The sequence below is a fragment of the Lactuca saligna genome, chromosome 8, assembly GCF_052625555.1.
Source record: "Lactuca saligna cultivar CGN05327 chromosome 8, ASM5262555v1, whole genome shotgun sequence".
Taxonomy (NCBI): domain Eukaryota; kingdom Viridiplantae; phylum Streptophyta; class Magnoliopsida; order Asterales; family Asteraceae; genus Lactuca; species Lactuca saligna.
This window is the reverse complement of record NC_136424.1, coordinates 21,513,742-21,585,830: the sequence shown is the minus strand read 5'-3', so window position 1 is coordinate 21,585,830 and position 72,089 is coordinate 21,513,742. Positions and strand designations below refer to the sequence as shown.

General features: G+C 33.4%; 3 protein-coding genes across 5 annotated transcripts; 1 reads left to right on the top strand and 2 right to left on the bottom strand.

The window, feature by feature from the left end:
- The first annotated feature begins 31,664 nt into the window (after positions 1-31,664).
- LOC145009336 (amino acid transporter AVT1B-like) lies at positions 31,665-34,934 on the top strand. Of its 2 annotated transcripts, XM_078968044.1 has the most exons (13): positions 31,665-31,784; positions 32,135-32,420; positions 32,502-32,794; positions 32,866-33,080; positions 33,165-33,188; positions 33,281-33,461; positions 33,548-33,770; positions 33,866-34,001; positions 34,082-34,101; positions 34,188-34,333; positions 34,445-34,488; positions 34,626-34,688; positions 34,779-34,934. In XM_078968044.1, the coding sequence occupies exons 2-13, from the start codon at positions 32,197-32,199 to the stop codon at positions 34,872-34,874; spliced, it is 1,665 nt and encodes a 554-aa protein (XP_078824170.1). In that variant the 5' UTR covers positions 31,665-31,784; positions 32,135-32,196; the 3' UTR covers positions 34,875-34,934. The 2 variants fall into 2 exon arrangements, with proteins under 2 accessions (XP_078824170.1, XP_078824169.1); XM_078968043.1 differs by lacking the exons at positions 31,665-31,784; positions 34,445-34,488; positions 34,626-34,688; positions 34,779-34,934 and adding an exon at positions 31,805-31,946 and having other exon boundaries at positions 34,082-34,296.
- Positions 34,935-35,925: 991 nt separating this feature from the next.
- LOC145009337 (P-loop containing nucleoside triphosphate hydrolases superfamily protein) lies at positions 35,926-37,070 on the bottom strand. Its single transcript, XM_078968045.1, has one exon. It carries the CDS (start codon positions 36,882-36,884, stop codon positions 36,015-36,017), a length of 870 nt encoding a protein of 289 aa, XP_078824171.1. The 5' UTR covers positions 36,885-37,070; the 3' UTR covers positions 35,926-36,014.
- A 17,219-nt stretch (positions 37,071-54,289) lies between these two features.
- On the bottom strand, positions 54,290-57,131 carry LOC145012324 (serine/threonine-protein kinase PCRK1-like). Of its 2 annotated transcripts, none has more exons than XM_078971119.1 (5): positions 56,925-57,131; positions 55,552-55,956; positions 55,213-55,473; positions 55,012-55,134; positions 54,290-54,925 (listed from the first exon to the last, which is right to left on the bottom strand). In XM_078971119.1, the coding sequence occupies exons 2-5, from the start codon at positions 55,951-55,953 to the stop codon at positions 54,383-54,385; spliced, it is 1,329 nt and encodes a 442-aa protein (XP_078827245.1). In that variant the 5' UTR covers positions 55,954-55,956; positions 56,925-57,131; the 3' UTR covers positions 54,290-54,382. The 2 variants fall into 2 exon arrangements, with proteins under 2 accessions (XP_078827245.1, XP_078827244.1); XM_078971118.1 differs by lacking the exon at positions 56,925-57,131 and adding an exon at positions 56,088-56,198.
- Positions 57,132-72,089: the final 14,958 nt, after the last annotated feature.

The following is a 72,089-nucleotide window of genomic DNA, read 5'->3' as shown; positions in this document are numbered from 1 at the left end:
GGTTACCCTTCCGAGTCATTTTCCCTATTTTCCCAAAAACAAGGTTTCATTTAATTTTACTAAATAAAACATTTACGTATAGTGAACCAAGCTCCGATGTTTACATTTTACTCATTGTCTTCTCATCGTATCAACGTTATCATTAGATATGGTCTACAAATACTCATTAGATATCTCAATTAAACCATCTCTTGACCTACTAGGATATTAAAAAAAGATCAGATATAGTTTTCTCATCAATAAAGGTTTGTATTCACCATCCTCATCATCTAAAGAAACCCTATAAATGTTGTCCCTGAAATCATTAGGAAAAATTTAAGAAGAGTTGCCATAAGTCTGATTAATATGATCAACATCAACTTTAGCATTTCATGTTGATGTTATACATGTTCGTTGAATTCACATCAATATGAAAGGAACTACCATCAAAACTTACTTAATGTTTTTATTACAAGTTTTTTATACTTCGATTTGCACTTGTTGAATGATTTTGCCAATAATAGTTGAAGAAGCCTTTTATTCCCCCAAACATAATTGGCTTTGACATATATTATCTCATTGATTTCCAATTTATATTTTTCAACTCATTTGTAACAAAAGGAAAAATAATTCAAAAGGGTAACCAACTATTTTTCAAAACAAACAACACGCTTGATGATATATTGTATAAAAAATGAAAATGATAAAATATGAACAAAATCAACAGTTAGTTATTCTCATGAATCATTTTTCCTAAGTTATAACACTATCGTATGCTAATAGCATCCACAATACATTGTATAGTGTAATGAAATGAATGACCGATTGAATGAAGGAGAACATGTAGTTGTCATTAAACTCAACAATAATCGGGTGCCATATTACATTATATTATATTATCTTACCTAAAAAACAAGTTTTTTAAATATAATTATTTATCAATAAATAAATTTATGCTTTTTAAATATGTTTCGATCATTACTCGAATCATATTTAATCTTCAACCCCAATTTTGTAGATTAGTTTAGTGTCGATTTGAAACTAATGCATGAATTTGTTACATTGATATGTGCATGCAGGAGTTTATAATTAGGCGCAGGTACATTACAGCCTGTCGATCGAGTTGCTCTTTGATCTCTTTTGTTCTGTTGTTGTATCCCTATTTTATTCTTACTTTTCCCAGCTTAATTATTGCTGGATTTTTATTTATTTATTTTCAAAGAACTTATGAAAGGCTATTTTAATTAGGTTAGATCTTCGGCTAACCTTGACTGAAGAAAACACAGAGTAGAGAATATATATATATATATATATATATATATATATATATATATATATATATATATATATATATATATATATATATATATATATATATATATATATATATATACTTACAGATTAAACCTCTATGGCTGTTCACACGTATGTACGTAGATGCCATGTTGCTCAACCTATCTGCTGATCTAGCTATAATATATATGACCTAACTGGTTACCTGTTACTATATATATATATGATGACCCCTTAATCTCGACTTTGGGTATATATTTGATATGAATCATATGTACTTGCGACACATATATAGCTACTCTAATTTATCACTGTAGACTAAATTAATAAGTTCAGCTCATGATTTTACTTTTATAGGTGCCAGTATATATATATTTGGGCCACCATTTGCTGTACGTTATTTTGAAGTTTTAAGAACTTGATATTTACATAAATGATGAGTGCCCATCATGCACGCTAATGTGGGACTATGGGCATCGCGGGTATTAATTCTTATTGGCCATTCAGTCATCTGTCTTAACCAATAGTTTTATAAGTTAGTCCTAGTCATATATATTTCAGTATGTAAGAATATTCTCCTTCTCAACTGGTTTGATCAAGAAAACGAAATGATTAAATGAATTGGCACTGATTTATGTTGATAACTAATTAGATTATTATACATTAAAAAGTCAGGATTAATCGATCATTGGAATTAATATATATACATTTTTTACCGCAACTATTTCAAAATACCAACTATATATGTTTTCACGGAGATTTGAAGTTATGACCTCTCAAATCTCATTTGAGAATAGTCACTCCTCCCTAGAGATGCACACAAAAACCGGTTTCACTATTCAAAACCGGATCCAATCCGAAACCGGATTGGGTCAAAACCGGTTTTGACCAAACCGGATCAGATCGGATTTAAAACCGGATTTTCAATCGGATCCTAATCCTATATTCCAAATCGGATTTGATACCGGATCGTAAACCGGATTCGCTAAAAACCGGATCCAAATCCGCCCCAAAATCCGATTAAAACCCACTAAAATCGGTTTAAACCGGTTTCAAATCGGATTAGAATCGGATTCGGATTTTGGTTAGAACCGGATCGGATTTTGACCGGATTCGGATCGGATTTTGACTGGATCGGATTTTTGATGACGTAAGCGAAACCGGATCGGATTCGGATCCGGATCGGATCGGATCGGATTGTGGTTAGTTTGCAGAAATCTTTCTGCCACGTGAACTGAATTGAAGAAGGAAAATATATATGTGGTTTCAACCAAACGTAATGCCTCTTGAATTATTGCGTGTAGTACTCCACTATCTTTCTACAATAATTGTGGTAGCTACTAGTTGATTCAGACACCAACCCGCAGATTTATTGTTACTATGAAATTTTACCTCGTTCGTTCCTTCTTTAAAAAATAAAAACATGTATTGGTCGCATCGTGCCCCACCATTACTGTCACAAGGGAGAACCTGCAATTTATATTCACTCATATATACTTTTGTGGTAATTATTGAGAGTCACATGATATTGAACACGATGGATGGTTTCAAGCCTTTCGTACAGTAATTCATTTTATATCATATGTACGATGAGACTTTATTTTTCCTAAAAGCCTTTATGTCCTACCTAAGATTTCATGATCTTTGCCAAAAAAAAAGCAAATAAAGGGCTGCTTTTCTTTCTTTAATTCGTATCTGCTTGTTATAGGACCACAGCGACTCAGCAGTGACTATATATTTCGGTTCTTGTGTTACTCAGTAGTCAGTAAATATATATGCCTAGCTATTGATTGGTTCAAAAATAGAAATCTCATAATTGAATATTTTCAAAACGTGGACAAATGATGCAATGTCGATACGTTGACAAGTTTATCGACCAAATTCTGAATAATATATCGAAATGATGCACGAAATATTTGAGGCTATATATATTTAGGGATTTTAATGTGTTAATTAATGCATGGTACTAGGTGATACATAGAGAGGTCCGGAACCTCGTTTTCTAATTAATTAGCTAGTAATAACCATTAATTATTCAGCCAGAATCCTTGAAGTTCGAAAGATCCTATTTACTCGCACAAATTGGATTCCACTTCACATGGGCTCCACTCTCCATACACTCCCCCAGTTCTATATATCTTCTTCCCCAGCCCAAACCCTTCATCAAACTGCTTTCTTCTCTAGATCTTAGCTTTCCAAAGATATTTTGTACTATACATGTTTTCATCCTTCATTTTGATTATTTCCTTTTATATATCTTTATGTGTTTTCTCTTATTTGAGCGTTGAGTTTACCTCGTCATCAGTTATGAAACCAGATCAACTTAAAATATTGGTTCATAAATCTTTAGAAAATCCATTTTCAAAAACTAACATGACAAACAAGTACTAATTAATCATATATTTCGGTGTATATTGTTTGTGGGTATTCTTCCTTCTTTCTTTAATCGTTTTCATAGATTTAGGGTTCTTTAAACTAATTCAACTATCTAGCTTCACATCAGCATATATTTTGAAGCCATCACTTTTCCAAGAATAATGTCATTGTTTACAGGTGCGGCATCATCAAGATTCACATGGTTGCCCTATATACGTAATTAATCTTTGGGAAATGAGAATCTTGATGATGCTGCATCAGAAATCAATTGACTGTGTCACAATTCAATACAAGAGTACAACGGCTAGATCTACGACCTACCTTACAAAAACAAGGTTAGGATTCTTTCCGATCTCATTAATTTGTAATTTGTTAACTTCGATTCGCACATGCGTGTATGTACGTAGATGTGTCAGCGTTTGACAATGGAACTCTTTTATTCTTATATTTCCCATCACAAACATTTATCCTGAAAAAAGATACGAATATTTGGATTGTATCAATTCAAACTGAGTTGTTTATACACGTGGAGTGTCCTGGCTAAACAATATTTGTCAGTATTGTTATTTTTTAGGGTTTTACAAACTTGACACTAAAGTTAGAGATCTCGGTCGTTTGAGGTTGTATTCTTTTTCGAAAGAGATCAAACCACATACGAGGAGATAAGTTTTCTATTGATGCAATATGGTGATTATTTGGTATGTAGATTCATAAACTATATGTTGTGATGAAAGAGTCTCAACCCGTGTTGGGTACGCATGTATTTTTCATTTAAAAGAATCTATAACACTATATTGAAGTTTTTTTTTTAGAAAATATTTTTATGCTTTTACATATATTTGTGTTTTTCCTTTTCTATAGCTTTTATTAATTGTTATGCTTATGGTGTACTAAGACATGAATGTTTCTACATCATCGAGGGGTTTAGATTTATTTGTTCTTTTCGGAATGGTAAAATTAGTTATGAATTTGAAAGCTGTAGCTCTCTAAAATGTATGTATAATAAAAGGTCCAAACTTGAATGCAGCTAATTAAAATTTTCTCTTCTCTATATTGGGTTTAAGTTGGTCTTTTCTCCGTTCTGCTTCTGTTATGTCTCGGTTTGTCTTGAACACCCGTCATGTAAATTATTTGATTTCCTTTGTGCATATATCTGTGTGTAATTGCTTTGTATGTCCATGATATTCTTTAGGCGTGTTTTACGTGGATTCTAAAAATACGTGTTTGTGTGAGAAAGATAGATGGACAGAAATATTGAGAGGAAAACCTGAACAACCGTGTTAAACAAATTAAACATGTTGGACCTATAACTGTTAATTTGTTCATTTGAGTCTATCTAACAGTGTGTGTGTATATATATATATATATATATATATATATATATATATATATATATATATATATATATATATATATATATATATATATATATATATATAAATGAACGTACTTAAGGGTATATAAACTTAGGTACGCAAAGCCACCACAATACGTCGTTTTGTATGAGTTTTTGACCAAAATAGTGTTATTGAAACAAATATTTACCAATTTAGTATAGCTTCAAAAATATTTACCAAACTAATGTTTTTCTTGTTTTTCTTATATATTTTCATTTTTCTTACAGTTTTTATTTTATTTAAATATAAGGTTTTATTTTTAATTTCACTTTTTTACATTTTTTTTAAATATCAATTTTTTTTCTTTATTTCAGTTTTTTTCTTTTTTTAACATATATTTAAAATAATATAAAAATACACACAATCCCATGCATTATTTGTCAATTAAAAATAAAATATTTTAAGACAATTATGAACTTCGGTAAAAAAAAAAAAAGACACCTTATTACTTTCTCTTTTGTAAATAGAAATCAAAATAATAAATAATATTTGTGTTCACGAAACCCATCCTCATTACTTAAATTACCTACGAGATAGTGAAGAAAAGGAAAAAACATTTTAAATAGATATGTTATGCCTTTCATTTTAATATTTTTATAAATATTATGTCTAATATGGTTATATGAGTTTGTTTGTTTTTATCTGTTTCTAAGAAATTGGAAAGAATAGTTTTGTTTTTGATAAGTTTTTTAATATTAAACTGATTTAGACTTCATCAAAATATAAATTTGAATATATATGTAAATTTTATAATTTTAGACGGATATATATATATATATAATTTTGAAATTTATAAGGATATTAAAGTATTATTGAAAGTTGGCAATGACTAACATAATTTATTAAAAGACTATCATATCATTTTTAATATACGTTTAACCTAGATGTTTTGACGTCATTTAAAAATTAAACATTGTATTAATAGTAGAAAGATTTCTATCGGAACGAAAAAAAATCTACGTTTAATGTTATTATTTGTGAAGGATGACAATAATCATTTATAATAGTGTAATAAGTTAAAATATCTTATTTTTAATTGATGATAATGCATGAAATTATCTGTTCTCTTTTTGTTTTTTATACTTTTTTAAACATATTAAAAAAAAGTAACAAAATGATATTTAAAAAAATAATAAAAAACAGTAAAAAACTGAAATAAAAAAAACAACATTTAAATGAAATAAGAACAGTAAGAGAAAAACGCAAAACAGAAGAAAAATGAAAAAAAACACCAATTTGATAAATATTTTTGAAACTATATTAGATTGATAAATATTTTTTGAAATTATATATATATATATATATATATATATATATATATATATATATATATATATATATATATATATCCGTCTAAGATTATTTTTTATTTTGATTTCTATTTACATAAGAGAAAGTAATAAGGTGCTTTTTTTTTCTTACCAAGTCCATAATTGTCTTAAAATATTTTATTTTTAATTGACAAATAATGCATGGGATTATGTGTTTTTTTTTATATTATGTTAAACATATGTTAAAAAAAAAGAGAAAAAAAACTGAAATAAAGAAAATAAAAAATTGATATTTGAAAAAAATGTAAAATACTGAAATTAAAAAAAAAACCTAATATTTAAATAAAATAAAAACAACAAGAAAAATGAAAATATATAAAAAAAACAAGAAAAACACTAGTTTGGTAAATATTTTTGTAACTATACTAAATTGGTAAATATATTTTTCAATAACACTATTTTGGTCATAAACTACGTTTTGTATTATATATTCATTATAATGTTCTTAAACTTCAACACCTAACTTGATTTAGTTTCAAGATTTTTGAAATTTAACTATTATCTTTCTTACATCATATTTTTTTATCGAACACCTACTACATTATATATTATAATTGAAAATGAAAATTATATAAGAGGAAGATGAATGTGAAAATTTTAAAAATCTAGAAAGTAAATTAAATTAGAAGTTGAATGATAAGAACATTGGACAATTACATTGTATCTATGATGCAAAACGACATAGTATAATGAGTTTGAGTACCTAAGCTTATATAGCCATGATGAGATATTCATTTTTTCCAATATATATATATATATATATATATATATATATATATATATATATATATATATATATATATATATATATATATATATATATATATATATATATATATATATATATATTCTAATAAAAGAATAGTTTTATTCTCCTTTTGACATGTGTCACTATATTGTACATCCTAATCAATACATATTTTATTTTCCTTTTGTCATTAGTCACAAAATTATATCTCCTAATTAATGCATATCATTTGTCAACTTATTGATTCTTCATTTTCAATTTCAAAATTTAAATTTCTCATTCTAATTACATTAAAATTAATAATATTAGAATAAATATTAAAATAAAATTAATATAAATTATAAAGTGATATAGTTTTACATATTTATTTAAATCGATAATTAAAATTTATATATCTTAAAAAAATATCTTAAAAATGCAAAATAATTATAAATCGATAATTTTATATATTTATTTAAATCGATAATTTATATATATATATATATATATATATATATATATATATATATATATATATATATATATATATATATATATATATATATATATGTTCTGGTTCATTTGAAATCATGCTAATTTTGTGAGACCGTGAGACCAAATCTAAAAACAATTTTAAAATGCAAAATAGAAAGAAAAATCCAAAAATTCTTTTTTTAATTATTATTTTCGGAACTTTAATTACCTTAAAAAAACTATCATTTTTTCTAAATATATATGAAATATTCTAATATGATTTTTAGAATGTTAGAATATTATATTAGATTTGTCAGATATATAGAATATTCTAATATTCTACTAGAATATATATAGAAAAAATATTATTTTTATTTTTATTTTTCTTTTTTTTTGGTATTTATTTTCATTTATTTTTTTGGAAAATATAAATTTCGAAAATAATATTTGAAAATTTTTTTTGAAAATTTTCAGTTATTTTGCATTTTAAAATTTTTCTTTTACCTACTAAATGAATAGTTAAGTTGCATCTCACGGTCTCACAAAATTAGGTCGTTTCATATTAACCTAACCCTATATATATATATATATATATATATATATATATATATATATATATATATATATATATATATATATATATATATATATCAGGAACGACTCAACTAATTTAGGGGCTATAAGCAAATAAAAAAATTCTGGCCCTTCAAGTAAGCAAATAGTTTTCAGCTTGAGACAGTTAGTTTTATAAACCAATGCTTTTACCACCCGATCTAACTTCAACTTGTCTTTGTAACCTAAGCAATACATAGAAACACACACACAGACACACACACACACACACACACACACACACACACACACACACATATATATATATATATATATATATATATATATATATATATATATATATATATGTATGTATGTATGTATATAAATTCAGATTCATTTGAAACCATGTTAATTTTGTGAGATCGTGAAACCAAATCTACAAATAATTTTAAAACGCAAAACAAAAGAAAAAATTCGAAAATTCATTTTTTAATTATTATTTTCGTCACTTTAATTACCTAAAAAATAAAAAATAATGAGAAAATTACCGTCTTTTTAAAAAAAATATATGAAATATTCTAATAAAATATTATAGTGTAAATATTCTAATGTGATTTTTAGAATGTTAGAATATTCTACTAGATTTATCATATATATATATATATATATATATATATATATATATATATATATATCACTACAAGAATAAGTAGCTATAGCGACGTATCCTATAGGGACGACACGTCATCTTTATAGGGTTGACCAATTTTTTTTTGTCCGGTTAATTTATAAGGACAAATTGCCATCTCAATAGATTACGTGGCAATTTTTGGCGGGTTCGTGAAAAGCTATAGAGACGATACTTCGTCCCTACAGATCTAAACGATATTTTCCCCTTTTTATCTTCCGGTATTCACAACAATAATTACAGAAGTCAAATACCAATTGCTTCTCTTTCTCCCTCACTCTTTCTCAAAATGGACTTGTCAGATATTACAAGGAAGTTAGGGCTTAAGGAATCGAAGCAATTCATCTGTAAAGCCGTTGAGCACTGTCACGTCTCCGATCTTCAATTTGATTCATCTAATGCCGAAATCGTAAGTTGTTTGTCCCTGTTTTGATTTTTTTTCATCAAATTCTATTTGATTGTCACATCACAATAAAGTTGAGTAGGATGTATAAGAAGCCTTACTTTACATCTTTCAATGAGATGTGCAACTGAATTGGTGTCAATTATGTTCATATCTTTTGCTTTCCATATCATGATCGTGCTTTTTATGCAATTGATATGTATAATGTATCAGATCAAATATTAAACAATCATTTCATGATGAAGTATATGATCGACTTGATATTAGGGAATTAGCTATTCAATTTGGATGTGCTACCATTTTAGAGCTACCTGCTAAAGTGGTCTATTAAATTTACTGACAGAAGGTGATTTCGAGAAGAGCCTGATTCAACAATAATTCAATATTGTTCACTTTAAGAACCGAATTGTAAAAATGAATAAACTATTACAATACCATAGTGAACCTCAAGTAGCCTATCATAATTACTTCAGGAAAGTATGTGAATCATTGTAGATACTCTTAGCATCTACACAAGGAACTTTTAGCCTATCTGAACTACCATATTGTAATCATTGTAATGTTTCTATTGATCTCTTCATAATCTTGCTATTTGAAGCTAGCTAAGTGTTTGTGAATGGATATTTCCTTTATATTTTGATCAAATACTATAAATGTTTCTTGCTATTGCATGATAATAGTCTAACTATGACAGCTTTCGAAACCTAATGTTCAAGATTATAAAAGTGAGTTTACTACATGGGAATCAAATACATAGAAAAGTTATAATTTGGGAAAATAATGCAAATTGGAAGGAATTAGTAAAAACTAAAAATATGTTGAATTGTAATTACTATTTTCAGGCAGTATGTGACTATGTGCAATGATGTGGTTGAAGAGTAGTTTTCATAATGTGAGGCACTTTTCTAGTGTGTTTCCTCCACTACCTGATTATGTTGTGTGAGTTTCTAACAACATAACTCATTTGGGTCTTCCTAAATCTCCCCACTAGCCACACCAACTTTTATCATTGCCCCATTGGCACCTCATCCTCTTCCTGGAAAGAATGCTTCTCATATCACTACTATTAGCTGGATAAAGTATTACTTTGCTGATGTTATCCAATAACATTTCAACAATGGCCTTGTGATTACATTTGTTTTTTTTTTTTGTTGTTGTGACATGACAAAAGCTACAATCTTTTTAAAACATATAGGTTTTAATGTTGTTTATAAGTGAAAATGGAGTGTCATGAAGAATGGAAAGAAGGACGAACAAAATTTTTGAAAAAGGTAGATCAGCTACCATTTAAAATTTTGGTCTTACATAAATAACATAATATGGTGTTAAATTTTATTTTAGTTTGATTTAACAAACAGCTCAAACTTAATGAGGTGATGAAGAAGGGTTCTACAATTTATGTGCCTATATTTGTTACTGAATCTAGAATCTCCAAATGCAGATGAAATTCAATATTTCCACAAACTTCTTCTCTACAAGGCATGTCTTTCTTTATATTTCTAATGTCTTTCATCTTGTAAAAAACAGAAATACATTATATTTTTAGTTCATTGATGACATCATAATGAAACTTTAGGATTCTACTATACTTGTTATGAATAAGCCACCAAAGGTACCTTTAAAGGTTAGTTCATAATGAACTTCATTAGGTAAGATTTCGTGCTTTTTTTCCTAGAATCATTTGTATACATATTTACTTTTTAGGGGAATCTTGTTGTTCATAACAGCATGGATGCACTTGCAGCATGGCCCTAAACTGGTAATCAATCAATCTCATGCATAAGCATAAGGGGTTGTGGCATTCGTGTTCACAGTTGTAGGGTTTTAGTTGTTGATTGAACTTAATGGTTACCACCCATCTCTCCTTATCCACTGAAATATATGAAAGACGAAAACGATTACCCCCTCTTTAAACAGTTGGATTTCTTGAATTTTGTGGGGTTTTTTCAGCTTTTGACTTAGGTTTTTGTTAAAATAGGGGAAAGATGAGCTAATATCTTTATGATCTATAAGCGTAATTTTATACTTTCATGTGTGTACAATTCCTTCAATCATATTTTCATTTAATTGGTGTAAGTATGAAACTTTTATAATATGCATATGTATTAATATGTTAAATACTTTCCAGATCGCAAGAACTGTATGTGGAAATTAAGAACCTTATTCTGTGATAGTTAAGTTCTAATCTATACCAGATAAGATAGCTTCATAAATATGTTTCTAAAGTTATTGTATTCGTCTATTTACATGTATATGTCATTTCATTGTGTTGGTTTTAATGAAGGCAATGAAGAATTCAAGAAGTGATTTGTGCAAGACTTCTATCATGGCTGCTTCTGATCTTTTCAAATCATATGGTGATAAGTATTTGTATTTTTCTGCTTCTAACAACCATCAGGTGACAAGATTATGCATCTAATTAGTTTGATTTTTTTAATTAGTTTCTAATTATTGGTGGATTTTGTAGTTTTTATTTTCTTCCTTGTTACAGTTCCCTAATCAATAAAACACCAATTTATAGTTGTTGTTTTTATGTTGTGCTTCAAAAGTTTTTTTTTAGGTTGTAATGGTGTTTGATCAACTACACATGGGAAAGAGGGTGTGAGAAACTGGAAAATTTTCAAAAGTTTGTGGCCATACCTATAGAGACGACATGTCGTTTCTATAGGTGCATCTATAGAGACGATGTAACGCCCGGGTTTCCAAGCTAAGCATTTTGTCAATGTAATAGTCTAGGTCAACTATTGTAACTCTTTTTGAAGTAATAAAGATGAAATATTTGAGTATTATGTGAATTATGTGTGTTTATGTGTTTATTATTGAATTATAAATGTATAATTAATAAAGAATAAAAATGAGCATCAAAATTAAAGTGTGAGATAATCCCGATATATCTACATAAAGTTGTAGAATATGTCTCAAGGTTTCCGTACATATAAAGAATGCCAAAATCCGAGCTATAACGAAGAAGTTATGGCCCGCCGAAGTTTTACAGCAAAACCGGCACGGCACCGGGAGACGTAAATAGTGAATTTACGATAGAAGACTTTTTAGCCTTAGCAATCTAAACAAAAGTCGTAGAATATGTTAAACTAAGAACATCGATAAAAAGAATTCCCAAATCTGACTTAGTATGAAGAAGTTATGATTTTTCGAAGTTTCGGAATAGCAGCGTACAGCCCGAAATTCGAATATTAGATCAAGTGATTTTTAGCCGACACAACCTAAACGAGAATCGAAGATCTCGTTGAGAGTAGCGTAACGAGAAAAAGATGGGCGAAAACGGATGTCGGATGAAGAAGTTATGAGGATTTAACGGACCAATCGTATCCCGGCCCGTTGATAATATAAAGTTTAAAATCGAGCCAAAATTAGCTGACGGATCCTAAACGAAAGTTGTAGAGTACGTTCCCACCTTCACATGGATATAAAGAACGTCGAAAACGGAGCTCGTATGCGAAATTTACGAATTTTTAAAGTTGAAGCATGAATCTACGAAGTCTGTTGCGAGGAGTGATGACGTGGCTGCATCTGGGCCGCCCATCGCTGAGGAAGGAACGCGCTTCGGATCTTGACACGTCGCCCTTCGCTTACGCCCCACATCCAAAGCCAGTACGCCCCGCGTACCCTCGCCCTGATCTTCTCCGAGTGTCAGACAGCTGGAACCTCGCTGGCACTCTTATCCGATGGGTACGCCCTGCGTAGGGTCCGAGGCACGCCCAGCGTACCGAGGCCCTCGCGGCTATAAAAGGAGGCCGAGGATGCCTCCATTTTTCACACCTTTCAACCTTCTTTCTCTCACTATTTTCTCTCTCTACAACCCCAAACCACCCCTAAGCCCTAGTTAAACCCCTAGCACCCTAGGGAAGCCCCGAGGCTCCCGGAGTCCCGAGAAAAAGGAGTTTTTCGGTTTCAAAACGCTACTCCAATTAAGTTCCGATTTTCGATCAAATTCGCTGTAAGTATGCTACGCTTACGCAATTTTTAATATAGCTTTCAAATAATTATAGGACTGTTATTAGGTCCTTAAAATAATTATTTGGGCTATTATTATGAGTTATATTGAGCGTTATTAACACTTAATAATAGTCAGACTAATTAATTTGTCACGGTTATCGTTAGACTAAACCCTAGTGGTATCGGTACTAGGTTTTATCGAAGGAATATCGTTTTGAGAGTATCGAAGCGTTGTCCGAGTGTTAAGTCACCACCTACTCAAGTGAGTGCATAGTTACTTTCAACTTACACATAGATATGAAGTATTCTATATAAATTACGTGCTATGTGTACGTATTATATGAATACTTGCTATCTATGCCAGATGAATGTTGTTATACATGTTTTCAATGATTTAAACTGTATATGTATTTTATATCTACGAAAATGTTGGAGTAAAACATGGGTAGATGTAATATGTGATGTGTGATAAAATGATGAGAGGCCTCGATGTTGTTGTTGTTGATCCAGTCATCTAGCGGAGTATAGATGACGACCACGGACTCTTCTAGACAGTCCAGTGGAACACTAGCAGGCTCGCAACCTGTAGGTGTTGTGAACGATGTGTTCACCGGTGTACTCCATCCCCAACATGGTTTCCTATTAGGACATTTATTGTTGAGGAATCCCCTTAGCACTAGTGTTCGTCCCGATGATGATCCTTAGGCTAGGTCCCTTATGATAGGTGTTTAGGGACGTAAAGTGAGGATAACGGGAACGGGTAATCGGGTTATTGTTGATTGATGAAATTAATAAACTTATTTATTGTGGGTTGAAAACCCTATGTGCTCACCAGGATCCCAAGCCTGACCCACTTAGTTTTATGTATTACAGGTAGTGGCGCATGAGCATAGGTGTGATGTTTTGGACGAGGGATTACGGATATAGGCATGTAGATATGAAATAATGTAGTAAGGCTTATATTGTACTGTTTATACTTTTGATCTGTACGAACATGACATCCCGAGTCTTTTAATGAAATACATTTCTATGGAAATGCTTTTGATAAATCTTTATCATATTATTGTTTGGGATAAATTCTACAACCCTTTTATTAAAAGATAACTCTGATTTTGAAATAAAGTATAAACAAAACCGGTCTTTTCTGGCCGTGATTTTGGGGATGTCATAGGTTGTATCAGAGCATTAGTTTAAGCGAACTAGGAATTTGTAGGATTTCTAGACTTAAACTTAGAATGCTAAGCGATGATTGTGAGGTGTGAGCACTAGCTTATTTTAGGAATTGTGCCTAAAATGCTTTTATGTGCTAAATGCTTTTTGCATGATATGCTGTTATTTTGTTCGGATCTATGGTCTGTTGCCGACCGGATCTGGAAACCTTATGTGTTTAGGATTCTAAACGTACGACTACGATATTGGAACTAGCATGTAAACGTTTCGAAGTGATAAGGACGATTTAAAAACGTCTCTCCTAAATAAAGACCTGAATTCACCTTATTCGGTGTATAGATCAAGATGGCAAGGACCCGTAGTGGAAACGTGAACGCGAATTGAGGTAGGAACCAACACCCAGTGATCGAGGAAATACCAGTTGTGGAAGCCACTGCCGGACCAATAACGATGGCCGGAGTGCAAGAGATGATCCAGGCAATGTTGGATCGTCAAATGGAGGAAACCAGGCGTTTGCTCCAGCAAAATCGAGAGGAAGCGACTATTCAGATCGAACAGCCCGAGTTGAACGAAGGGCAGACTGAAGAAGGAAACTACAGTGGGACTATTGGTCAAGCCAACCCACCGATAGTTAGGCAAAACCACCAGGATGCAGGAAATGATGGACGTGGATGCAAATACAAGGATTTCATGGCATCCAAGCCACCGAGTCTATCTGGAAGCCTGACGCCGGTGGAAGTAATGAACTGGATCTCTGAGATGGAGACAATGTTTGAGAGTTGCGAGTGTAGCAATAGGTAGAAGACCGCTCTCGCAGTTCCTCTATTGAAATCTGGAGTACTAAGCTGGTGGAAGCTATTAGCTGATTCGATGCCCAAAGGTGAAGCAAGCAAAATGTCGTGGGAGGATTTTCTGGTACAGTTGAAGATGCAATACTGCTCTGAGCAGGATCTTCTGGAGATCAACAACGAATTCTAGAATCTGAAGAAGGGAAGAATGAGCGTTACTGAATACGCTGCAAGCTTTACTGAGAAAATGAAGCTTGTTCCTCACCTCATCCCAACTGAACTCTCCAAGGTTAACAAATTTTCCCTCGGATTACCAGCGGACTTCGATCCAATGGTCAAGCAAACTACCACTCTGAAAGCCGCCATCTGGGCTGCTAAGAATGTGGAGACCCAGATACGAGAGAAGGGTCTGGAGAGAGCGGAAGTGGGAGAGAAAAGGAAATTTGACGGATCCTCGAGGTCCGGTAAGAAAGGTAGATTCTCGAAATCTGGTTCAAGAGGAGGAGGATCAGAAGCAAAGTGGTGTGACAAGTGCAAGAAGAAGCACTTTGGGAAGTGTGATGGAGGAGTCACTTGTTACAAATGTGGAAAACCTGGGCACTATGCCAATGAATGCACCCTCAACTAGAAGGCCTGTTATGGGTGTAATGAAGAAGGGCACATTTTGAAGGACTGCCCGAAGAAGAAGGAGGCAGGAAGACCCAACATACCACCAAAGCCGAAGGCGAGAGCCTTCCAGATGATGCTCGAGGCTGCAAAGGAGGCAGCAGACGTCGCTTCAGGTACCTTTCTTGTAAATGGTTTGCCTGCAAATATACTGTTTGATTCCGGAGCCAACTACTCCTTTGTGTCGCATAAATTTAGTGCGAAATTAGCATTACCTGTAGAAAAACTAGATAATGCCCTGATTGTAGAAGTTTCCAGTGGCAAATTCGTACCTGTTAGTAATCGTATTAGGAACATCGTCATTGACCTAAACGGAAACGAATTCCATGTGGAACTATTACCCATAGAGTTAAACGGTTTCGACATCGTTTTGGGTATGGATTGGCTTAGCGCCAACGATGCCGAGATATTATGCCGAAAGAAGATAGTTAGGATAAACCCACCCGGAAAGGAATCATTTATTATGTACGGGGAAAAACGCATAGTGAATTTTGGAATCATCTCCCTGATGTAAGCCATGAAATGTTTGTCCAAAGGATGTGCATCCTACTTGGCATTCGTAATCGATGCTAAGAAAGAGAAGAAAGAGGTGCAGAATATACCGGTTGTGTGTGATTATCCGGAAGTCTTTCCCGAAGATCTTCCCGGATTACCACCTGATAGGCAAGTGGAGTTTCGTATAGACTTATTACTAGGAACAACACCGATAGCAAAGGCACCTTACCGATTAGCACCGATGGAGATGAAGGAGCTCATGACGCAACTTCAGGAGCTGTTGGATAGCGGTTTCATTCGACCTAGTTCATCACCCTAGGGAGCTCCGGTGTTATTCGTGAAGAAGAAGGACGGAAGCATGAGGATGTGCATAGACTACCGAGAGCTGAATAAGGCAACGGTGAAGAACAAGTATCCATTGCCGAGGATTGACGACCTATTCGATCAGCTCCAAGGTTCGAGCTACTTCTCAAAGATCGATCTTTAGTCAGGATATCATCAGCTGAAGGTGAGAGAGCAGGATATTGAGAAGACTGCATTCAGAACAAGATATGGACACTACGAGTTCTTGGTTATGTCATTCGGACTAACCAATGCCCACGCAGCATTCATGGATTTGATGAATAGGGTTTGTAAACCATTCCTCGATAAATCTATGATAGTGTTCATCGACGACATTCTCATCTACTCGAAAAGCCAGGAGGAGCATGGCAAGCATCTACGAGAAGTGTTGGAGGTGTTAAAGAATGAGAAGCTTTTTGCAAAGTTCTCCAAATGCGACTTTTGGATACGGGAAGTCCAATTCTTGGGTCATGTTGTTAACCAAGAGGGAATAATGGTTGATCCCGCCAAGATCGAGGCTGTAATGAAGTGGGAACGTCCGAAGAGTCCCACGGAGATTCGAAGCTTTCTAGGATTAGCCGGATATTACCGACGATTTATCCAAGGCTTTTCTTCGATAGCTGCTCCATTAACAGCTTTGACCCATAAAGGAGTTACGTATACATGGAGTGAGAAACACGATGAGGCATTCGAGAAACTAAAGAAGAAGTTATGTGAAGCACCAATACTTTCTCTACCCGATGGAGTCGAAGATTTCGCAGTTTATAGTGATGCATCTGGAGTCGGGTTGGGTTGTGTTCTGACCCAAAGAGAAAAGGTGATAGCATACGCATCTCGACAATTGAAAGAGCACGAAAAGAACTACCCCACTCATGATCTGGAGTTGGCAGCGGTAGTATTTGCCTTAAAGATATGGAGGCATTACCTCTACGGCACGAAGTGCAAGCTCTTCACTGATCATAAGAGTCTCCAGTATCTCTTTAATCAGAAGGAGTTGAACATGAGGCAACGACGCTGGCTAGAACTTCTCAAGGACTACGACTGTGAGATACTTTACCACCCGGGTAAAGCAAATATTGTTGCTGACGCTCTCAGTCGGAAAGTCAATCTTGAAAGGAAAAGGCCAAGAGCGTTAAGAATTGAAGTCGTCTCGACGATTGTGGAAAGTATCAGGAAAGCTCAAGAATAAGCTTTAGGGAAGAATGATCGAAAGGAAGAACGTTTGGGCAAAACGTTAGTATTCGGAACAAACAGTCGAGGACTGAAGGTATTCCAAGATCGAATCTGGGTACCTAAGACGGGAGGAATAAGAGATCTTCTAATGGAAGAAGCACACAAGACCATGTACTCGATTCATCCCGGTAGCACTAAAATGTATAGGGACCTAAAACCCTACTACTGGTGGCCGACGATGAAGCTCGATGTTGCGAAGTATGTGGCTGAGTGCGTAACATGTGCGAGGGTTAAGGCACAACATCAGAAACCGTATGGGAGTTTAGAACCTTTACCTGTACCCATGGGTAAATGGGAAGACATCACCATGGATTTTGTGACAAAACTTCCCAGAACGAAGAACGGACACGACATGATTTGGGTAGTCGTGGATCGTTTCACCAAGAGTGCACACTTCATAGCCGCCAACGAGAAGTGGTCTATGGATAAGCTCGAAAACGCTTACGTGAAGGAAATTGTAAGACTTCACGGTGTCCCTCTTACGATTGTGTCAGATCGTGATAGTCGTTTTACGTCGAGGTTTTGGAGGAGTCTACAAGAGGAGTTGGGTACAAAGTTGTGTTTGAGTACTGCTTACCATCCGCAAACTGATGGTCAGAGCGAAAGAACGATTCAGACGTTGGAAGATATGCTGAGAGCATGTACCCTCGAATTCCAAGGGAATTGGGACGAGCACTTACCTCTAGTAGAATTTTCCTACAACAATAGTTTTCACTCGAGCATCAAGATGACACCTTATCAAGCCTTGTATGGACAGAAGTGTCGTACACCGTCTTGTTGGCTTGAAGCCGGAGAGAAGCAGTTTATGGGCGCCGAGATAGTCCATGAGACTGCTGAGAAATTGAAGGTGATTAGGGAAAGACGACCGATAACCTTCGAAGTTGGGGATTCCGTTTTGCTTAAAGTCTCACAGTGGAAGGGACTTATACGATTTGGGAAACGAGGAAAGTTGAGTCCAAGGTTTATTGGACCATTCAAAGTTCTTCAGAAGATTGGGAACCAAGCTTACAAAATGGAATTGCCCGAAGAACTCAATGGTATTCATAACACCTTCCATGTGTGTTATTTGAGGAAATTCATGGAAGATGTTCCCGACATAATTCCAATCACAGAGTTAAGGATGGATGAGAATAAAAGGCTGGTCGAAGAGCCCGAGGCAATTGTTGACTATAAGACTAAGAAGTTACGACGCAAGATGGTCGACTTAGTGCTAGTCCGATGGAAACATTCGAATGGGCCGAATCTCACTTGGGAAACAGAGGATGACATGATGAGTCGCTATCCACATTTGTTTGCTGATGCATGATTCCGGGACGAAATCATCCTAAGGGGGAGAGAATTGTAACGCCCGAGTTTCCAAGCTAAGCATTTTGTCAATGTAATAGTTTAGGTCAACTATTGTAACTCTTTTTGAAGTAATAAAGATGAAATATTTTAGTATTATGTGAATTATGTGTGTTTATGTGTTTATCATTTAATTATAAATGTATAATTAATAAAGAATAAAAATGAGCGTCAAAATTAAAGTGTGAGATAATCCTGATATATCTACATAAAGTTTTAGAATATGTCTCAAGGTTTCCGTACATATAAAGAATGCCGAAATCCGAGCTATAACGAAGAAGTTATGGCCCGCCGAAGTTTTACAGCAAAACCGGCACGGCACCGGGAGACGTACATAGTGAATTTACGATAGAAGACTTTTTAGCCTTAGCAATCTAAACAAAAGTCGTAGAATATGTTAAACTAAGAACATCGATAAAAAGAACGCCCAAATCTGACTTCCTATGAAGAAGTTATGATTTTTCGAAGTTTTGGAATAGCAGCGTACAGCCCGAAATTCGAATATTAGATCAAGTGATTTTTAGCCGACACGACCTAAACGAGAATCGAAGATCTCGTTAAGAGTAGCGTAACGAGAAAAAGATGGGCGAAAACGGATGTCGGATTAAGAAGTTATGAGGATTTAACAGACCAATCGTGTCCCGGCCCGTTGATAATATAAAATTTAAAATTGAGCCAAAATTAGCTGACGGACCCTAAACGAAAGTTGTAGAGTACGTTCCCACCTTCGCGTGGATATAAAGAACGTCGAAAGCGAAGCTCGTATGCGAAAGTTACAAATTTTTAAAGTTGAAGCATGAATCTACGAAGTCTGTTGAGAGGAGTGATGGCGTGGCTGCATTTGGGCCGCCCATCGCTGAGGAAGGAACGCGCTTCGGATCTTGACACGTCGCCCTTCGCTTACGCCCCGCGTCCGAAGCCAGTACGCCCCGCGTACCCTCGCCCTGATCTACTCCGAGTGTCAGACAGCTGGAACCTCGTTGGCACTCTTATCCAATAGGTACGCCCTGCATAGGGTCCGAGGTACGCCCAGCGTACCGAGGCCCTCGCGGCTATAAAAGGAGGCCGAGGATGCCTCCATTTTTCACACCTTTCAACCTTCTTTCTCTCACTACTTTCTCTCTCTACAACCCCAAACCACCCCTAAGCCCTAGTTAAACCCCTAGCACCCTAGGGAAGCCCCGAGGCTCCCGGAGTCCCGAGAAAAAGGAGTTTTTCGGTTTCGAAACGCTGCTCCAATTAAGTTCCGGTTTTTGATCAAATTCGCTGTAAGTATGCTACGCTTACGCAATTTTTAATATAGCTTTCAAATAATTATAGGAATGTTATTAGGTCCTTAAAATAATTATTTGGGCTATTATTATGAGTTATATTGAGCGTTATTAATGCTTAATAATAGTCAGACTAATTAATTTGTCGCGGTTATCGTTAGACTAAACCCTAGTGGTATCGGTACTAGGTTTTATCGAAAGAATATCGTTTTGAGAGTATCGAAGCGCTGTCCGAGTGCTGAGTCACCACCTACTCAAGTGAGTGCATAGTTACTTTCAAGTTACACATAGATATGAAGTATTCTATATAAATTACGTGCTATGTGTGCATATTATCTGAATACTTGCTATCTATGCCAGATGAATGTTGTTATACATGTTTTCAATGATTTAAACTGTATATGTATTTTATATCTACGAAAATGTTGGAGTAAAACATGGGTAGATGTAATAGGTGATGTGTGATAAAATGATGAGAGGCCTCGATGTTGTTGTTGTTGATCCAGTCATCTAGCGGAGTATAGATGATGACCACGGACTCTTCTAGACAGTCCAGTGGAATACTAACAGGCTCGCAACCTGTAGGTGTTGTGAACGATGTGTTCACCGGTGTACTCCATCCCCCACATGGTTGCCTATTAGGACATTTATTGTTGAGGAATCCCCTTAGCACTAGTGTCCGTCCCGATGATGATCCTTAGGCTAGGTCCCTTATGATAGGTGTTTAGGGACGTAAAGTGAGGATAACGGGAACGGGTAATCGGGTTATTGTTGATTGATGAAATTAATAAACTTATTTATTGTGGGTTGAAAACCCTATGTGCTCACCAGGCTCCCAAGCCTGACCCACTCAGTTTTATGTATTACAGGTAGTGGCGCATGAGCATAGGTGTGATGTTTTGGACGAGGGATTACGGATATAGGCCTGTAGATATGACATAATGTAGTAAGGCTTATATTGTACTGTTTATACTTTTGATATGTACGAACATGACATCCCGAGTCTTTTAATGAAATACATTTCTATGGAAATGCTTTTGATAAATCTTTATCATATTATTGTTTGGGACAAATTCCGCAACCCTTTTATTAAAAGATAACTCTGATTTTGAAATAAAGTATAAACAAAACCGGTCTTTTCTGGCCGTGATTTTGGGGATGTCACAGATGACACATTGTCCCTACAAATGCATCAACTATGACAATGTATTGTTGTTATATGATGTTATATGGTGTCTGAAATAGATTTATATATGGAGACAACATGTCTTCTCTGTAGCCGTATCTATGGAGACGACATGCTGTCTCTGAAACCTTATTTATGGAAACTACAAACATATAGTGACGAACCAACATGGACAACATGTCGTCTCTAAAGGTAGCCTACTGCGATGATATCTATAACGATGGCAAAAGCTATCTATTGCAACGGGGCTATGGTGATGAGAGCTATAGGGACGACATGTCGTCCCGGACACCTATTGAGACGACTTTTTAACCTATAGAGACGACATTTGTCGTCCCTATAGGTCACATTTCTTGTAGTGTGTGTGTGCATATATATATATATATATATATATATATATATATATATATATATATATATATATATATATATATATATATATATATATATATATATATATGTGAGTTTTCTTTGTTTAACATTGCATTCTCTTATAAAGGAAAAAGATATTAACCTACTAAGAAGGAATAAATATCAAATGACCGATACTACCTTGGAAGACTAATGAAGTGGATCTGGATAATTAGAATATGCTGATTTGAGGTTAGATGCTAATGTGGGAATGGGTTGGATCGATATACTAATGGGAATTTACAATTTATGAGGGATTCAAACATTAGTATGGTTTGATCAATACTTTGGATCAATAGTTTGTACTGTAGTAAATGATTTCCATTTCTATAAGGTGAAGATATATAATACATTACTACATAAAAGGGACAATTTTCGACCACAAATATGTCATTATCGGTCAGCAAAATCACTAATGGTTATTTTCTTATGACGTTATCGATGGATCATTTTTGATACATATTTCAGACGCATAATCTTTAGAGACATATTATATGGATGGTTTAGAGACATGCTTATATCATTAATTAATTGGTAAAACGCAATTTGGAAAAAAATTATAGAAAGATTACTAAAATTCATATTTTTTCTATACAGAATGATGAAAATATCCAAGACAACAAATACCACATTGTTATTTCAACAACAAATAATAAACATAAACCTAAAAAGTGTCTTATACAAATTTCACAAATATAGTAATTAGGAAAAAAATACCAACAAGGTATCTAATACAACTTGAATTAACTATCCAAAGAGCTTCCATATCAAGTGTTGCGAAAGAATATAATTATAAAGATAAAATAATAACTTTTAAGAAGTTATGATTGAATATTTATACATGAAAAATCAATGTTATTAACAATGCAAACCTATAGTTAATTTATACTGTTATTAAATATAATAGTTTTAAATAATTGGTTACACCTACCATTAATTGATGGTTTTATATATTGTTTTAAGTTGTGTAAATTTTATATAAAACATATGTTAATTTCTATATATAATAAATAACATATAATATAATAAAAAAAATATTACTAACTTTTGATGGTTGATGGAGAGTTTTAAGTAGTATATATATATATATATATATATATATATATATATATATATATATATATATATATATATATATATATCAAAATCAACATATATTTAATTCACATTTGTTTAAATAGTTAAACTTGTTAATCATTTGGAGTGTCCTAATTAGACAATCAGGGTATTTAACTTACCCTTGAGCTTTGATCTAAACTACATGGTTTGGTGTTTAGTTTTAGCACTTTATAACCTAGTTGATGCATTCACAAATCCATGTGAAAGCCCAGCATAAGATAAGTTCCAACTAATTGTTCCAAGGGATCTATTAGATCACGACCTAGTTCATCTGGTGGCATCTAGAACCAAGTTATGTTCACACATAATGATGGTGAGGTTCGAGTTGAGTACTATCCCGAGTTTTGAGAGATGTCACAGTCTCCCGCAGTTATGGGAATTTCGTCTCGAAATTCAACTGGTAGTACTACTGGTTCATACATAGAAAATAGTTGAGGATATTTGTTCTTCATGAAATCCTCCTGTTCCCATGTAACACAGGTATGTGCTGAGAATTCCAACGAACGTTCACAATTAGGATTCTGCTTTGTTTAAGCTGTTTAACTTCCTGATTGATGATATCTATAAGTTCATCCACGAATTTTATTCGATTATTAAATTGTAGGTCCTCGAGAGGTACGTTCAAAGATTCCTCCGCCAAGCACTTTTTGAGGTTCGACACATGGAATGTGTCCTGTATCGCACTAAGTTCTTCTGGTATCTTGAGCGTTAATGTCACTCGACCGACCAATTCAATAATATCGAAGGGTCCTACATAGCGAGGAATTAGTTTTCCTGTTTTTCCAAAGCGTACAATTTTTTCCCATGGCAATACTTTTAAAGGTACTTTATTTCCAACTTGGAATTCCAAGGGTTTCCTACACTTATTAGCATAGTACTTCTTATGATCGCAAACACCTTTTAGGCTGTCATGTATTATCATGATTTTATTGGTGGTTTCTTGAACAATATCAAGCCTCATTAATTGGTATCACCAATTTCCAACCAACAAAGTGGTGATCCACACTTAAGCGAGTACAGTTCTTCGTAGGGGAGCACATTTAACACTAGCAAGATAATTGTTGTAACGCCCGTAGATCCGGGCTAGTCAAATTAGAGATAATAGGGGTCGAAAATGACTTTTCAAAAAAAGATTATTTAGATTAAATAATCTTAACTAAGTTGTAGAATATGTCTTAACGGCTCCGTATATATAAAGAACGTCGAAATTCAAGTTATAACGAATAACTTATGGCCCGCCGAAGTTTTACAACAAAACCGGCACGGCACCGGGAAGCGTAAAAAGTGAATTTATGGTAGAAGAATTTTTAGCCTTAGTAGTCTAAACCAAATTCGTAGAGTATGTTAAAACGAGAAAATCCATAAGAAGAACGCCCAAATCTGACTTCGTATGACGAAGTTATGATTTTTCAAAGTTTCGGCTTAGCAGTGTACAGCCCGAAATTTGAATTTTAGTTTTAGCGGTTTTTGGTTTACGTGATCTAAATGAGAGTTGAAGATCTCATTAATAGGAACTCAACGGTAAAAAGACAGACGAAAACGGAGTCCGTATGAAGGAGTTACGAATTCTTCGCGGTCATTTAACAGTCTAAACTCCTCCTACTGTTAAATTTAAGACCGGTCAAGAATTAGCCGACGGAGTCTAAATTAAAATTGTATATCTTGTTTTTACCTACGCGTGGAAAAAAAGAACGTCGAAAATAGAGATTGTATGTGAAAGTTACGAGGTTTAGAAGTCGACAAGGTGCTGCAGCAATAGGGGTGACGTGGTTGAATATGGGCCAAGACTTTCTCCCCAAGAAAAGCCATCAGGTGATGACACGTGGCACTGACTCGGCGAGTCCGTCAGGATTTCACCCTATAAATAGAGGTGTCGGGTTCCCTCATTTCCTCACCCCTCAACCCTCTTCTTTCTCTCTTTAAACTCTCTCTTTAATATAGCTTCTTATAGTAACATTATTAGGACCTTAAAATAACTATCTGGTTTATTATTATGAGTTATATAGTGTTTTAACGCTTATATAATAATAATAACAGCTAGACTATTAAATTAGTCTCGGTAAATACTAAACTAAACCCCCGTGGTATTGATATTAGGTTTTGTCAAAGGAAAATTGTTCTGAGATAACGAAGTGTTGTCCGAGTACCGAGTCACCACCTAATCAAGTGAGTGCATAGTCCATTTCATGAACATGATTTTAATACAATTATTGATTGAAGTATTAATTATATGTTTATGTGCGAATTAATTGATGTTGCCTAAAATACATGTTAAAGAACATAACTGATTATATATGATGATTTAGGATAAAGGGTAGACCTAAATTAATTATGAAAAATATTGGGTAGTATTTTCTTACGAGTATGGATTAAGACACAGTCAGTTGTCCTTAGTCCATGAGTATGGATTAAGACATAGTAATCTGTGCCTAGTCCGAGAGTATGGATTAAGCATAGTCATTCGTCATTAATCCGAGAGTATGGATTATTCATTCGCCCCTAGTCCGAGAGTATGGATTAGGAATAACCATGCGTCATTAATCTGAGAGTATGGATTAGGTAAAGTCATTCATTTCTGATCCGGGAGTATGGATTAGGTAAAACGGTTAAACTTAGGTTTGAGAGTATGGATAGTCTCGTTGTGAGGATCGACGAGGTGGGATAAGAGTTGCTTATACATATATGGTGAAATTGTATATTTTGTGGGTTCTTTAACTATTTTACTATATAATCACAAAAATTGAAATCAGTACTTGTTGTTTCAACATGATCAGATTTGTTCAGTTTTCTCATTTTGTGCCAAGAACATATGTTTTAATCAGGTCTTGCCTTCATCATGTATGGTTTGAACCCTTTTTCAATTTCCATTATAATTCCCTCATTAGTAAGTCAAATTCCTTTTTTTTTATTCTTTTATGGTAAATTAGTAGGAACACTTAGTATACATAGAGGTAAAACAGACCATATAATGTATGTTTTATAAGATGTTGCAGAATTGCTGGAGTTGAGGACTCTGGGAGACCTGATAATTTCTACCATTTATCGAATTTTCATGATAATATCTTATCTTAATAAATTGGTTCTTTGTTTGTCTTTGATTTTAGGTACTTCAAAATAAATTTATTTGGGTTTATTGGATATGGTGGAATAGTTATATGGACAGATCTTCTCGAATTGTTTTCTTAAACTCAAGTATGGGTATGGTCTTTTTATATACAATCAAGGAATTAGGAAATATTTATCTAGATGGTTTTTTTATTTAAGTTGTTTTTACTGATTTGTAGCTTTAAATGTTATGTTTTGAAGATAGAACTGATAGCAATTATCACTCTTATTGGTACTAACTTGAATGGCATGTGAGATCCTAATACAATCATCACTTGTGGTATAGAAAAGCGATTTAGGTAATTATAGCAAGATTTGGTTAATTTTCTTCCATGAACTTCTAATGTAACCACACAACCTAATGCCATCACTTGCTTCTATCTGATAGGTTAGTTATAGCAAGAATTGGTTAATCACCTCTCTATTCTTCATGAATTTCATTCCACCAGATCCTACTAGATTGAACCATGCACATGTATAGTCGACCAAAGCCCAATTCTCCACTTAGAGGACATGGAGGTCGACCAAGAAGCCCACCCAGAAGAGGATACGGTGGCGAGCGATGGAGGCACATTGAGTAGAATATTGGCACCTTTTGGTTCATAATATTTCCATAACATTGCAAGTAAACCCTTTTCCCTCGATATTATACCTATCAAGTCAATATGGTTGTGATTAGGCTGCATATTTTCTTGGATTATCAATGTTTTTTTTGGTTTTTGTTTAACCTTTTCTTATTTACATTCATTGTGATTATCTTATTGTGTTTTTCTAACTGGACTTGTAGGTCGGAAGAGCTTTATATACCTACCGAAAGGTTTGGAGTAGTCAGATCGTCAGAGATGACTATCTCCTAAATAACTATTACCCTTTGACAAAAATTATGAAAAGTAGTTGCCACAGATCAATTTTATAAATTTTGCTTATATGTTTTAATCAAGAGTTGTAACTTCTTAGTCTAAATTATATTGGTGGTTGCAATTCATTTTGATGTTTACAATGTTTAATCCAAATTTAAAACCATTTTAACATCATTTGTTGTTACCCTTCCTATTTTATTTGGATACTTGAGCTCAAAGATTGCAACATAAAGTCACAATTTTATATTAAAAAAATCATCATTGATTCTTTTATATCATTAAACGAGATGAATATTTTAACCAAATAGTCAAAATTAAAGTTAATCTACTTGTGTTTTCTTTCGCATTAGTTTTCTTTTTACAAAAGTTCATGGGTGGTCTTATCATGTGTAGAACCAAGTATAGCAACCATGTTTTAAAGTATGGTAGACATTAGGTGCTTGAGGGAGAAGTTACTCAATTCCATGTAGAGTGGATTTGGTGCAGAACATGCATTGGGTTGAAAAAAGACATAAATGTATTTATGTAACTATTGCGAACTATTTTAATCTTATTATTGTGCAGGTTGTGGTCCGTAAGAGGGATTAACAAGATTAAAAAGATAAGAGTAATATAGTTGGTTTATAATTTTGAGTAAATGCCATCAACCCGGCCTTAGCTTAGTTTGTAGAGCACACTGTAGTGTTGGACATGGTCATGTTTTTAATGCATATACAAAGTACCTCTTTCATTTTGTATACTTTTTAGCAATGCTCAAAAAGTCTAATTTTGATTTGTTTTTCAATGTTTATATTCTATTAATTACACAAGTATTCAATATCAACGTTCATATCATGTTAATTACATAAGTTCCAATCTTTTGATTAGTGTTTGAAACTTATCTAAACTTCTTCTACTTATTGAATGGTTAAAAGTCTTAGATATTGTATGAATGATTTATATATTAAATTTTGTAACAGTAAGTTTAAGACTCTTAAAATTGTATTGAATTCAAAGGAAATCAATAATAAATATCATATAACTTTGAATAAACTTTTACAGTCACTATAAATCGATATTATTGCACTTAATATTAACTATACCCTGCATCTAGCGTTGCCATGTTTCGAACATACATAATTGCAAATTATATATCTTAATTAAACATAACACATCTGTTAATTTTGTACGAAAACAAAATCATATATAACCGATAAGAATAATTAGAAACTACACAAATTATTTTAAAAATGATTTGTCTAATTCAGATATGGCTTCGTATTTGGGTTATTATGCTCACATATACTTCAAACTATGATACGTTTTGCAGCAAAGAAATTATCCACTTCTTGTTGAAAGTAAAGTAATAGCGAAAAAAACAATTTCCAAAAACGCCTACCAAAAGAAAGTAATTATCGATGAAAGCTAATCGCCGAAAAAACAGTTTTTCGCTGTTGCATCGTGCGGGTAGACTACTAGTATATATATATATATATATATATATATATATATATATATATATATATATATATATATATATATATATATATTTGCCCATGTCATCTTCGAAACCCCTGGTACTGTTCACATTTATGGATTTGTCACCTTCGCCGTACGTGACAATCGGAATTGATGTGTTTTAGAACTAACACATGCAATGTTTTGAAGAAATTTCTTTATTTTATATTTAGACTTTGGAATTGGGTGTGTAATATTCATTTTATGGCTTTGTCACCATCATCATGTGACGTGTGTAATTATCGGAGTTAAAGTGTAGTATAACGAAGCATTCAATATTATGAAAAGATATATTGTTGTGTATTTGGAATAGGATGGTTAACGTTCTTTTTATATTTGGGGAAATGAACAAAAAAATTAATTATTCTAAAATAGTATCTCAAATGGCCTACTATTTCGGCTTCATACTTCTGTATGAGTGTATAAGATTTTTTTTTTTTTTCAAATACCATATGAAACCGTAAGTTTCTAAATAACCTACAGTATCCTTTAATAAATCTACAGTTTTCCAAACCATAAGGTTTCATAAGAACCTACGGTGTACAAACAGTCAATGCATAAAACATACATTAATTACTTGTAAAACCTACAATTTCCCTTATATTTCTTTTGCACTTTTTTTAAAATCACCATATCATAATTATATGTCATTGTATATGATCTAAAAAAAGAAAAAACAAAAAACAATTTACGAAAACCATAGGTTTCATAAGGAGTCTATGGTGTACAAGCAATTAACGCATGTTTTGTACATTGAATACTTGTACACTATAGGTATGAAGTCTATTGGGTTATTTTTTGATTTTTTTTCCAGAAAAAACGTATGTATTGAATTCATCGCAAACAAGAAAAAACAAAGAAAAAAAAATCAAAGATTCAAAGAAATACTTGGTCCTTCTTTGAAGGCTGCATTGTGAATTTTTTTTGTAAGTTCAAAAACACAAAAATGAGCAAAAATAACATGTCCTGAAACATTAGATATCCCACGATACAGCAGCTCATTGTTCGAAATAATAGTCAACACAAAGGTGACCATATTCAACCATGCGTTGACCGTAGGTTTTTTAATCACAGTAGTTAATTTGAAAAAAAAAATGCTCATTTTTATCTAAAAACTAAAAATAATATATATATATATATATATATATATATATATATATATATATATATATATATATATATATATATTAGTTTTGTAATTTCCCCTATTATATTTTTGTCACCATCAAGGTCACCATATGCAATCATGGTGGTTAAGATTATATGTGTATTCACGCCTGCATAAAAGTAGTTAAAATATTGACTTTTAGAGTAAGAATTAGTTTAAAGAAGTAAGCTGGATAATTCATTATGAACACGTTTCGTCATATGTTTTTGTCTTTATATGTAATGTTATACTTGTTTGAAAATTATAACTATTATTTTTATAGAGTATTTTTATGTTACTTAATTATTTTCACCATCAAGTTTTTATATATGTACCTTGTTATTTCATTGTTCTCTATTTTAGTTTCAATTATAAGTTTTTGTGCATTTATATATGTCACACATGAATTCACAAGATACGAATGTGTGAAATACAAACACAAGAGACACTAATTGTAAAACATGTTTGAGTATCAAACACAAACATGACACATAATTAATCAGTATGACACGAGACACGTTATGAATATATACATTTTTAACCGTGTTACATGAAAACATTGATTTGCATGAATTTATACATGCATTATCCAATACCATTTTTTAAGCTAGAAAAACATGCATTTAATCTATGTTTGTAAATGTCACGTGTCCTATATCTCTAGGTCTATAATCATATTTATACATGTCGTGTATTATACGAATTTAGCTCACACATGTTAATATGTAAATGTGTTTAACATGTATAATACACGAAACACGAATTTAAAACCCGTGTCGACACGAACATATAAACAAAAATTTCTAAACGTTGTACACGAAAAACTCGTGGCGTGTGAGTCGTATTGTGTATCAAATTGATAGGTCTAATTATAAAGCTATACGGAGTGGAGGATATGATGTCATCGGCATCCCATGTGGCACTTAATGTTAGTGACAAACACTCCCCTTGATCGTCGACAATCCTTCATCGGTGAGAAGTCGTCGTTGAGTTCCAAAGGATAAAAAGAAAATCTCCCCTTTCTAAATATTCATCCACTTTTAATAAATATATACCTATCTTATTTACATATAATCATATACCTTATTACCTATAAATCCCATAAAACATATAAACTAATATACAATTCATCGTATACTCAAATTTTCTATGCCTTTTACAATCCACACTAAAATAATAACACCACCGTTAAAAATGCAAGGGAAAAACTTTTGTTTAATATTTTAGAAAAGAACCTCCATTTGTTCATTTACCAAGATTAAGCACCAAATCATAAATAAGCTCTACCAAGGATTGTCTAGCAATACATACTAAGTTTTCTCTCTCTCTCTCTCTCTTTTTTTTTTTTTTTTTTTTTGGTAACAAAATGAATAAAAGCAAGACCAAATTGAATTGTTGGCTTTAGATTTAATCAAATTGATATGAGCCTTATACAATGATATTAAAGATCATGTTATTGAAAGCTTTTATCTTATTTGAATTATAATTTCTATTTCATTATTTTAGTTATTTTTAAATTTCATGTTATGTTTTTTAAATTTAATGTATTGTTATGTTTTTTTATTTTAATGAAATATTATGTTATATTAATTAATGTTTTTGTAATTATGTTATTTATTTTAATTACTAAACATTACATTTTATAATTTTTTTTTAAAAAAAAACGGAGGCAATAAATGGTAACATACCCTAACCAATGGCAAAAAAAAAAATGCAAAAATTACAAAATTCTATTTATGATCGAATTTTTCTTGATAACTTTATAAGATTTATTCTATTTTTTTTTTTTTTTTCATAAGGCTGCCTTGCTGTCCAATCATCTACACTATATATACATAAAGAGTTGCTAGCAGAATTCCGAAACAGAGCACTCTCCATCTGTTCTTATCTCTCCTCTGTTTCCCAGATTTTCGCATCAATAGAAGATTCTCGCTCTATAATTCCGTGAAACTGTTGGAGTTTTGTTGCATGTAAGAACATTAACAGCAATAGTTTTGCCTCAATTTCAACCCTTTCAATACTGCGTACGTATCTCTTCATGCGTCCATGTTGTAGAGAATCACAATCAAATAGAGTTGCGTTTCCCTAATGAATTCGAAATTCACATTAAAACCCTAGTGATTGCTATTCTGGTAATCGAATATCGTTTCACATTATTTCGTGGTTCATCGTACGATTTTATAGCTTTCAATTGTTTCTCTAGAACTCCATGCTGTATCGACGCATTGATGTTTATTTACGATTTGATTAAAAAACTTCGTGCCAAAAAAAACCCTCGTCGATTAATTCGACGTCATTCTCTTGTCGATCGTATTTTCAGGATACTGTTTTGAAGCTTATCGCAAGAGACGCGGTTTTCTAAGGATCGAAGGTTGAAGGGTAATGAAGACTACGGGGGAATCCGACTGCATCCTTTTAGTCGATAGCGAAAACAAGGAGATCGATGAAGATAAGGATTTAGATAGAGATGGAGATAATGATTTTGATGGAGGTGATGACGATGATTCCCGGAACAAAGCCAATGATGATGAGCAGGATTTTGATTCCTCTAACAATGCCGGCGATGAACCTCAATCTTCGGATCCATCATGGCCTCGAAGTTACAGGTATAACCAACAAACCCTTCCGCTTTCGTCATTGAAAGGCATAATTTCATCAGTGTGATCAATATTTGTAATATTTTTCAGGAAGTCGATGGATCTGTTAGGTACTGTAGCATCTCCGAGTCTGAGCTTTCTAGGGTCTCCTCCATTATCATCATTAGGTGGTTCATTCCTTTCATCATCACCTAAAAGGAGACAAAATCCCAAAATAACCACCAGTTTAGGCAACCCTCTGTTGCCACCTTTGGCAGACAACCATCACCATCATCCTTCTGATCATTCACTTCATTCTCAATGGACATCTTCTGCTAGAAAGTTGTCACAACATCAGAAATCTCAGATTAAACAGAGTTCATTCGCCCAAGCTGTGGTTAATGGTATGTATATAAGTTATTTATTATTATTATTTGTCGTAGGTCTCAAAATATGTTGATTTGTAATCTTGTAGGTGTAAATCTACTTTGTGGAGTAGCACTTCTTTCTACTCCATATGCAGTGAAAGAAGGTGGATGGTTTGGATTATCTATAATGTTCATCTTTTGTGTTCTTTGTTTCTACACTGGTCTCCTCCTCCGTGACTGCTTAGATACTCACCCTAGACTTCAGACTTATCCAGATATCGGTGAAGCCGCCTTTGGCATACCCGGACGCCTACTCGTCTCTGTAAGTTTAATTTTTAATTTTATATTTAAAAAAAAAAAAAAAAAAAGAATACTTACTTAACCTTGTGTAATTCTTTTGTTGCAGATAGTTTTGTATGTGGAGTTGTATGTAAGTATCCCTAACAAAATCCTACGCATTGTTTATTCTATTATAAGTATATTAATCTCATGATCACTTGGTTTTCAATTCGGTTTCAACAGGCGTCATGTGTTGAATTCATAATCTTGGAGAGTGATAACATATCTTCTTTATTCCCAAATACAAATCTAATCATTGGAGGACACCAAATAAATTCACATTCTTTCTTCGCAATTACCATCACTCTTGTTGTGCTTCCTACTGTTTGGCTTCGCGACTTGAGTGTTCTCAGTTACATCTCCGGTTAGTTCAGAATATGTATATAAGTAAGTACAAGTAGAATAGTAAATGACTATATTACCCTTTATCTTTTTTTTTTATTGTTGCAGCTGGAGGAGTTTTTGTAATAATTATTTTGGTATGTTCCTTGTTTTGGATCGGTTTGGTGGATAACATTGGGTATCAAATGGAAACTACAAAAATGTTAAATCTATCGACTTTGCCTGTGTCTATTGGGATGTATGGTTACTGTTATGCAGGACATGCTGTTCTTCCTAATATCTATATGTCCATGGAAAAAAAGAGTCAATATCCTCTTGTCATTTTAGCCAGGTAATTCAAAAATAACACAAACACTTAAATTACCCAAAAGGGTAAAACCGTAAAATGGTAATTGTGTTTTTTTTTTTTCTTTTTTGTTGTTGAAGCTTTGGGATATGTACTTTAATTTATGCTGGAGTTGCGATAATGGGATACATGATGTTTGGAGAATCAACAGAATCACAATTCACTCTCAACCTCCCGCCAAATTTACTTGCTTCCAAGATTGCTATTTGGGCTACGGTATATAAATTCTTACTTGTGTAATTTCTTTTTATTTTTATTTTTTTACTCATTTCTATAAAAAAATTCTTCTCTTTTAGGTGATCACTCCAGTAACCAAATATCCTTTTTCCGTAAAGCCTCTTGGATTCTTGCTTTTTTTGTGTGAATGTTATTTTGTATTTTATCTTAACAAGAAATAATCACATATGCGTTAGTAATATCCCCAGTGGCTAAAAGTTTGGAGGAATTAATACCATCAAAACATTCAAAGTCACACGTCTACTCAATCCTCATTAGAACAGCATTAGTGATCTCTACTTTAATCGTCGCCCTTTCTGTTCCCTTTTTTGGTAAACCTTTCTTTCCTCTTACATTTCATTAACTATTTCAATCTATATTATATTTTTTACAAATTAATGATTTTGGATAAACTATTATTATTTACACTCTTCTTATCACAGGTCTGGTGATGTCATTGATTGGATCTTTACTCTCAATGTTGGTGGTAAGTCCTCTTTCTATGTTTTTAATAGCAATTTACTTTATATAATGGGTAAAAAATAAAATACATTGCCTATATCGGTAAAAAGAGCAAATTACAAAAACTAATTAATGTTCTTTTTTATTTTTTTGTAATTCCAGTCATTGATATTTCCTTGTGCTTGCTTTTTGCGCATCTTAAGAGGCAATGTGACACGTTTCCAGGTATCATATGTGATTTTTATAAGCTTTGAACATGTTTTAGAAAAAAATGAATTCAAATATTGATTTTTTTTTTTTTTTTTGTATTGGTAGGTATCAATGTGCGTATTAATCATTGCAATTGGTGTGATCTCATTATCGTTTGGAACCTACACATCCATATCTGAAATCATTCAACAATATTTGTAGTTCTTTCGGAAGCCGATCTTTAACGAATTATTAATCATTGAGCAAGATTTTCTTTTTATACGATGCTCCAAGTGCATTTTCTCTTTATTTATTTTTTTCACTTTGCAAATTGACTGAATTATGAAGTCGGTAATGGTTAATTAGCGGATCAATTAGGCAAACTTAAAAACCCTTTTAACATTTTTCTACGTTTGTATGTTTCGAATGGAGAACAAACAAAGAAACAAATCTTCATTATTTTTCTATGTTTGTTTGTAATTGAGAACACACAAAGAAACACTTTTGTAACATATTTTTGTTTTTAATGATTGTATAATGTATATCCCAAAACAAGGAACACTGTTTAATATTATTCTATGTTTCCCTACTAGAATGAACATTGTTTGATAATGAGTTTGGGGACATACAAGTTATATCATATCCATAAAAAGTGACATTTATCACATACTTTTCGATTTTGAATTCCAAGCAACCCAAATCCATCAGAATAATGATAGGTATTAACTACATCAATCTTTTCATCCCTTTTCATGTCCAACAAGAATGATTTCTTGTCAATTACCAAATTAGACAAGTAAGTTTTAATTTAGGCAACCTACTTTTTAAAAGTTGATGAAACTGCACAAACATTCTTCCATTCATTTACAATTGAGTGTCATTTGACACAATTCCATCATCATATTCGAAAAATATCATCAACAAATCATGTAACCAAAAGTTTGACTACAACATCACGAAGTCAACACTTTGATTCTTGAAGATTTAACAATTCCAACATGCATCATGAATTATTCATCACCCCCTAATCAGTAATCACCACGAATCCTAACTTCAATTCATTATCAAAGAGAATAACTTTGAGGATAAAACCTTTGATTTGAAGTGCAAATCCATTAAAAATAGGTCATTTCCTTCCCTTAGAAGCTCCTTTACTAATTTGAGTGTATAATGCATAAAATCCAATCAAAAACTCACTAAAACAAGCTTTTGGATTATATATTTTTATGGTTAGAATATGGATCAAAACTAAAATGACCAATAACAATGGCTCTTAAAACAAGCATCCACTTCACTATTCAACCAGAAAGCATTTTAGAGAATAAAAGAAGTAGAAAACATACATTGTCATTGTATTTGTGCCTAAATCATTGCTCTCTTTTGCCACACTTTAGCTTTCTCTGCATCCATGATCGATTCCACCATTTTAACACAATTCTCTAACTTCCCTTCAGCATTCACAACCACATAATCAAAATTCTTCATCTGCTTCAACTCTTCTTTAGCTGTAGCAACCCTCACCAGCAATGCTTCCTTACTCTCTGTCTTCCTGTCAATCAACCTCATCACCAACTCACTCTCACTTTCAGCCACAAGAAACAAGAACACAGCAGAATCCCCAAGAATCTTTCTTAAAGTAGCAGCACCCTGTATGTCTACTCTCAATATAATGTCATGCCCTTTTGCCATGTAATCCCTAATCTGCTGTTTTGGTATCCCTTTGTAATCCCCATACACTAATGCATACTCTAAAAGCTCATCGTTTTCTACCATTGTTAAGAACTCTTCTTTACTAACAAAATAGTAATCTTTTCCATTAACTTCACCTGCTCTCATCGGCCTGCTCGTTGCTGTGACAACAAAGTGGATGTTTTCTCGAACTTCTCTCAGTCTTTTTATCAAACAGTCTTTCCCCACACCACTAGGCCCACTGATTACTACAATCAAAGGTCTTGGCTTTGGAGCTAATGGCTCTAAACTGAACGATGAACCTACCGATGTTTCCAGAGCGCGGTACAACTCCATTCGGTCGGCGGTTTCCACTGCCGGAATTGGGGCGGCAGCGGGTCTCCGGGATTCGCCCATACTAGAAATTGACTTGGGGGTTTGGGAGTTTGGTGTTCGTGGAGTAAATTTGTTGAAGACGAAGAGATGGTTGGTGGGTTTTTTGGTAAGAGGAACTGGGCTGAGATTGAAATGGGGGATAGAGGAACAAAACCTTCGGATTAGCATCGAATTGGAGAGGGGTTCGATACTGTTATATGTAAGTTTGGGTTTTGAATTTAGGGTTCTGAAAAAGGGTTTATTGAATCTTGTTATAAGATGACGGATTATTTTCTCTGAAACTGCGGGCGGAGCCAGAGAGAGGCAAAGCCCGACGTGAGCTGCCAAGAAACTGTATAATAGTAGAGGTCGAGTCTAGGGGTAAACGAATTTTATTTAACTTCATTAAAATTATTGATTATACAATAAACCCGATGGTTTAAAAAACGTACAGTTTCTGTCTATTTTTTTAGACAAAAATGCAAAAATGGTCCCTGTGGTTTGACATTTTTTGTGGATATGGTCCAACCTTTTAAAAATTGAATTTCTGGTCCTTATTGAAAAGTTTGTTTGTGGAACAAGTCCATGGGGTTAACAACCGTTTGTCTGTGGTTGTTAAACCCCTCACGTGCATTGCACACGAGGGCATAAATGTCTTTTTACTTGAGGGACCATTTTTACAATTCCTGAAATAAACCCGCTTGTTACAGTTTTAGCGTCATATTACACACAAAATCACAAAATATTTAGTTATCTCTTCCACTTCCATCTTCTTCGTCATTCGTTTTGAACGCAAAAACCCTAATCAAGATTTGGTCCAAGGTGTTTACTTGTTTTTGCTTTTCAACTGTAAATGGTGTTCGTAATGTGGGCGATTAGGCCAAAAGGCGAGACGTATGACATCACAAATGAATATGGTTAGTTTCACTTATCCTCTGTTTATGAAATTGTGTTAGGTTTCTTGATGATCTGAAGAACAGAGCCAAAAATACAAACATCTGATAATTTCTTACTTAATGTTTTTTGTATCTTGTAGAGCGTGTACCAACAATGTTCAGCATAAAGCTACACCATGGTGGAAATTTTACGAAGCTTCCAAACACGAAATATGTTAAAGGTGAAGTGTGATATATTGATTTAGTAGACATTGATGAGTTCTCAGTTCATGAACTAGACGCAATGATGCTAGAGCTAGGTTACTCTGTACCCCCTGTAATATATTACCATTTTAGGATTCCTCATGAAGACTTGGATTTTGGCCTCAGAGCTTTAGGGAATGATAATGATGTCTTGAATTTGGCTCAGTATATTGGAGATAACAAGGTCATTGAAGTGTATACAGAACATGGAAAAACTAATTTGCTGACCTGTTTTATGTCTCCAAAAGGAAAGCAAAAAGTTATTATTAAGGAGCTCTGTGATGGTGATCTTCCAAAAGAAGCAAATGTACCTCAAGTACCAGCAAAGGATAAAACCCCAATGATAGATGAAGCTAATGATCAAACACAGTTGGCAGGGTATATGTCCTTGATACTCTTTGACAAAGTCCCTACACAAGTTTCACCACAGTATAGAAGAAATGGAAGGGTGAACTCAATAGTTGGTCAAAGTTCTTGTGCCAAAAAGCTTTGTTTAGTTGAATTGGATGATGTAGTAGAAGATCAAGGTGGTGATCATGCTAAATTGGATGATGTTGTACAAGATCAAGGTGGTGAGAATCCTAAATTAGATGATGTGGTACAAGATCAAGCTGGTGAGCATGCTAACATGAATGATGTGGTTCAAGATCAAGAGGTTGAGCATGCCAACATGGATGATGTGGTACAAGATCAAGGTGGTGACCATGATAACTTTGATTATGATGAATTTCATTATGAGAACTTTTCTCATGATCACTTTGATCCTTTTTATGGAGAACATTATCAACCACCAAAAGATGAGAATGTTGAAGACCATCAGTCTGAACATGAAAAGTCTACTGACAGTGATGATCTTAGGCAACAATCAGAAGAACAATATGATGAACTTGTTGATGATGAAAACAATGTATCAGAAGTGGAGGTGGATATGACTGACTTTAACCTCAATCTTGATAAGGATTATGGTTGTGTTCAAATGGATGGGTTTCATAACGGGGTTGGGACAAATGATGAACATGAGGACATAGAAGTCATTGACAATGATAGATGGGATTCTTTAGATGAAGGGTTAGAAGATGAAAGGAAAAGAAGATGTGTTCTTAAAAATCTGGCTAAGGAGAAAAGATGCAGTCTTGGCAATGTCTATAAGGCTAGTTTTTATGTTGGGCAAAAGTTTAAATCAAAGAAAGAATTGAAAGAAAAAATTGACATGCACGCACTAGAAACTAGGAGGAATTTATATTATAAAAAGAATGACAAGCTTAGACTTCGGGCATTGTGTAGAGGTGTAGTCCCTGTCATCAATGCAAGTGGGGTGGTTGGCCTTAATCCCAAAAATAAAACCAAGGGCAAAGAGGTAAATTCAGAAAAAGTAAACTGTAGTTGGTTCCTTCATGCTTCTAGGTCAAACACAGAATCTCCCTGGTTTGTAAGGACATTAAATGACAACCATACTTTCCTTCAAAGTAGGAAGATTAGATCTTGCACTGCTACTTTTATATCCAAGCGAATCATGGACCAAATCGACATGAATCCAGGGATTCCTCTTCGAGCATTGCAGGAACAACTTCAAAAGGACTTCGAGGTAGGTATTTCTATTGACAAAGTATTCAGGGCCAAGGCTATTGCTACTAAGATCGTGGAAGGTGACTATACGAAACAATATGAGATCTTGAGGGACTATGTCCTTGAATTGCAAGCAACCAATGTTGACACAACTGTCAAGATTGATGTTTACAGTGAACAAAACCCATCAAACCCAACGAGGAGGTTTAAAAGAATCTACATTTGCTTAGGTCCCCTGAAAAAAGGTTTTAAGGCTGGCCTCAGGGATCTTTTGGGTTTTAATGGTGCGCATATGAAAGGACCATTTCCTGGGCAGGTTCTAACAGCAGTTGGGTTGGACTCTAACATTGGTATTTACCCCCTTGCTTATGCCATTGTTGAGACAGAGAACAAAAGTAGTTGGGTACGGTTCTTGCAGTGTTTAGGAGAAGACTTGGATCTTGGTTCAAACTCTAACTTTACTTTTATCATAGATCGACAAAAGGTATCTCTTTCTAACTTGTATTATTAATTACTTATTATTATATAAACTAAATACTTAATTTTTGTTATTGTTCTAGGGTTTAATACCAGCAATAGCCCAACTATTCCCATGTGTTGAGCACAGGTATTGTCTCAGGCACATACATCAGAACATGAGAGTGAAATGGAAATTGAAAGAGTACAAGGATCATTTATGGAGATGTGCAACTGCAACCACTGTACCTGAATTTGAGCATTCATTGAAAGAATTTAGCAACTATGACAAGGAGACATGTGAATGGCTTAGAAAGATTCCTCCAAAACACTAGGCAAGAAGCCATATTACAGGTACATAAATTACCATAAATTACTATATGTTAAATGTGTACTTGTACTTCAAAGAATATGTTAATTTTTTTAACAGGCAGAGCAATCTCTGATATACTGTTAAACAACCTTTGTGAGGTATTTAACAGCAAGATAATAGAGGGAAGAGATAAGCCTATCATAGGTTGTTTGGAGTATATTAGACAATACCTGATGAATAGAATCTGTAATGTTATGAAGGTGATGGACAAGGCAAAAGGGCCTTTAACACCCACTGCAACAACCATATTGGATGTAAACAAGTCTCATGCATCACATTACATTACTAGGTGGAATGGGGGTGAGAAATACCAAGTCACTAGGGTATGGCAAGACCAACATGTTGTAGATGTTAGGAACAACACATGTACTTGCAGGAAGTGGGAGCTAATAGGCATCCCATGTAAACATGCCATTGCAACCCTTTATGAAATGACCAAGAAATCAGAGGATGTTGGTGATATTTACAGGTGGGTCAATAAGGTATACTGGTTGGATACATGGAAGAATGCATATTCCTATAAGGTAGAGCCCATAAAAGGAAGAATAATGTGGCCTAAAAGTTTGTGTCCCACAACACTTATCCCTTCAATACATCATAAGCAACCAGGTAGGCCTACAAAGAAGAGGAAGAAAAGTGAGGATGAAAAATTGAGTCAGAGTCAAAGAGGGAGTCAAAGTTAGATTGGTACTCATGGTGTAAGTCAGGAAGAAGGCTGTAAAGTGGGTCCTGATGGAGTTCAAAAATTAACAAGGAAATATTTCAGTGTAACATGTGCAAAATGCAAAAACAAAGGTCACAACTCAAGGACATGCAAAGGTCAAGGAGGTGGAAGTTAGGTGGAAGTTGAAGATCAAGGTTGTGCTTGTTTTGGCAGATGTTATTTGCTACTTTTGGAAGTGTTTTGATGTTAAAAAACTTATGACTTATGGTTATTTTGGTTTTCATTAGTATGATAAGTATTAGAACATATATATATGGTTGCATATTTTGGGATAATGTAATTGCACTATATGCTTGTAGTCTATTATGTAATTGCAGCCTTGGTTATTATGGTTTTTGGTTATTATTGTTTATTATAACCATTACAGTCAATTATTCACATTAACATTTCTTTCACCTTACAAAAACTACAAAGAACCTTACAAACAAAATAAGCAATTCCATAAAATCCATTTTTGTCAAAGCAAGAGAAAAATCAACAGTTGTCCAAATTTCTTGCCATTGACTTTGATGATGAAGAAAATGAAGATTTGGAAAATGAGATGCTGGGACAAAAAGCAGTTGTTAAGTACAACCAACTGATTGGAATTCATACAAAGAACCTTACAAACAACATAAGCAATTCCATAAGCAAAAACTACAAATAACCTTACAAACAACATAAGCAATTCCATAAAATTCATATTTATATCAGGAAGTCATTTACTACATAAACAACTTACTTTGACCTTACAAACAACTACAAAGAACCTAGGTCAAAGTACCAAAAACCATTAATCCACCAAAAAACCACACTTTTATCGATCTTCAACAAATAAAAACCCACCCCATTGACCTATTACCTAAACCTAAACAGACCTTATGAACAAAATCACAAAAAACACCCAACTAGCCAGCAACATGATCTTTAGAGCTGTGCACCAAGCTTGCATTCGATTAATATTTCTCAATAGTCCAGGAATAATGACTTTAGACCTTTCACACATGGGGGGATCAACCCATCCGATGAAGCGACAAGCAGAATCCTTCAAAAAGGGGAAGATAACAAATGTTATTTGATTACAAATCAAAATGGGTGCAAACGAATTTCTTTACCTTTTGAGGGCAAGCATAGAAACGTCTGTCTGGGTTCTTCGGTGTCCATGAGCATTTAACAACAGCAAACTTACCACAAAACAGAGAACCATCGTGTGATTAACTGACACCCCGACTGTTAACAAAGAGAGATGACAGATGGAAGAGAGAATGAAGAACAACTTGAAAGTTGCAGAACAACGTTTGGGGAAGAACTTGAACGTTGGGGAAGAACGTTGGGGAAGTCTTTATATATTATTTCAAGAATTGTAAAAATGGTCCCTCAAGTAAAAAGACATTTATGCCCTCGTGTGCAATGCACGTGAGGGGTTTAACAGCCACAAACAAACGGCTGTTAACCCCAGGGACTTGTTCCACAAACAAACCTTTCAATAAGGACCAGAAATCCAATTTTTAAAAGGTTTGGACCATATCCACAAAAAATGACAAACCACAGGGACCATTTTTGCATTTTTGTCATTTTTTTACTTTTTTTTTTCTATGCTCGCCTCCGCTAGCCCAAAATCTAATTTTCTTTTGGTGGATTTTTTTTTGAACCGGCAAAAGAGAGATGTATTAATAAAGGAAAAGCAAACCCGACCTAGCAAGAAGCTAAGGGGAAACAGAGTACCAGTTTAAAAAAATAAAACATACCATTACATGCTGCTAAATGGATATGAAATCCATTTTGGCCATATGACATCATTTTTTTCAATTCTATGCTTGAACCATAAGAAAGTCGATGATATAATGATATCAACAACTTTCGTGGCACACACCTTTTTGTTGTTGAATACTCTTTCATTCATTGCCTTCCATATACACCATAAAGTCCCATAACAGATGACCATTAGTCTCCTCTTCTTTTTTTGGGTAATTTCCCCAGTTTGAAGCATAGTCTAGAACCTCGTTTACCAACTGAAAGTCAACCAATGCTATTTGACACTAGTGAAAGATCCCTTTCAGAACAGTTTTTGCGAATGGGCATTGCACCAATACATGGATGTCATTTTCATCATTATGTCCACATTGGCAGCAAGATGTAGAGGGAAGATTGATACCTCGAGTGGATAGAGTCGAGGTAGTGGGGATTCATCCTAACTTTGCCCTCCACACAAAGCATGTCACTTTGATTGGTACTTCTTTAATCCACCAGAGTTTTCTTTCATCTATACTATTGTTTACTTCAAGCACATGTCTAAGTGCACGCACCTGGTAACTCCCATCTTCCGTGAGGGTGCAGGTCCAAGAGTTTCCGTTTGACACCTCATGTTTTTTTATGACATCGGTGGTAGGGATGCCCATTTTGACTAGTTCCTTTTCGATATTTGCAATATTGTTCCAGGCCCCTGCAGTTGATTTCATAGAGTAATGACTATCAAGTTTGTTAGCAACGTTATGTATGCTTGAGATGACTTTGGCTCATAGTAAACCCGACTGATTTTGATGCAGCCACCACCATTTAATAATTAAGGATGTGTTGAGAGCTTTTGTTAGTAATGACTATCAGGTTTCTTTTGGTGGGTTTGATATTCAAAATTTTGAACGACTTTAAATGAGTATTTTACTTTTATTATTTATTTTATTTTAGTTCAAATAAATACAAAAAGAAAATGGAAATTATATGAATGGTCCCGTGGTTTGGATAGTTTGTATGGTTGGCCCTATAAAGAATTTTTAATTAAGGCCCCGTTTAATAGTTGCTGACTGAAAAAGCGCTACTGGGAAAGATCTGTCTAGGTAAGAAATCCTGATTGAGTAAGAAATTATGTTGTTTGCTTGTTAATCTGACTACATATGCTTACTAATGAAAATGACTATTTTACCCTTTCAACAATAATAAGCAAAGGGATGCATTCATCAAGAACATAATCAAAAAAATCAATAAACATATAAATTTATCAACATCATTAGCAAATGATCAAATGAACAGCAAACATGAACTGAACAACAACCAAATCAATTGCAAATTCTGAACATTTATCAATCTCAACAACAAAAGTCAAAAGTTCAACAGGAAAAAAAAAAAAAAAAAAAAAAAACTTTCAACAACAATAGAACAATCAAAATTCTAATAGGAAAAAACTTTCAACAACAATAGAACCTCATAAAACCTCAGTTTTGCAGCCATATTTCAATCATCAATAACTTTTCACCCTAGATTACAACTTTGTTCATGATTTCCAAAAAGGGCAATATTGTCAATATCCATCACCACTGAATTCCAGACAACTTCGGGAAGCATTGTACATAGTAATGCATTTTGTAATGAAATCCTTCAATTCAATTTAACATTTTAATACCAATCTTCCAATCTTCAATCCACTTTCATAAGTCCACATGACACAACTCACGCCAACTGTTATGATTGCAACCACCAAACACACGCACATAACAAACACCAACCATTGACCCTGCTACACACAGTTGTAATCCCAAGCATTTTCAATAAACAACCCAATAAAAAGAATGCAATGATCTTTATCTGATGAAATTAAAAAGAAAAGAAAAGTGAGTTTACCTAATCTATTACAAACTTCATAGCAACAGTTACAACTATGGCAGAAATCGATGCAGAAATCGGGAATATTTGATGAAATCGATGCAGAAATCGGGAATAATAGATGAAATAGATGTAGAAATCGAGACAGCAACAATCGTTCATGGTAGAAATCGGAACTATTATTAGATGAGGAGGGAGAAATCGATGCATACCTGATGAGACGAAGAGGAACTTCGATCGGTGCTTTTTGGAGGATTCTTGTTGGTTGCAAGAGAAATGAGGCGTTGTGTTAGGACAAGGGTAATGGGATGGAAACGTTTCTTGTTTTCCTCAGTCAGCTGGTATTGAATCCATTTCCCGGTCATATGCTTATTTTCGAGTCAGATGGATCAAGTTCTTATATCAAACAACTATTGTTGACCGAATCAACCCAATACGTCTTACCCAACTCGGTCATATGAAAAACAAACAGGGCCTAAGATGGTCTTTGATATTTGTGTTTGTTTCAATTTTGGTCTTGACTAGGGGTGTGCAAAAAAACCGCAAAACCGTAAAACCGAGCCGAACCGGCCGATCCGAAACCGAAAAAATCCGAAACATAAAAAACCGAAACCGAAAAAACCGGATATCAACGGGTCGGTTTTGGTTTTGATACTTAGGTATCCGCGGATAACCGAACTGAACCGCTTGATATATATATATATATATATATATATATATATATATATATATATATATATATATATATATATATATATATATATATATATAATATTATTCATTTTCATTGAACTTTTAGCCATATCCCAAACAAATATCATGATCGGCTATTCCAATTTTACACTTCTACGTTATGTTTTCTTCTATTTTTATTTTTATATTTATTATACCAATTATATTGTATGTTATTTGATCTTTATTATGTTTTTATAATTCTTTGGATTTAGTAATTTTTAGAAAGAAATCGTTGGAATGAAGTTTGTAATTTTAATTGAATTTAAATTTTTATATTTAACGGGTACCCGTGAACCGAACCGTGGTTACCCGCCTTTATACGGTTCGGTTCGGTTTCGGTTTGTGCACATGAAGTACCCTCCCCGTGATGACGGTTCACAATTTTATTATTATCCGAACCGAACCGCCCCGTTAACACCCCTAGTCTTGACCAATATGAAATTATTAATATTTCTTTATGGATTGTTTGAACTGTTTTTTATTATTAACTTATTTATTAAAATAATGTTGTTAATAAATATACGTCTCATTCATCCTTTTATTTCTTTCTCATTGCCCACATGAACTATATTTCCCCACATTTTCCTTCTCCAACCACTATCCATCCCCTCATCTGTAAATACTACATTCTCGCCGCCCAACAGATCTACGACACCACTTTCACCCATCATTCTTTCCACCACTACATTCCTCACATCCCCACTATTCCTATCGGCACATTGTAAGTCAAATCTAGATACCAACAGAAATCAAAGCATTTAATGGAACCTACAAACTCAAAATCAAAGATAGAGGGAGAATCTCTGCTCCATCTCTTGATTTAGCCTCTTTTTTCATAGACCCCAACCCCAATTCACATTGAAAATCGATTTTGACAATGTGGGTCTTATCAAGTGAGTAAATCTACTAGTCGGAGTTAGCCTTACATTGAAAATCGATTTTGACAATCGATTTTGAAACTCTTGAAAGTAAATAAAGTTAGGGGTTGAAGTTTAAGAACATTACAATGAATATACTAAACAAAATGTTTACTTGATGTAGTACGATTCTTGGTAATAACTTCTTGTATTCCAATGTGTTGGTGTACATAAAAGTGTTTTATAACGTTGTAAGTAAATAAATTTTAGGGTGTACCTGGTACGAAAAATTGGGCATTACACAAAATAATATCATCAACTACCAACTTGTTTTTTTTTCAAGAATCGCAACTCGCAACTCCTTTTACTTCATTCCCCATTGATACATATCCTCATACATCAAGGTTTTTTCAAGAGAACCTCCTCGTCAGTATGTTTTCTGACTATTACCAAGTTTTCTCTTTGTCCCAAATTGAACACTCAATCTATTATAAATTCCCAATGACAACTACAATTAGTCCTCAATTTTTACTTTTTGTCCTTAGAAAAATTCAAGAGAAAAATCAACATCGATTTGCAATCTTTGGTTCACGACCATTGATGCACAGTTCCACCATTGATTACCTCAACTACAACTATTGGAGTGTGTGTGTGTATATATATATATATATATATATATATATATATATATATATATATATATATATATATCTCTATATATATATATATGGTCCATTGGTATATTGAGACGAAAATCAAGAAACATAGGCTATGTTTGGCAGACTAACTGAAAAGCTACATGTTAACTGAAAAACTGACTGTTGTCTGAAAAGGTAGTTGCTAGTTGATAAGCTAGGTGCTAGTTGATAACCTAGCTGATAAAATGTGGTGTTTGGTAAAAACTAGCTGATAAGGTGGTTAGAAAATGTAAAATGACATAAAAGGACATTTACGAAAACGATTCAATTTTTATAAAACAAATATGTAAATCATAAAAATAAATTAAAGAAAATACTGAATAACATTTTTACGACTATTTATGTTTAAGTGAAATGTCGCGCATTCCAGATCATATTCGCAATATTGTCACGAATTTCTCGCATCTCATGTCGTGACTGTCGAATATTATCATGACTAAATCTTGAATAATTCTCCTGTTCTTTTCTAGGTATGTAATTATGTTGTTGAACAATGTTGAAAATCATATCTTCTGAATCATTTCTTCGGATATAGTTATGAAGGGTAAATGTCGCCATGATCACATCTATTTGAGTCTTCTCACTAAATTTTGGCATTCTGCTCAATATTTTCCACCTTTTTTCAACACTACAAACGAACGTTCAATACAACTTCGAAGAGATGAATGTATGCGGTTAAAAGCCTCTTGAGCATTGGTTGGAAGTACATGTTCAAACTATGATTGATGATATCTAAGACGTGGATATGGTGCCAGATATCCTTTTCGGTCAGGGTATCATTTGTCTACTACATAATATTTTCCTATATAAAAATAGATAAATAATAAATTCAAATGATTGTTAACGCAACAAATATTAAAAAGTAAAAAAAGTAATTATACCTTCGGGGGGCTTAGGAAAATTCATAGAAGGTGTCTCAATTGCATGAAGGAACACTCGAGTATCATGCGCCGATCCTTCCCACCCTACAGATATAAACGTAAAACACATGTCAAAGTCACATACGGCCATTACATTGAACGTAGGGACTCCTTTTCTTCCCCTATATCTCATTTGGTCGACCATCGGGATACATGCATCTATATGAGTACCATCAATGCATCCAATGCAATCCTGTTAAGAAAATGATTAAATTACAATACTGAAACATATGAAAACAAAACACCACAATGAATTACCTTGAAATAAGGCATATATCGACTATCATTTTCAATATGAGACGGTATGCAATGAAATGTTGCGTCTTTAGGTCTAATATACTCACGTGCAAGACCCATGAACCCTTTGCTCCTTCCACATATTGATTCCAACACATCATGAAAAGCCCGACTAATTGTCTCTCCAGAACGTTGAAACCTCTCGGCAACATCTCTGTTAGAAAGACCTAATGCAATTGTATACAAGAATATTCCAACCTTTTCTTATACGGATATTCTATCACTTGACTTCAACCCATAATTTTTTCCAAGTCTTCACATAGTTGTGTAAATAAACTAGCACTCATACGGAAAGCATTAATACATCGTATTGAATGACCGTCCAAGATCTCGTTCATCCACGCTTCTCCTGTCTGCTTTCAATTCATACACGGCTCCTTGTAAATATGAGTGTAGTAATAATTAACCACTGCTACATGTTCTTTTAGACTACTCAATGTTAAAAGTAGAAGTTGATTCCTTTGATTATCATCCATTGCAAGCTATATTCAACAATAACATTACTAGAAAAATAAATAAATACCAAGTAGGAAGGTAACACCAAACTAAAATACAAAACATTGCAAATAAACAAGATTAAAATCCAATGAAAAGATAAACATCAAACTAATTACTAACATTAAGTTTGAAAATAAAACTATTCACTAAAAAATCCATTCAAACTAAATTCTTCAAATTGTATTTCTCGTATGAGCAAGCTTCAACCAAGCCAATCTAGCATCATCACTCGGCATCTCGAAGAATATATCTCTATTACTTGGATCCCGAAACATAAGCATCGCATGACACCAAATATCCCCACCAACCTCAAAATCATCATTTGCAGCTATCCGATTCATAATTTCCATTATCTGCTTAATATTAGGTCCTACATCGTCCTTTTTAGTGTTTGGACCTTGCTTGATCAAACCCACAATATTTGAATAGATTTCGTGAACCTTTTCTATATGCTCCCTCATTAAAACAGCTCCCCTAGACTCCCTTTTTCTACGCTTCACACTTTTGTTACTTTGTTTAGGAACATCATAATTTGTAGGGTTACCAGTAACCTCTTCAGTAAAATTAGTCCAAAAAGAATTTTCTTGATTATCTAGACTCTCTAGTCTTGAATATTGAGAGTATTCACGCATAGCCTCATCAGACCAATCATTTTCATTTGGTATCTCGTCTACAACATTAATTGATTTATCTACAGACTCTAGATTTAATGAGGGAGATACACAGCCTACTCCTGTTGCCACAACATCACCAAACAGATGATCCCATTTTTCTTCTAGTAATGGATAAACTCCTTTGTGGCGGTACTTCTTTGCATCGGGTTTCTCCTATAACGTGAACTAATAAGACACTATAATATCAAAAGAATACTCAATACTACAAATATAAATATCTAAGTAATACCTTTAGCTTTCTATCCTACCATTCATCCGAACAATCTAGCTTTCCAGTGGTTAGGTTCCAACCTAAACCAATTTCTCCTGTTTTTAAAAATTTCCAAAGGCACCAATCTTTCTTCATGCTATCATACTTGTTCTTTAAGCATTTAAGGTTAAATCGTTTACCAATCTTTTCTGCAAACAAATCTTCTATCTATCTCCATCTCATGAGTTGACCACATCCATTCTTTGTAATGTAGTCGATACAAACCTCACAAAATTTTACAGCATTCCCATTGTTCCAGGATATCCCTCCCTCGGTATCTTTGTTTGGAGCCATGTTTCATGTAAAATCCTTGTACAGGTGTTGTATGTAAAAATCAGCAGCAAATGGGGAACATAATACAAGGCTATAGTGCAAGGAATAACCAGAAACAAACAACACCACCTCCAGAAAAAGTAAGACCAAATAGTTACAGGAAATATATTAACCCCAAGGAATAATGACTAAAATTATTTTTAACTGTAATTGACAATCCTAATAATTTAGTGACTAACTTCAAAGAAGTATGCCCAATATAGTTGTGCAATTTGAACAACACACCAAATACTCAAATTATGGCATCAAAAATAAACATTTAAAAAAACAAAAAAAAAAAATGGGAGAAGGGCAGTAACTCAGTGACTAATGAACCACAAGTAAGAATTTTTATAAGTTTATCAACCCCAAGGAATAATTATTAAAATTTTTGTTACCTGTAATTGACAATCCTAATAATTTAGTGACTAACTTCAAAGAAGTATGCCTAATATAGTTGTGCAGATTGAACAACACACCTTGATCAATACTCCAAAAATAGCATCAAACATAATTTAAAAAAAAAAAAGCTGGGAGAAGGGAAGCAACTCACTGCCTAATGAACTACAAGTAAGATTTATTGTAAGTTTTACCATATTGTTTAATTCTATCTTTCCTGTTGGTACAATTTTTGAACACTAATTGGGAGAAAAAATGTATCAACTGGAAGATAAAAAATGAGAATAACCAAAACAGATAGAACCACAAGACCCATGTTTTTGACTTCATGGACAATGCATAGGAAACTAGAATAAAGATCTAAAAGAAATCGTTTATTAGTATTTAATTAGGTAGTTAACCAAAAGATTTAAGTTTCTTCCTTCTCGTTATGCATTTTTTATTTGGTTTATTGATTCGTTCCTTCACATATATTCATGCATAATTTGTAATTGTATATAAACTAACTTAAAATTAACCCCAGACATTGCATAATTGAAAAGACATTGCAATTTGGAATGAAAAGTATCTTGCGTAAAATAAACTAATGAAACAATAAAGAAAATCAAAAAGATGCATACCTGATGATGAAAAGCAAAACCCAACGATTCCCCCACAAATTGGTATCTTCAATGATGTCCTTCTTTTCTAATAGAAATCAGTAACATTGATAATGCTTGGCTTTATAGAAATCTATGGTGGAGGGAAAAGTTTTTGTGATTTGGAGGGAAATTGGTAATTTGGGATAATCACGTTCCTGATTTTTTGTGCGTGTTCATATCTTTTGCCTATTTTATGAAGGGCATAATCGGAAGAAATATAACAAGTTCCTTCAAACGTTTGTTGGAGTAGCTTATCAAAAGGCTAGCTTATAAGGCATCTTATAAGCTAATTTATGGCTTACCAAACATGACACCTTAAAAGGTCAAAAAATAAGTTACCTTATAAGCTAACTGTGGCTCCCCAAACACACCCATAGTGTAAGGCTATGTTTAGCGTGTTATCTGAAAAGTTAGTTGTTAGCTGATAGCTGAAAAGTTAGCTGATAAAAAATGATGTTTGGTAAACTAACAGAAAAGCTAGCTGAAATATATAAATTTACATAAAGAACATTTAAAAGAATGTGTTTTTATAATTAATTAAGAGACATATTTGAAAATATTAGTAATAAAAAAACTCTTAAAAAGCTAATCTAAGCTAGTTTTTTAAAAAGTTAGCTTATAAGTTACTTTATTGATTGTCAAACATGATAACTTCAAAAAACTCGAAAAACAAACTAGCTTATCAGCTACGTGTGGCTCGCCAAACACAACTTAAGTCAACTTCAGAATGTTTTCTAGACCCAACATGCAGGTCATCAGATGGACCCCAAAAAAATTAGACACTTTCATTTGAGAAACTAAGCATATCATGTATTTTGCAAACAAGAAATGTATGATCTCCTTGACACCCAGAAAATCCATTTTAGTAACACTTTTGGTCAAATGAAAAATAAGATCATTTACAAAGACCAAATTACTCAATTCGGTTTTAGAATGACCGTATATAAGCATTTTTATTTACCCAACCAAAGCCTTGAAATATGCTACAAAAGATCTAATATTTAGCATAATCATCCATTAACGGGTAATTTGTTGTCGACTCAGTCAAAAGGAAGCTATGGTACAATAATTGAAAAAATAGCCACTAGATTGAATATCAGAATCGCAACGACAAATACCAACGTTGACACCTCTCTTTTGTCTAAATTAATTGTAGTAGGTAAAGGGTACAAATAAAGTCTCCAAACAAAAAATATCGATATTAATTGAAATCCACCACTAAAACAACATATTCCATATTTTTTTTATAGGTTACCCTATCATGGAAGAACCATTAGAGACCATATCTCATTAACCCTTTGTCAGTTTGATACAACGATAGAAAAAAAATAATAAATAAATAAATAAAAAGGCTCTATAGCATGCTCAGAACATCAAGTTGTGTCTACTCAGTGCCCCATGTGGATTTCGACGCCAAGAACCTGACCATATCCTATTGATAAACCGATTTCTATTTGTGTAGCTTCTATTATAGCGGACGGTGTGTTGCGGGGAAAAGAATGAGAGAAAGCTTTCCCCACCCTAGAACACCATATCGTGGGTGAGCGGAAAAAATGAGCGGGATCTATCCCTCATTTTCTCTCCTTATGTGATTGGTCAGTATTTTTTTTCAGTTTTTTTAATATATATATATATATATATATATATAAAAAGTGAAAGATTCTCCTTACATACACCCTGACTTTTGGTGAGGAAAAAAAAAAAAATGATGTGGCAGATAAAAAGTAAGAGAAGTGAGGTCTTACTTTCTAGGACCAACAATCTAGGAAATCTAAAGAAATTTATGAAATCCATATATCATCCTAAATTTTAATAAAGGATCCATTATATAGGTTTGATAATATGAACTCATAAAGAAGTTGGTTCATTTAAGAACCTACGTCACCATTTACAAATAAAATGTCAATTAAAAAACATAATAGACTTTCGATTCCTAAACCATCACCTCAATATGGAGCTCTAAACATCAACATGTAACAACTGCTAAGACACCCTAACATGGCTTTTAGAAAAATCAACCTTCCACCTGAAAAAATAGTTTTCACTTTCCAATTAGAACGGTTTCTTTATGTATATACAAACAATAAACTTTCACATGTTTCCATTTGACGTATTTTAATTTTTTGCCGTTCGGTAAATCGAGGTAAGTAAAAGGATAATGTTCCACCGTTTGATTATAGATCCCAATGATGTTACTTTTTTGGAGATTTATTTTCAACCATGATACGAAATAAAATCAAAGAAGAATCCACAAAAGAGCTCCAACTTTAGGACGACTTTCTAAAAAAACATAATGTCATCTTCAAATAATAAATTAGAAATACCAATATCTTCCATACCGACTTTAGCAACACAAAAAATATGATGTCCAATAGTCTCTTTTCGTAGACACATGCAGACGGAGCTTTATTAGGGCGAGAGGGCTGTGGCCCCCGTTGATTTTTTTTTTTTTTTTTTTTTTTTTTGTTAGATGTAGCCCTTATACATTAATTTTATATATATATTATGCTCTAAAATATAAAATTCTGGTATGGCCTCTTCTACTCATTGGTTTTTATATATAATATATTCTCCCTCCCAAAAAAAAAAATCGCCGAAGTCCATCCATTGCACAAAAAATGATTAGTGTAATGTTTGTTTTATGATTAATGTCTAAACAATTTAGACATTTAACAAATTAAATTAAATATTTATTATTATTTGATTATTATATAATTTAATAATTATTATTATTTTGGTTATAAAAAATGTATTTATGTTTATATAATATTCAAATGTTTTAGTTTAAATAATTAAGATATTATTTAGAAAAATATAAAATAGTTGTAGTACAATATGTTTATTTTTTATATGTAATTATAAAAAATAAAAGTGGATTATAAATTTATAATAAACTGCTAGCTAGTCATGGATTATCTTAAAGCTACGTCGTATTAATAGGCTCATTGAAGGAATGTTAGACACAGAATGTCCAAGAGTTTTTAGCGTTTGACAAAATGTTCCGTTTTGAACAAAAAGTCATGTTTGGTACTACAAGTTTTTATCGTTTAATTTTAAATAAAACGTTCCAAATCTAAAAGATATTTCACATAGTGTTTAACAAAACACTATCAACTATTTGCTATCTGTTACCAACTATTAGATAGTTTTGTCAAACATGCTCTAAAATCGCATTTTCGTAGATGATCTTATCTCACACAATATAATATAGTTTCACAAATTTACAAAATGTCTACAATGATTTATGATAATAAACTTAGTATTTATTACTATTTTATAAAAAATAATCTAAAATGTTTCATAAATAAAATGTTATTATATTAAGACTTTGTTTGAAGCGCTACGTGTTATCTGAAAGGTTAAAAAGTTTGCCGATATAAAAATATCGCTTGATAAAACTAATTGATTATGTTATTGCTAGTTTATATATGCTTTTGGAAACGAGTTAATTGCGTTGTTGCTAATTTATATAACAAAAGTTGATAATCTCTCTCATATTTCATGAAATTCATATATATCTTATGTCATATATCATCATATATTTTATATCGTATATGTTATATCTTACTTCCTCAATTAGTACTCACAAGCTTAGGATTCCAAGCCAAACAAACCAACCATTTATTCTCACCAATTATAGGATCAATCACCCTTCTCTTCAACTCCTCCCTTATCGACCTCTCACAACCACCATTCCTCTCAATCACAGCCGCCTTCAATGGCGGTAGCGGCGACACCATTTTTTCCGGCCACTCCATATCACCTTCAACAATCTGGATCACCATTTCCAACACTTGGCTCATTCTTGGCCTCATTCTTGGTTGTTTAAGTAAGCATTTGTTAGCAACAGCAGCCAGCTTTTGTGCAGATTTTAGCGAGTAGTTTCCAGAAAGCCGAGGGTCCAAAATCATTTGAAACTTTCGCATGTCTTGAGTGATGTGTGGTCTTACCCAATCCAATAGTTTTTGCTCATTTTTTGGCTTGTTTAGATCCAATGGTCTTCTACCCGTTATAAGTTCATATAAAAATACTCCATAACTCCATACGTCACTTTTGTAAGTGAGACGCCCTGTTTGTATGTATTCAGGAGCCGCATATCCTACTGTTCCAACTACCTGTTTTGTTTTTATCAAGAAAAATGACATGAATTTAAATATGGCAACTGAGGGCATTATGGTAATTTCACAAAAAAATTACGTACAGCTGTCGAGACATGGCTAAGACCATCGGAAGGACCGAGCCTAGCCAACCCAAAATCTGAAAGCTTCGCGTTCCAATTCTCATCCAAGAGAATATTCGAAGATTTGAAATCTCTAAAGATTATCTGTTTCCATAACACAATATTTCAACCAATCTAATCTCATAATCTAAAATGGTATAATGTAGTCTGACGAAAGGGTACCTGAAATTCCATTTCTTCATGGAGGTAAGCTAACCCTCGAGCAGCATCCTGTGCAATTCTCAGTCGTGTTGACCATGGAATCGGTGTTTGAACTCTGCTACATAAATGATCTTGAACACTCCTGTTTGGCATATATTCATACACAAGAAGACGTTGAATCCCTCTTTCATCATCCTCAGCGCAATACCCAATGAGTTTGACCAGATTCGGATGATCAACAAACCCTAGAACATTCACTTCCGTAATCCATTCCTTGTGGCCCTGAACATTACACAAAAATCAAACAAAAACTACATAAAATCAATTAATCATACATGAAATCTAGAAGAAGAAACCAACCTGCAACCCCCTTCTTCCAAGTTGCTTTACAGCAACATCTATTTTCTTATTCGAACCATCTGTGGTTCGTAAAACAGCCCGATACACGCATCCGAAGCCGCCTTCCCCGATTATTAGGGCACGGCTGAAGTTTCTGGTGACGGATTTGAGCTCGGCGAATGTGAACACTCTGATATTATTGTTACTGTTACGACTTGGTCTTTGAGTCAAGGTTGTGAATGAAACCCTGGTGGAGGATTCGTTGCTGACGTCAGAGGCGTCGAGGGAAGTGAATCCTGACCCTGATTTGGTTTCATCTCGACCGTTGGATATGGAAGGTGATGAATCGGAGGTAGATTTTGTAGTCTTTGTATCATTGGTTTTGTCTCTATGGGAGAAGGAGAAACATCTCATGCCTTTCATTGCCTGAAAAATATAGGGTTTGTTTTGTAAGAATAAGAATTAGCATTTTTTTGGACAAATTTAGACATGTAAATGGTATAAGATATACGATGACCCACTAAATAAAAGGTACAAAGATCTGTACAACATTTGACCTTTTCATATTTTTGCAAGAATGATGGTCTGTTTGCAAAGAATCACTCGATGCCAAATAAAGATCATCAAGAACATGGAGTCTTTAAGCAAAAGGAAAGTAATGTAATGATTACGATAATAATAAGTATTGATTTTGAGTAAAATGACATTACTAGGCATATATGTGGATGAAGTTAAGTAAAGAATCTTTAAACACTATGTTTTTTATTAATAAAATCATTTTTGACTTTTGAATGTTAATCGATCATGGCTTACATCTTATGAGGCATTTGGTTGTCGATGAGCATGTCATCTCTCGTAAAGGTTATAAATTTATAAAAGTGTTTGACTTGTTAATTAAACTTATAATACTTTATATATAAACAAATTAAAAGAATATAAAAGTTGCCATCTTGGCCATTTGGATACGACTAAATCATCCATGTGAAGCACTTCTTTCTTTTATGCTTAAATTGTTAGATGTATGAAAATTACTCAAATTAATCAAAATTACAAACCATAAATTATTAATACATAAATAATTAACATTGTGAATAGTTATAAATAATTATACATAAAAAATCTTTCATTATATTCACTTTTTTTCACTCTAATAACCAATTATTTTCATCGATATCTGATTTTGAATTGGAGTTGGCTACAAAGATGCCAAAACCATAACTGAAATAAAAAGAAAGAAATCGAAATCAATGTATGATGAAAGAATCAACATCGTGATCAGAACTTAAAAGCCATAGCAAAACAGAGGTAAGAGTTGTTTAATTAGAACTCACAAACGGCTTAATTCCATAGTAATAAAGAAAAAATTACAGAAGATTAAGAAGGAGACGAGATACCTTCGGTGATCTGTGTTCAAAATTGGGGCAAATTCACGAACTACAAAGTTCCAAATAAATCCATGTGGAGAGAATTTAAGTAGAGAAAGAAAGGGAGAAAATCATGAAGATGGAAGACACTGAATTGCATAAATATGGAGAAGTGAATGGAATTGCTAGTGTAGACAGCTGGAATTTAGCTTACCAAACACAAATATGAATTAACAAAGAGAGATAACAATGAATATTTATATATGAAGGTGAGGCTGAAGGAGGGAAAGTCTGTCCATGAAAGTGAGATTTAGAAGAAGAGGACACATGTTAAAACTTAGATGCTGCTCAACTCATTCTCAATCTCACGCACAAACACAAATTATTTATTTTTGATAAATGGTTTCATTTTTTGTTATAAAAGTAGATTCGCAATCTTCGTCGTGTGAGGTTTGAAGAACTATAGATTGTGGCAATAAAAGAATTGAAGTAAACAAATCATTTCTTAAAATATAATGCACATTTAGAAATTTTAAAAGGTTCTGTTTTCAAGTTTCATAGATTAAGGGGGGAAAATAAAAGGAAATAGAAGAAAACAATTAATTCGTTGTGTAATCGAGTTGGTATGAAACGAAAAAAACAGAAAAAGAAATATAATTAGAAACAAAAAAAATGATAATTTTATATTTGTTTGAGTAAATTACACGAATGGTCCCTATGGTTTAGGGTAATTTGCATCGTTTGGTCCCAACTAATTTTTTTAAGAGTAAATTACACGAATGGTCCCTATGGTTTGGGTAATTTGCATGTTTGGTCCCTAACTTACTTTTTTAACTCGGAAGGTCCTTACTGTTTGTTTTTGTTACGTGTTTGGTCCCTTTTTGTTACGCGCTTGGTCCCTATCTTACCTAAAAAGACTATTATTTGATTAGGGAAAGATGATGGGATAGGTAGGGTAAGGTGAGTGTAGTGGGGTTGGGAGTGTGTTTATTTAAATAAATTAAAAAATCAAGGGCAAAATAGTCTTTTTAGGTAAGATAGGGACCAAGCGTGTAACAAAAACAAACAGTAGGGACCTTCCGAGTTAAAAAAATTAGTTGGGGACCAAACGTGCAAATTACCTTAAACCATAGGGACCATTCGTGTAATTTACTCTATAATTTAATAAAGAAGTTCAACCATATAAAATATCCAATTGTCTTTTAAATGGGACAAAATAAATAAAATCAATATTTACTAAATTCATGTAAGGGTTACTAATCGATAAAAAGTAAATTGTGATTATGATTGAGAAGTTACGAAGAAAAAAAAAAAAAAAAAAAAAAAAAAAAAAAACTACTCCCTTTAGCCGAAATAGTGTAAGTGTATAACAATTTGCATAAAATATAATTTAGTAAGAATTATTTAATTATTCATTGAATGACTACAATAAATTTAATAAAAAGAAAAATAAAAATACGTACTTACTAACCTGCAACAAGTTTATATATATTATATGTGTGTGCTTCTCGTTGCATCGTCCGTATAAATCATATACTATTTTCATGAAAACGTATGAGAAATATATAAAATTTTATGAAAGTTGTTCCGTTGACAATATTGGTATTAAGGATATTTACTTTTCTATTACCTAGATTACATTTTTTATTTAAATTTATAGGCATCATGTATTCTTGTATTCAATGGTGATTTTTATTAAACCTTACTATGAGACTAACTATTTCATTTTTTTTTTCTCTCAAACGAAACCTACAATATAAAATATACATAACAAAGTAGACCTACCATAAATCTTAATATGATGAATCGAGTATGCACCAACACTGATTATATATTCATCATAAGTGTCACTTTTGATATTTTTACAAAATATGGATGTTAAACTTAAGCAACTCATAGAATCTCTATGTTCACTCCTCTCATTGTGTTTGTGTGTGTGTGTGTGTATATATATATATATATATATATATATATATATATATATATATATATATATATATATATATATATATATATAGAGAGAGAGAGAGAGAGAGAGAGAGAGTCTTATTTGTGAAGCTCAGTAAGGCTATCAGGAATGGATAGTGATCCACGCGTGATTTGCTGAGCTGGAGGGGCTAAGGACGCATGAACACCGTCCCCAGCCCCGGTGGTTTGGGTGTGGCGTGGCCCTGAAGACGGACGAAGACGTGACTTTTGATTGGTCCCTTACATTTCTACTCTTTATCTCTCTCTTCTTTTTGCACGTTCACCACCTAACCACCGGTGAACACCGCCCCCAACCCTGGTGGTTTGGGTGTGAAACTCCATCAATATCTACGTGGCATCACCTATATTCCCAAATCATGTGTGGCGATTCCATATAGCCTAAGCAGGCTTACTACACACCACACCTACTTTGTGTTTTGGGAGGTGTTCACGCGTTAAAGGTAGGGATGAGCGTAGGCGGGTACCCGCCTCATTTGGCGAAAACCGGAACCGGCAGTTCCTAGAAAGTTAGAATCGGAATCGGAACCGCTCTAGGCAGTTCTTAAATGTTTGGAACCAGTCCCGGAACCGGCGGTTCCGGTTCCGATAGCGGGTAACCCGATCGCATTAATTTTGTTAACTTTTTTTGACAAAACCACAATTTAGTTCGATCTAAATCAAATCAATTCGGACCAAAGACGGACAAAATCGTACCAATATATTTTAAACCGGTCTAAGTAACACACCTTTATATGAAATTATATATATATATATATATATATATATATATATATATATATATATATATATATATATTTATATATATATATATATAAACCGGTTCCGACGGGTACCCAGCGGTAGCGGTTCCGAAAAAACGAGAACCGGAACCGGAACCGCTTAAGGCGGTTCCATAACTTTAGGAACCGGAACCGGAACCGCCTAAGGCGGTTTCCGTTCCAAAACCGGCAGTTCCGAGGCGGTTCCGGTTCCAAAAACGGGTACCCGGTTCCGATGCTCATCCCTAGTTAAAGGGGTGACCTTAGTGTACTTTCATCACCCAAACATGTTGGCCTTACACTTGATCACTGCATAAAACTAAAAGGTAATTATTTTGCCTATATAAAATCAAAATACACGAGATCAACAATACCGTGTTGACAACATTCTTTTTCACCATGTATTCGAATCTCAAGTTCTTTTAAAAGATGGAAATGACCGGATTAGGATAGATAAATTTCATATTCCTAGTTTTCAAAACCATTTTTCCAATTTTAGACTGAATAGATCATTTATTTAATAATAAATTTCATAAAAAAAAATACTTGATTACTAATGAATTACTTACGATGTATACAATAAATCAAATTTACGAAAAGATCATTTATTTAATAATAAATTTCAGTTAGAGAGTACAATTTAGGAGACTTTATCGGTTTGTGTCGATGTGCATCCTTTGTTGACATTTTGAAGCCCCACAAACAATGTGGCCAAATATGTTGCGCCCACGTTCGTGTTTTATTAATGATTGATTAGTCCATCAAGATACTTGGGTGATGTGGAATTGTCTTAGTTCCAAGTGTCTATTTCTGCTATATGCACACAAATAGTCAAACCTAAATACCCATAATTTTGACTTTCAATTTATTCAATTTTAGTTATGACAAATACCTATCGCTCATCACATCGACAATAACATACTACTACCACATAGCATGACAGCATCTCCACTTGCAATGTTACAAGGACCACTTATTATTATTTCAAAACCACTTAACATTAGTAATTAGTAATATTCAAGTTGGTTGCTTATTTGATAAATGAAGTGTTAGCATTTATTACTGTTTGAGTAGTTTTAGGAGGACTTTTTCTTTTTATGTTAATATTATTTTGGTTAAGTTATTTTATTAAATATATAAAATTAAAATACGTATTACTAAAAATTGCACTAAATTACATAGTATATGTGTTTTACAAAAAATCACAAGTTTGGTTCTTATTTTTTTTTTCCTTAGGTCTCTAATGCACATATAATGATTGAAATACATTTTCTATTTTTTTTCATAACTATCACCTATTTAATTTAATTTATTTTTTTTAAAATACATAGGTCCACCAAAACCACCATAGTTAGACCAGAAAATCATCATATTTCTCTTTCTTCTCCATTTTTCATCTCCACCTCTGGATCTCCAACCAATCATCTCCACCGCCTACTCCCTCTTCCACCTTCCGACTTAACTTTTAGTGGGTCTCACTAAGTCCGACATGGAAGAAGCTCCGATTATCAACCCATAAATTTTCTAGGATAGCATCAATGCATCATGAGTATTGATAGTTATATTGTTGTTTTTTCATTTAACTCCAAATGAGCATGTGTAGAGTTGATTTTAGTTATGACTTTTCCATATATTATAATTAAATCTATTATGTTACACAAAAGTATGCACAAGCACATCGTTGCACAAACATTTACAATAAAAGTGTGCACCTCACCTTATGTTCATGTGTTTACAGATAGAGTGTTGGTGAGGAAAAGGAACTAGTCTGGTCGAATCACAAAAATGCTAGTGTTACGCTAAACTTGAAGGGAAATTGTCATGTTATTTGAAGATTATACTTAGATATAAGGTAAGGGAGAAGTACCCTCAACGGCATAATTGTTTTTTACATGAGGTGGATTAAAAAAAGAGATTAGATTCTTTTTAACAAGTGGTGCCCTCTCAACCACTTGGTTTTTGGGTTGGACTCAAATTAATAAAAGCAAACATAAAGCCCAAGTGACTATAAGTTCACGACTCCAACAATCCAACTTTATTCTTTAAAAAGTGGTTCCTAAGTACACAATTAGACAACTAATGCTTTTTATAATGAAACTTTTAGTGAATTTAAAAAAAAGGAAGATGTAATTTTAAATGTTGTAAGTATTTAGATATTAAAATTATTTTTGTGTTTGATTTATCATTAAATTTTTTTAGTTTGTTTAATAAATATCATTATGACCGGAGATCATAAGTTTTTATGTATACATTGAGTTATTAAAGTTTTTTACATATTTAATCATTAATTTTTTTTTTATAAACGTAGGTATTAATTTTTTTTTTCGTACATATTTTACCATGAATCTTACATAATTTGTTCAAAGAATATCATTTCATAAAATACATATATTTAAATAATTTGTTCAAAAAAACATATATTACATATAAATAAAGTATTTTTACAAATAAATATATGTTTTTAAAAAATACATATTTCAACGTATAATAAGTATTATTACATTTAAAACCCACACTTTTACATATAAATTCATATTACTTACTTAAACTATATAATGATTCATTTTGTTTGTTCGCTAAAAGAATATTAATAAAAAAAGTTTCTTAACTTCCTATCAAAATTTTCCTTTTTATTTGATTTTGGTTATAAATATATATATATATATATATATATATATATATATATATATATATATATATATATATATATATATATATAAAAGTTTTTATGACAGGAGATTATAAGTTTTTATGTATACATTAAGTTATTAAAGTTTTTTACATATTTAATCATTAAACAATTTTTTTTGTATAAACGTAGGTATTAATCTTTTTTTTCATACATATTTTACCATGAATCTTACATAATTTGTTGAAAGAATATCATTTCATAAAATACATATATTTAAATAATTTGTTCAAAAAAAACATATATTACATATAAATAAAGTATTTTTACAAATAAATATATGTTTTAAAAAAAATACATATTTCAATGTATAATAAGTATTATTACATTTAAAACCCACATTTTTACATATAAATTCATATTATTTATTTAAACTATATAATGATTAATTTTGTTTGTTCGCTAAAAGAATATTAATATAAAAAGTTTCTTAACTTCCTATCAAAATTTTCCTTTTTATTTGATTTTGGTTTTATATATATATATATATATATATATATATATATATATATATATATATATATATATATATATACAGAGAGAGAGAGAGAGAGAGAGAGCGTTAAGTTCAAGTATTCTAACTAATTATGGTGCAAATATCGTATTCTATGAGAATGATAAAGAAAATATGTTGTTTGATAATATAAATATGTTCATTCTTACATAACTATTGTCATTAACACACATTCACACTAATTAAGTCTTGTATAAGGTTATTATACATTTATTATTATTATTCTCATTTTTATCAGAATGTCGTCAGAATGTTTTATTGGGCCGTATTCTGTCAGAATGAAAATGAGTGAAAAACGATGTGTGAGAACAAAAATAAATAATAATTAGCGAGAATGCATGAAAATGATGATATTTTTGTAAGGTTGAACATATTCGCATTGTTAAACAACTTATTCTCTTAGTAATTTTCATAGCATATGATATCCACACAATAATTAGTTAGAATATAATAACTTAAGCATATATATATATATATATATATATATATATATATATATATATATATATATATATATATATATATATATATTGTCCAGTTTCGGTGAGGACTACGAGGACAATTCTCCACCACCAATTTCGTTAAGAGCACAAATGTCGAATTCAATATTTGGGCGTGATGCATTCGCAAACAACCCATGTCTGTGATAATTAATACGAACTTGATGATTTAATCGCGTGCGACGAACGTCCATGTAACATCATTTAAATGGGTTTTATTATTTATTTTCGTGTATTTTAGTTTTTTTTTTAATTGTTTAAAAAAAAAGTTAAAGAGATATATACTCGGTTTAAATGTTTTTTTTAATTTTATTTGTTTTTTTTTTTTGTTTTATTTGTTTTTTTTTAATTTTTTTTTCGTTTTTTTTCATTTATTTATTTTTTTAATATCAATACTACATACTTGAAGATACTAGTGTTTTTGTTTTTTTAACCAAATATTGGTTTGAGCTTTTTTATGTTTAACAGTTATAAAATTTTAAATAAAAAAATATTAACGATCATAATATTTTATATTCATACTTTTTTTTGAATAATTTATTTTTGCATCATAAAATTTGGAATCTAAGTTATTTTGAATCATATGACTTTGGATCAATAAAATATTCAATTAAATAAACTTTCTGTTCAAAGAAAAATTTATGGATCATTATATATTTTACATCATTTAATTTCTTAATCATAATAGATATAATTAAGAATTATAAAATATTTGAGTCTAAATATTTTTAAATAATAACAAATTAGGGTTCATAAATAAGTTGGATCAAAAGTTTTTTTTTGAATCATCACACTTTAGATCATATTATGTTCATCAAATTTTTTAAAAACTTACATTTCTTAAAATTAGAAATAAACACTTCAAAAACTTATTTTATTTAGAAAAAATATTTTTACAGAGTCTTTAGTGTAAGGAGTAGAACTATCCCTTAAATTTTCATTATTTTTGCAGAATTTTTTTCTAGGTATATATATATATATATATATATATATATATATATATATATATATATATATATAATTTTCCTGTAAATTTTCATGATTATGCTCATGTTGTAGAGAAATAAATTTTAAGAATTTTGATTTTTTTAGATTTTTTTTCAAAAAAAAATTTGTGGCCAAAAAACAAAATGGATAGAAAAAAACCCGTCAGTCAATGGTTAGGGGATAAGTGGCAGAGAGAGAAAAAGGGTGTAACGTCCCAAAAATACTATGTAAAAAATTTATTTGTAAAATTATCAAAACCATCATTCATTCATTCCAAAATCAATCAAAATGTGATAATGTATAAAGTAGTCATCAGAGTACAAATCATATCATAAAATGTAGAATATTGATGGATGCGGTGCGATCATGCCGGGTCATTCCCTTTCAAACCAGCAGTACCTAAAACTATAAACATAAAACTGTAAACACAAAACTTAATGAGTTTCCCCAAAATACCCCATAAAAACATAGATAGCTGCCAGAAACTAAACTAGGTCTATTTCACCCCTAAGTCTATTTCAACTCCCTCAATATCTTTCAACAAGTAATGGGTCTAGTTCACCCCCTGAGTCTATTTCAACTCATTCGGTATCTTTCAACCAGTGCTTCGCTTAATCATGCCATTTTATCTAACAATTTGAAATCTATATTAGCATGTAGTTCCAAAAGCTCATTCAACAGGCATATAAAGGTATATCTCCTAACATTCTATCATGCAAATCCTGAATAGGTCCTTATCCCTAATCTAGCATGAAATTCTCATATACTCATATCAATACAATAAGCATAACACATGTATGGGTATTTTGGGAAATACTTACTTGAGTTCGATTGATTACATGCATCACATCCTCTTTTTCTTAGATAATCTTTTTAGAAAATAATTTTCTTTTAAAATATTTTAGAATTACTCAGTTTGAGTTCAGACACACCCGAGAGTATGCCCGAATCCCTCAAACCAAGACTATGATACCAACTTGTAACGTCCCAAAAATACCGAGTAAAAATTTCATTTTTAGTAAGCCAAAACCTTTCTGTCATTAACCCAAAAGACAATCAGAGTAAATATATCCTCAAAACATCATAGTAAAATCATAAGCAATTAATGCAGAATAATCTCCAAGGGATGCAGTGCGATCAAGTCGCCTTCTTCCTTTTGAAACTGTATATACCTGGAAACATGTTAAACATATACCGTAAGCACAAAGCTTAGTGGGTTCCCCAAAATACCACATACCATACATACAACGGGCCCCGCCCGGTACAGATCTATCGGTAACATGCGATGGGCCCCACCCAACACATTCACCAGGCCCCACCTGGCATCAACCCCGCCCGATATACATACAAACACATACAATACATGTAAGAGTAACACGGATAGCTAGCATCCTATAAACACAAATCAATAGGATGGCATTGGTGCTTTTGACCCGCAAATATTGTGAGCAGACTCACCTCAATCAGTAAATGAATAGATCACACACACACGAGCTGTCAGTGCTGAAGTCCCTCCTACTAACACATCCACAACCAAACCCTAATTAGAAATTAAGGAAAAAACTCCAACTTAGAAATTCCAAATACTAAGATAAATCCCCATTTGGTAAAAAGACTATTTTTCCCTTCTAAGTCCTCAACCCTTCACAGTTGACCAAAAGTAAACAGATCAAAAAGTCAAGGTTAACTTTCATTGACCTACGCGTTGCGTACTGCAGCTCTACGTATGGCGTAGAGCCTTATTCCATAATATGGGGTCCAACCAAGCTACGCGTTATGTATCCTTAAGTACGCCTAGCGTATGTCTCTATATCCAAATTTTCATTTTAAGCACTTAATACATTAAGACCTTTCACTAAAATCTCATATCTAATTCCTACTAGCTCCATAATGGATAAAGTTTCCAACTTTATCCATTAGGATGGTCCAAACAACCAATATCTAGTCTTTAAGTCTCAAAGGGACCAAAAATGCATCTTTCTCAACTTAATCCATTAAGTCCAACTCTCCAACCTTCATATCTGAATCAATATGATGTTTAGATGGATAAAGTTTCCAACTTTATTCATAACAAGGTCACAAATTTTAAAGATATAAACTTTATGCACTAAAATGACCAAAAAGTGGAAAATATGAAAAAATTAACTAGATTTAAGAAATCCATGATCATGTTAGAAGCTTTTTACTTACAATGGTATAGGAATTATGTGATCTTGTTGGATCTATACTTGAACTCTTTTTTTATACTCCTTGCCACAATTGTGCTCTTCAAGATTCAACCTTCCAATGGAGAAATAAGCTCATAAATGATGCCAAGGCTGAAAAACAAGATAAATGAGGCTAAGGTTTCTCAAGGAATGATCTAAGGTGATGGAGGATGGTAATGAGAGGGTTTCCCATAAGTTAGAGCCCTTAAATAGAGTTTACAATTGAAGATTTAGGGTTTTGATCTCCCCAGATTACGTTGTGCATAACTTAAATTACGCTCAACATAATTCATTAAAACCCGTTATGCCCAACATAACTTTTAGGTACGTCCAACATAACCCAAAAGTTTTTGTTTACCGCTTTAACTTCAAAAAGCCATTACTTCTTCGTTTCAACTCTGTTTTGGCGTTATTTATATGCACGGAAAGGTATTGAAGAGCTCCACAATCCTATATAATTGCTTTTGACTTCAAACATACCGAACTAAAATCCTTAGTCCATGAAAGAAGTATGAAACATCATTTTTCCTTATTTACCCCTTTGACTCTATAACACAACCAAGGGCTTGGATCACATAGTCGATAGTATCAACATCAAATAGGGTCTAAACCCTATTCCCTTGAAGCCCAAGGATTTTACTTGATCCATTTATTCTCCATAATCTTAAAATAAGAAGCTTTTTGAAACAGGATGTTACAACTCTCCCCCACTTAAACTAAATTTTGTCCTCAATATCCGTCTTGGTTAAAATCTCTTGAAAAACGCAAACAAATTTCATAAGATCCGTCTAACCAATTCGAAAACAAGTCATATTAGAAAACTCGATAGACCACTCGGAAACCCACAACTGCCAACAAACAACTCAATAACTTGAAAATACCCAATTGCAACAACTATCTTTCTCTCATTAACTATATGATACCAACTTCATCACTATTCTCCCTGAAACCGGGAACCCATCAATCTAAACTTCAGAAACCTTACCCTAAGACTAACGACCATCCAATCGTTGAACTTACCCCTAGTTTCCATACTAGGAACACCACCAAACCATACAGAAAGAATACTTAAACATCCTGATCGAATTTCACTCAAACCCAATCCAAAAAGTATTCCCAAAAACCTTAAATATACTCTAGACTTTCTAACAAGTCATCACCAACCCGTAACCCCCACAAGCATAATGATGGTCAATCTAAGAATTCCCATGCCAAAAATCATCCCAAATTTGAACTTTTTAAAACATTTAAAACCATTAAGTTATTACAATTTGTTTTCAAAATAGTTTAAACATCAGAGTATCCCCATAATCAAATCATAAAAATATAAGGAGGTGCACGATCACGCCTTGGCCTTCCCGCAGTCGTCAAAAGTACCTGAAATAAAATCAACAACTGTAACCTTGAAGCTTAGTGTTTTTCCCCCAAAATACCAACGCCATACCGATATAACCATATCATTTAAACAAACACAACATGCATAATGAGTCATCAGTCTGACTGGACCATCTCATAGGCCATCAATCCATCTGGACTGCTCTTCGAGCCATCGGCACGTCTGGACCACCTCTCATGGCCTTCAGCCTATCCGGACCGCTCGTCAGGCCTTCAGCATGACCAGTATGCCCTAACCGGGTTTGCAGTCTATTCGGCCCGTCCTGTGTCTCTTGGCCTACAATACAAAGCAGGACCTGCCTCAACCCAATCCCCCAACCCACAAACATGTGCACATAAATGTCATATGCTAGCTAGCATGTACAGATAGCCATACAGATCCAACATATCACTAACATGGCAACCATCCTATAACCAGGATACCGATCTAACCGATCACTAACATAGCAACCATCCTATACCCAGGATACCGATCTAACAGATCACTAACATGGAAACAATCATATAACCATAATACAAACCATAAAGCATATCATGCAAATAACCTGGATACAAATTCGAAAAGGGTCGGTATTGGTGCCTTAGACCCTGTTGATATAGTGAGGAGAACTCACCTCACAAGTAGCTCGAAGTGATAAAGTCAAACTCCACCAATTCCAGCTCTAAGTCCAACACCTACATCCACCAATGATCCACTTCAAAAAATTCCCAAACTACCAAAATACCCCCCCCCCCCACGCACGGAGTGAAACTAGTCAACCCTTGGTCAAAGTCAAAGTGAACAGTCCATGTTGACCCGAATCGTTGAGTGCAGCTAGCAACTCGTCGAGTTTCTTAAGAACTCATAAATCACCAAACCCCTAATTGACTTACCGAGTTTCCAACCAACTCGTCGAGTCCATACGTGTCCAGATATCGGGAAAAACCCTAATTGACTAGTCGAGTCATCTTACTGACTCGCCGAGTTCATGCAAAATCAAATACGGGAAAATATTCATTTGACTCGTCGAGTCAGCTATGCGACTCGTCGAGTTCATGTAGTATATTTCTCATCCAGACGTTTTTAAGCCACCCCAAGGCTCCATATTGCAGATCTAACTTCCCATTGCATCGTTTCCACATAAAGTTGCAAACTTTACGTACATGCATGGTCCTAAATGCCAAAACCAAGCTAAGGGAAAGGTTTAACCCAAAGAGAAAGGCCCAACCTGCTAAATCCGATAAATTTATGGCTATAGAGACTTAGAGAAGTCCAGATCTGAAGTTACAACTTCAGATCATGGCCAATACCCAAAATGGTTCACATATATGCTAAAATGGACCTAAACTTAAGCATGGAGAGATCTAGCTAGAGGAAAGTCAAGGTAACAAATTGTTACCTTCAAAATGATGCCAAGATGAAGTAGAGTCAGATCCATAAACTTCTCTTTGCTCCAAGATCCTTAGCCTTCAAACCCTCTTCACAAAATGCACCAAAATCACTCTTTGAATCTCACAAACACTCAAGAACTAGGTCTAGACTGATTAGGCTTTCTTATTGCCGTCAAGAGGTGGTAAGGGGGTGTAAGAAAGGACTTAATGTTCTTTAAATAGGGTGCAAAGCCTAAAAATTAGGGTTTCATTTTCCAGCTCCTACTCGTCGATTTGGGGTCCTCTGACTCATCGAGTAGGTCCAATAATCCATGTTGGATAACCCGCCTATACACGACGAGTTGGGGAAACAAACTCATCAAGTAGGTCCTTAAACATGTATATAATGCATTAAAACTTATACCTGGGAGTCGAGGTGTTACAAAACTCGTGTAGTCCCTCGTCAGTTGGTTCGGTGCTCATGCTCGAACCAGATCTAAATCCTAAAGCTCCTACTCTACCACGTGTCATCACCATGCTAGTAACAATACATAAACAATCAATACACACACGAATAGGTTCACTCTCCCAAAGTTTCTCAAAATTATAAAGGACTTCATTGTCTCGGGTATGGATCATGTGCGTTTAGTAGTACAGGCCCGATACTACCTTCCACACCTATTTATACCTTCTCCAAGGACTGTCTCAAATCCTTCAAGTTACTTACCTACTATCAATTACTTCACTTGCACTATAGAGCGCACAACGCGCTAAGATATTTCCTAGGCTTTCTTATGGTTCCTTTCCACACCCCTCTCTTCCATTGTCTACAGAAGATACTCCCTCCAATACCTTCTAACTACCTTGCGAATGCACTTACATGTTATGGCACCAAATAATATTCAACTGTTAGGTCTCACCCTACAATAATTGGACTCAAATAATAGCTACACAATAAGATTAATCCTAACCTTCAAAAATTATCTAATCCTTTGAACATGTAATTTAACGTATTCTCTTAATAACTAGCTGAAACTAGTGGAGTCCATAGAAGCACAAAGCAAGAAGCATTTGAGTATTGAGTTCTAAACCAGTGCTCTACCTAATCAGTCCACTTTATCTAATCATCTTAAATCTATACTAGCCTACAATTCTAAAGGCTCATATAGCCGACATACAAAGGCATCTCTCCTAGCATCCTACCATGTGATTCTGAACAGATAATTTGCACTAAATTTAGCATGCTATTCATATATACATACACTGAAACAATAGACATGTATGGGTATCTAGGAAATACTTACTTGAGCTCAGCTGATTGCACGCATCACACCCCTTTTCTTTATAAAAAATATATTTAGAAAATTCATTTTCTTTCAAAGATACTACAAATTCCTTTGTTTGAGTTCAGACACACCCGAGAGTGTGCCTGAATCCCTCAAACCTAGTCTCTAATACCAACTTCTAACATCCTAAAAATACTATGTAAAAAATTTATTTTTAAAACTATCAAAACCATCATTCATTCATTCCAAAATCCATCAAAATGCATTAATGTATAAAGTAGTCATCAGAGTAAAAATCATATCATAAAATGTGGGATACTAATGGATGCAGTACGATCATCTCGGGCCCTACCCTTTCAACCCAAAAGTACCTGAAACCATAAACATAAAACTATAACCACAAAGCTTAGTGATTTCCCCCAAAATACCCCATACAAAACATACATAACAAACAGAACTAAACGTGTTCTATTTCACTCATAAGTCTATTTAAAATCCTTCGTTATCTGTCAACCGGTACTGGGTCTGTTTCAACCATGAGTCTATTGCAACTCCTTCAGTATCTTTCAACCGGTACTGGTTCGATTTCACCCCTAAAACTAAGCATACAATAACATCAGCAAGAGCACATAGACAACAAGCACATATAAGCATATCAATAAGTGTCACAATGACAGCTATCATCCTATAAACAGAATATAGTGGACCGACATTGGTGCCTTCGAACCACGAGTACAATGAAGAGACTCACCTTTCAATTGATACTCATTTGTTATCACTCTCACCGCTGAAATGCAGGTGTTATACCCCCACCCAGTGTAACGTCTTGTTTTGAATCATTTCCTAATTAGGGGTCGTGACCCAAGGATCGGTTATCATAAGTCTATGGGCCTTGGGGATGGAGAGATTTAGACCCTTTGGATGTGGCTAATGTAGATTAGGTGATCCGAGAGTTCGGTTTGTGTTTTAGAGCCCAAGGGTATAACCGTAAAAGTGATAGTTTGGGCATTTTATGAATTTTGGATTTAAGCTCTGGAAGTTTTAAGGCAAATAAGAGTTGATAGAACTATATAGCTTCTCATTACCTTTTTATGGATATAAAGAATGTCGAAATAGGACTTAGAACGAAGAAGTTATGGCTTTCAGAAGATTGGTGGTTTTAGCCCCTAGCCGAGTACCTTGGGCGTACTCTAGGAGTACGTTGGGCATACTAGCTCGATGCATGATCACGGAGGCACCAACATACATTGGGAATATGTAGGAGTACATGGGGGTACGCTCAAATGGGATCAATCCTAATTTTTAGTGTTTGTGCCCTATTTAAACAACTTATGTTGCTTTGGATGGTTCTTATGTCTTGCCTCCACCTCTCCAAAGCCTTAGAATGAAACCCTAGCCCTCATTTGAGTGTTTGTGAGCCATTTTTGTGATCTTGTGGTGTTTTTGATCCTTTGAAGGAGATGAATCTTATTGGTAAAGCTTTGGTGAACTTAGAGATTGAAGATCCAGAATCTTCATCA

Excerpts from the sequence above, each read along its gene's own strand:
- LOC145009337 (XM_078968045.1), bottom strand. The coding sequence starts at position 36,884 with ATGCTAATCCGAAGGTTTTGTTCCTCTATCCCCCATTTCAATCTCAGC.
- LOC145009336 (XM_078968044.1), top strand. The coding sequence starts at position 32,197 with ATGAAGACTACGGGGGAATCCGACTGCATCCTTTTAGTCGATAGCGAA. Across the intron at positions 34,334-34,444 it reads CCTTTCTGTTCCCTTTTTTG|GTCTGGTGATGTCATTGATT; the intron begins GTAAACCTTTCT and ends TTCTTATCACAG. Across the intron at positions 34,489-34,625 it reads CTTTACTCTCAATGTTGGTG|TCATTGATATTTCCTTGTGC; the intron begins GTAAGTCCTCTT and ends TTGTAATTCCAG.
- LOC145012324 (XM_078971119.1), bottom strand. The coding sequence starts at position 55,953 with ATGAAAGGCATGAGATGTTTCTCCTTCTCCCATAGAGACAAAACCAAT. Across the intron at positions 55,474-55,551 it reads TTGGAAGAAGGGGGTTGCAG|GGCCACAAGGAATGGATTAC; the intron begins GTTGGTTTCTTC and ends TGTAATGTTCAG. Across the intron at positions 54,926-55,011 it reads TTAGCCATGTCTCGACAGCT|GTAGTTGGAACAGTAGGATA; the intron begins GTACGTAATTTT and ends AAAACAAAACAG.